The sequence below is a fragment of the Papaver somniferum genome, chromosome 11 (genome assembly GCF_003573695.1).
Source record: "Papaver somniferum cultivar HN1 chromosome 11, ASM357369v1, whole genome shotgun sequence".
Classification (NCBI taxonomy): domain Eukaryota; kingdom Viridiplantae; phylum Streptophyta; class Magnoliopsida; order Ranunculales; family Papaveraceae; genus Papaver; species Papaver somniferum.
This window is the reverse complement of record NC_039368.1, coordinates 124,940,570-125,012,658: the sequence shown is the minus strand read 5'-3', so window position 1 is coordinate 125,012,658 and position 72,089 is coordinate 124,940,570. Positions and strand designations below refer to the sequence as shown.

At 37.0% G+C, this 72,089-nt stretch overlaps 2 protein-coding genes, 3 long non-coding RNA genes and 1 pseudogene across 8 annotated transcripts; 3 read left to right on the top strand and 3 right to left on the bottom strand.

Annotated features, from left to right (window-relative positions):
- Window positions 1–5,750: 5,750 nt before the first annotated feature.
- LOC113321094 lies at window positions 5,751–8,380 on the top strand. 2 transcript variants are annotated; one of them, XR_003346470.1, is made up of 4 exons: window positions 5,751–6,165; window positions 6,340–6,421; window positions 6,644–6,751; window positions 7,961–8,380. It is a non-coding gene; the product is annotated as an uncharacterized LOC113321094 (long non-coding RNA). The 2 variants fall into 2 exon arrangements; XR_003346469.1 differs by lacking the exon at window positions 5,751–6,165 and having other exon boundaries at window positions 6,172–6,421.
- A 6,705-nt stretch (window positions 8,381–15,085) lies between these two features.
- Window positions 15,086–19,579, top strand: LOC113320216. 3 transcript variants are annotated; one of them, XR_003345960.1, is made up of 8 exons: window positions 15,086–15,217; window positions 15,321–15,421; window positions 15,531–15,628; window positions 15,715–16,141; window positions 16,778–16,930; window positions 17,251–17,362; window positions 18,169–18,566; window positions 19,057–19,579. It is a non-coding gene; the product is annotated as an uncharacterized LOC113320216 (long non-coding RNA). The 3 variants fall into 3 exon arrangements; XR_003345958.1 differs by having other exon boundaries at window positions 15,087–15,217; window positions 16,778–16,922; XR_003345959.1 differs by having other exon boundaries at window positions 15,140–15,217; window positions 15,354–15,421; window positions 16,778–16,922.
- A 785-nt stretch (window positions 19,580–20,364) lies between these two features.
- LOC113320128 lies at window positions 20,365–22,679 on the bottom strand. The gene is made up of 8 exons (XM_026568062.1): window positions 22,549–22,679; window positions 22,197–22,344; window positions 21,981–22,079; window positions 21,616–21,852; window positions 21,356–21,505; window positions 21,209–21,265; window positions 21,040–21,110; window positions 20,365–20,797 (listed from the first exon to the last, which is right to left on the bottom strand). The coding sequence occupies exons 1-7, from the start codon at window positions 22,605–22,607 to the stop codon at window positions 21,057–21,059; spliced, it is 804 nt and encodes a 267-aa protein (XP_026423847.1). The 5' UTR covers window positions 22,608–22,679; the 3' UTR covers window positions 20,365–20,797; window positions 21,040–21,056.
- Window positions 22,680–27,448: 4,769 nt separating this feature from the next.
- Window positions 27,449–28,063, top strand: LOC113323478 (annotated as a pseudogene).
- A 17,697-nt stretch (window positions 28,064–45,760) lies between these two features.
- Window positions 45,761–47,474, bottom strand: LOC113320896. The gene is made up of 3 exons (XR_003346343.1): window positions 47,329–47,474; window positions 46,445–46,635; window positions 45,761–45,989 (listed from the first exon to the last, which is right to left on the bottom strand). It is a non-coding gene; the product is annotated as an uncharacterized LOC113320896 (long non-coding RNA).
- A 14,088-nt stretch (window positions 47,475–61,562) lies between these two features.
- On the bottom strand, window positions 61,563–64,797 carry LOC113325061 (prolyl 4-hydroxylase 1-like). The gene is made up of 9 exons (XM_026573299.1): window positions 64,756–64,797; window positions 63,771–63,832; window positions 62,728–62,806; window positions 62,532–62,606; window positions 62,287–62,357; window positions 62,145–62,196; window positions 61,966–62,055; window positions 61,780–61,872; window positions 61,563–61,670 (listed from the first exon to the last, which is right to left on the bottom strand). The coding sequence occupies exons 1-9, from the start codon at window positions 64,795–64,797 to the stop codon at window positions 61,563–61,565; spliced, it is 672 nt and encodes a 223-aa protein (XP_026429084.1).
- Window positions 64,798–72,089: the final 7,292 nt, after the last annotated feature.

The following is a 72,089-nucleotide window of genomic DNA, read 5'->3' as shown; positions in this document are numbered from 1 at the left end:
TTGGGCCCTTTCGACAGACTCCTAGAACATCCTTTCAGGATACACTGGTCTTGTTGGCCCATCATATGGACACACAGTTGATTCCTAGCACATTTCTGCTAGATACGCTGGTCTAAGACAAGTGAGCCGAAATCTCGTAGAGGCATTAATTGGGCGTACAAATCCTTTTTTATCTATCAGGACGAGTCCCATCTGACCATAGAGAGATTCAAATACGTTAAGAAAATCTTCTGAGAGATTTTTATCCGTCTACAAAATCACTGAGAGATTCAAATTTCTCTGCAAAATCACGGAGATATTTCGGTCCGTCTGCAAAATCTCGGAGAGATTCAAATCACTCTGCAAAATCACGGAGAGATTCAAGTCTCTTCGCAGAATTTCGGAGATATTCAAATCTCTTCGCAGAATCTCGGAGAGATTCAAATCCCTCCTCAAAATCTCGGAGAGATTCACGGTACATTCCTTACCTAGGGCTCAAACCTATTTCTCAGCCTCTCAAACACATTCACATCTAGTAAATTCATCTATAAATAGGTCCTCTATTTTTTCAAGCTACAATAAACTTTCTCATAACCTCTTAGAGAAATAACTTGGTCTCCGATCTCTCTCTCTCTCTTCATATGCTTCCCTCCCTAAGATCAACCCTAAATCTCTTCCATATGACTGAAGCAGCCTATGAACGGCATTGTACATGGTTTTGGCGCAGACTGTTCATGCTCAACATCCCGTAACTCACTTTCAGAAACCCTAGATTCCCACTTCTAAACTCTCTCGGATTTTAGGTAACTACATTTTGCCGACCACAATGGGAGGTTATTCCCTCAGTTACAAATATCAATCAAGGTCTCTTAATAAGGAAGACAATTCCAACAATACAAACAGAAAAACGTTCCATTGATTCAGTCTCTGTAAATCCCATTACAGACTTAGCCGAGAGAGTTATCCCTACCAGCACTTTCTGTCTCTTTCGAGGTTGACCTTAGTGAATAGGTTAGTGCATCCAGGATCACGTGGATCTCTTCGTGCATAACAAAACGCCATAGTAACCTATTTTCATAAAAATCTACTTCTAATCCTTGAAAACGTTGGATAAGGACCAAGGAGAACTTCCGGAGACTCAACAGAATCTTGCAAAATCTCAGATCGGCATCCGGACTTATCTGAAAACACCTTTAGAATAACCAGTAGGGATAGATCCAATAAATTTAGATCGAGTACACGTTTCCTAAAGAAGGAGTACTAAAACTACTGAGAATAGCACTAACGGTATCTTTCCTGTAATCGACCTCACCGGAGAAGATAAAGCTTATTATGAACGCGACAGAGCAAATGAGAAACCATCCAGCCGACCTTATCACTCTCAAGGACCTCAAGGACCAGATGACGCTCTAAACTTGGAGATTCAGACGAATATTTGCTCCAAATTTTTTTTAGGTCAAGGGCCCTCAACCTGATCACTGGGGACTCTGGAAGTTTACTTCACTTTACTAATTTACTTATAACTCTTTCATTCTGTATTAGATGGACCTAGTTCTTTTTTGTCGGATTTATCTTTTCGTCGTTTATAGGATAAACTTAGCGAAAACTTGGAAAGGTTCCAAAAAATTCGTGACCTAGACAAAAGCTTTGTAGAGCCACATAAGGTCATAAATCGCCAGCCGAGATGCATCTTATCGTTTTCGCGTTTCAGAGGATCATGACCAGAACGCGATAAAGTATAAGATGAGACTAGATTCTAAGATATTGCTCGGCCAAATCTCATACTTATCTGAAGATTCAAAGCCATCGGTCGATATGTTATGTCAACACCCGTCCCGTCAGAAAAAAAGGATCCCTAGCGATTATACGACTAAGTCTCGATGAGCCTCCATATCGGCTATACCAACGATTATACAGTATCATTTTCCGATGGGACCTCAATTCACCCAAAAAGGAGAAGGAGAATATATTCGCACCTGAACCTACCAAGGAAAAAGAAATATGAAGTTCCAACGATTCAGATAAAACTTCGTTACTCAACATACAACTACAAACAGCTACCATCACTAAAGTAAAACAAGAGAAGGATCTGAGACCATAGCTTCAGGATACACGTTACTCATTCAGGCGCATACTAGCAGCTCCCCCGGTCAAAGTCTCTTCTGTCTAGAAAATCCAATTGATAGGTTATTCCATGAGTCAGGCTCAAATGTGCTGAGCGAATGACAAGATATGAATCCTCATGTTAAAAAATGACTCCTCCACGTGAAGAGTTACCTAGCAGATAACCAGAGAACTTGTTCATCAATAAAACAAATAAAAATCGAATGCGCAGTTAGACCTGAATGTATCTATTACCCTAATTGTACCAGAAGGCATATACTACTCTCAAGTTCGGTTGAGCATCATCCCAAATTAAAAATAAATCTCAACGGATAATTTTACTACAGAAGTTCACACAAATCCCTGTCAAGACACCTTGTACAGGTGGAACAACAACTTTATGTTGTCCACAAAGACACATGCAACATTATCTTGACAAGAATCTCCAAATACGTCTGCAGCCCACAGATTATCGCTTGCTCTCCTTGAAGACTCAATCTCATACGCTACAAGGGTCTTACTTCATTTTCCAAACGTCCCGAGTCAATGGGCATCCCTGGTCTTATATCAAACTTGGGACTAACATAGAATCGTTTGTCACATACCTGCATGGCCAATATGAGATAACCCAGACATCCAATTTTCATATAATAGATTTAGAAACGATCAGCGTAAGAGTCTCAAAAGATCGAGAAACATCAAGACCATTGAAATTCTCAAACCCACAACACAACATGTTATTATTTTGGATTAGGTGGTTAGAGATCGTCCTTTAAAATCGTGGAGGGTACTTATCTTGAAAAATCTCGTATCTCTCTCTGGTCTCATCGAATTCTTCTCCATCAGCATCTGTACTCAGCAATTGCAACCATGTCCGGGATCTTGACATAAGATAAGACGTTTTAGGGTTTTATATGCGTGCACCAGAACTATATTAAGTAGAAGAAGCATTCAAATTATCCCTCAATGATAAACGCATGCATGAGCAAACTAGGGTTCACAATCGATTTGAAAAGGAGTCTATAGTCGCCGCTCTACTCAGACGTGACTCATACTTTAGTCACATAACTCGACGAACTGAGAAATATGGGTAGAGAATTCGACAACACACCCTTGATGAAAAATATATGTCTATGTCTCTTTTACCAAGTGTTAAAAGGGATTGATGTTTCGAAGTATGGTCCAAGAGATATCATCAAAACACTTGAAGGAATAGTTGATGTAAAACCATATATTTTCGAGTTCAACTTCACATGCATTTATCACCTGAAAACAATCTCCAGATCTAAATTTTTCTCTATAATATATGAAAGGAATGTCTTTTCTGTTCGATAGTTGGGGTCAACCACTGAAATCGGACGTCAAACGAAGTTTCTACAACCTCTGGAGTGAAGATCACGCAAGGAAGAACTTCCTATTACGAATTTTACTTAGGGTTTTCACCTACTCGCATATGCAACAGAGCCATCTAGGGTTTGCACAAATTAAGAAACTTTCTAAAATACGAGGACCTGAATTCAACTCACCCTGAAGGATCCTGACAGAATTGAGCCACTCTCGAAATCACCTCACATTGAAAGCAAAGATTCTCACGGGTTGTCACCAAGTTTCCTAGGTTTATAAAATCATTAGAAGCAAGACCGTTCAAAGTTATTATTATCATGATATAATCTGTCGGTAAGTGTCTCACCCGAAGTCAAGACATGGGTTCTGTGAAATTATCCTCATGTCGGTCAGTTGTCTTTGCACCGGAATCTCTTTATGAAATCCCTTTGAAATTGGTGAAGCCCGCCTCATCTTCATTTTACCAAGATCTAACCCATTTTCACCATGAAGAGTACTCTAAAAACAAAGAGAAGATCAGATAAGGCTGCAAAGTTCAAATTACATAAGTTAAAATCAAGGGAGAAACAACAAGGTCGTTCTTTCCCCCTAAAACCTTGTCCTCCTACAATCCCTTCAAGCCTTGTCTTCTCTTAATCCCATCAAGCATACCCTCATTCCTAGAGTCCTGTACTTATCAAGAAATCCATCTCACATCTTATGAGATACTCGTGGATTTGTTTGGGTCCACACTTTAACAAGGGATCAAGCAAAATACGTTTTCTGGAAACCAAAGAGTAAAAACGAATAATCAATACCACGGATGTGTCTCTGTCCTAAAAATACAAAATTCACGACCCAAACCAAGCAAAGGAAGAGTAGTGAAGTCATAATAAGGGGTTGTGCTTGAATCAAGAGAACGTTTTAAGAATCCAACTGAAACAAGGATTCCTTACAAGAGAACGTTTTAAGAATCTAACTGAAATAAGGATTCCTTTGGTAATTCATATTGATGAACATTGCAACGCGAAGACTTGAAAACTGATGACAACTCATAAGGAATTTCGGGGTAACAAATGTGTTCCTATATATCTTCCCAACAACATACCAAAAGGGGTCTTCAAACGGAAAAATGAGCTAGGAGATGTGGTTCCAATACCGAAGTTACTACAATCTGAAAAACTCTTGAAATTTTATATGGGATTTTTGAAGTTAAAAGTATACACGGATTTGATTGGCCGAACGAACTCGAAATCAAGTCATTATTTTTGCATTAGAAATCATATTCTCTTTTCTTTAAAATATGGGGCCGGGGAACTCAAATCAGAGTCTGTATGAATAGTTTACAACCATTCTCCCTAAGTATCTCAAATCTGAAGTTTTTTTTTTTGACAAACACCTAAACAAAGTGAATCCTTGACAAATACGACTACTTCTACTCATTAAATAGTCAAAGGAATATGAATATATGATCAAGGAGGGACAAATATCAAGACTTACCGAAGATGACTCTATGGAGAACGAAGGATGGGTATCTACATCAGCAAACTCAAGATGATAAGTACTTTTGTTAACTTTTATATCAGTTTGAAGATTAGTATCGTTTTGAAAGAAGAATAAGGTTACCATCTATGCAAAATAAAGATGCTATCACTCAGCACGCCGTAATTAAGAACTCAATTCAAGTACACCAAGCATTAAAAGTTAGCACGCGAATTTCCTTTGGAGTGCAATATGAATCCTACTTCAAGTAAAAGGATGAATCTCACTTGAACAAGGAAACCAACTTCCAAAAAGAGTCCAGGATGTGTTCTACTTCTTTCTATCCTTAACCAAGTAAATCACAATTCATGCCGGAGTTTCTCCACCTCCTTGAGCGTAGACTTTTCAAGAAAAAAGGCAGAAGTAAACACAGAAGTTCCCTTAGATCGATATTTTGGCTATTTTGAAGAAAAGGGGATTTGGATAAGAGAAGTGATCAAGTTCTTATCCAATCAGGGAACCAGACCCATACACACGGTTTTGAAGTTACCTCAGCCTCCAATGCGTTCAACTAGAGTTCAAGCCAAGCAAGGAAATGAGCTTTAAGAGAAGGCAAGGGAATTCAACTTAAACAAGGAATTCTACTGTGAATAAAATTCGTGGAACATACTGGACCTGTTTCTAAACTTAGAACACGTCCAAAATACTTCTCCTTTCAATTTGATTTCAAAAGGGAAGCCTTGAAGCAAAAGGAAAAAGATTTGGGGTTAAAAGAGGAAATTAGAGGAATTGTGGGACTTGAATAAATACCCTCCATTTTAATGGGTCTTTAAAAATATCCTTATCATCTATAATTATGCCCCTCAATTTGGATAAGGATATCGATTTAACAATATATTCCAAATTCACCACCCTATCTTCTATTATTTCTCAATCTATCGATGAACTTTCCAAAAAACATTAAAACTCTGTTTATCTCCGTCGCCACCATCTCCGTTGCCACCATCTACCATCCTTAAAAATCCATCGAACCAAACTCCACCACCATCATCTCCAATACCACCTCATACTCCATTATCAGCTCCATCACTACTTACAAAAACTAAAATCTGGTGATGAATCAATTATCTTCAAAACCTAATTTCGAGAATTAGATTATTGGATTCATTTTGATTTCAACTTGATCCGGTTTGAGAAAACTAAAATCGATGATAACAATGAAGAAAGTCATCATCAATAATTGGATTTGTAGATTCAATTATCAAAACAAATTAAATAGTAAGTTTTATCTCGTATTTTTATACTTAGTGTCGATTATTAATCTTTGAATTTCAAAATGTAAAGAAGACAATTAAAAGATAAATTAAGATGTATGGAAGATATGTTTTTTGGTTAATTTGATGATTTTAGATATAGATTGTTGTAATTCGTGCTTAAAAATCTCTATGTAAGGTGGTGATGTTGGCGGTGGTTGTGGTGGTGGTTTACGGAAAATGGTGGTGGTGGTAATTACTTCTTGCTGCGAAAAAAAAAGGTATACAAATGATGGTGTTGGTGGTGATTTTATGGGTTGGTTTATTATCAATTATTTCTCTATACTCTGTCAACTGTTGGGCATGGTGATTGTCTCCCTAGTCTACACCAGAATGATATTTGACGTTTTTTATATGATTCATATAGATATTTAAGTTTTGCATGTTTGATTTGTTGAAGATCAATACTGGATTCAGTATGTTTGTTCATCATTTGGTTGCAGGGAATTTTGGAGTTTGGTTTTTGTGAACATGTTCTAAAAACTTGGGAAGTAAGCTCTCGTGCTTGCTAACTCGAACTTCGTTTCTCCATTCTCATGCTACTAGCTTTGGTGAGTCTTCAAGTTTCTCTTTTAAATTCCAAGATAAATTTATGGATCACTGGTACATTTTTTGGTTGGCTGAAAGTTTGAACTTCTGCATGTGCTTCTGCTGATGCTAGAGGGAAACCTTACCTTTGTCATCTACTGTTGAATGTCCAATTCCAATTAGAATCTTTAAATTAATGGATCACGGTTAACAAAGCTTATCATCTAGTGAACAAGCTTATCATCTGTTGATTAATATATTTTTTTCCAATAAATGTTTCACTCTAGAAACTTAAGTTTTGTGCATTTAGTCTTTATACAGCTCATAAATATTTCAGCTACTATCATGGTTTTTGTTAAAATACTAGTGTGTGTGTGGTGTGGGGTCTGTGTGTGGGATAGTATGGGATAGCTGGTTTTGTAGTACTAACGGGGGAGCCTTGGATATGTAGTAAGACACTCACCGTTTCGCTCAGTTTTTTATTTTTGGTCGTACATGCATGCACATGTCCATAAACAGATAGGTAGAGTGGTTGTTACAGTGCAATAAGCAGAAGGTAGAGCGGTTGTTATACAGTGTTCTTATTGCATATAAAATGCATTTCATCTCTGCTGCTTACCTAGATATCGGTGGTATTGTTCTCTTGATTACCTAGATATTGGTGGTATTGTTCTCTTGATGCATTTATTGATTGATTCGGTAAGTTAATTTGCTTGAGTAATATGAAATTGAGAAACATCCAAGTATTATATTTAATCATTTAGACGAACTTGTGGTGTAATGGTAGCACAACTGTTTCTATATCAGAAAGCGCGTGTTCGATTCAAGTCAGGTTCACTAATTTTAGTACATTACTTTTGGGGATCAATATGGTTGTTGACACCAGATTTTGGGATCAACTTTGCTTGTGACGCCATATATTTTTTATTTTTAGTTTCTTATTTTCAGATTTTTGTTTTGGGGATCAACTTCGAATGTTGACACCATATTTTGGGGTCAACTTCGGTTGTTGAGGACATATTATTTTTTTCTATCTTATTTTTAGATTATTTTTGGGGAACAACTTCGGTTGTTGACACCAGATTTTGGGGTCGACTTCGGTTGTGGGCGCCATACTACCTTTTCATGATTTTTCAATTTTTGTTTTGGGGATCAACTTCGGTTGTTGACACCAATCGTGGAATCAACTTCGGTTATTGATGCCATATTATCTTTTTCTTTCTTATTTTCAGATTTTTTTCTTTGGGGATCAACTTCTGTTGTTGACACCACATGCGACAGTGGTGAACTGGTGGCGGGTGGTGGTGGATTGGCGGAGGGCGGTGGCGGATCGGCGGAGGGTGGTGGTGGAGCGGCGGTGGCAAACTGGTGGTGGTGGTGGCGGTTGGTAGGTGGTGATCGTTAAGAGGTTGTGGTGGTGGGTATTTGGAGGTGCTAGTGGTGGTAGAATGGTTGCGTCCGCGGTGAAGTGGTAGATAAAAAAATTATTGTATTTTGGAATAGAGAAATATATTATATGAGTGAGGGTATTAGAGTAATCTATTTTTAAATGGATACGATTTTCAAATGATAGGGGTATATTTATTGTTTTATAAGGGTGTATTTGTTGGGTATCAAAACTAGGGGTATATAATTAATATACCCAAATTAGAGGAATTTGGATAAAATAAGGAAACTGGGGGTTTTCTTTCTTCTAAAAATTCCTTCAAACCATGGACAATCCCTTTTCATGCGTGAGGACGCTCTTCTAGGCTAGTGGGATGTGATTTATTCTCTCAGAATTTTTTCAGAGGGATCAAAATCGAAGAGAATTAGGGTTTTGACGAAAATAACCCTAATTTCAAGAATTTGGTGAAAAAAGAGGATTTATTCTAAAAGAGAGGGGACCGAGTCTCTCACATTCTCTTGGACGGTTCTCTAGGAATCTCTCAATCCCTTTTATCTCATTACTCTTCAACAAAAAAACGAGCTCATAAGGGACTTTGACCAAAATACCTTTATATTGCAATTTTGAGTATTTTCAAAGAAGAAAGCCTTAATACAGGTATAGAATGACCAAGCTCTCATATAATCATTCCAAAGGACTCATACACGTGAATATTGAGTTCTATAAGTGTTCGAGGAATAATGGAATCAAAACGGAATCCAGGAAGGCATAATTTCGAGAGAAAATAAAGGGAATCTAGCTCAAAACAGGGAATTCAGATCCATGATTTCCAAAACCAGAACCAGAGACACGCCAATCCCTCTTTCAAGACGTAACTATTCCTCGGGAGGCTCCATGTTTCTCTCATGCCAAAGAAAAATCAAGCTCATAGTGGTTTTTGACAAAAATACCCTTAGTTTCAAAGGGATGTACTTTCTCTAATAAATAGGAGTCTGATTGGCACAAGGAATTAAACAAGCTCTCATCACACAAGGTGTCGACCCCACAATATATATGCACACCTTCCAAGCCTCGTCAATCCTTTCCAGAGTGTCTGAAGGAGTCAAACGTGAACAAAAGATAAATTAGGAAGCCTGAATTCATAATTTACATAGGATAGGGACTCAGTAACTTCAAAAGTAAATGCATATATTTTCTCACGGACCCTCACAACCATCAAGGCTATCCAGGAAACCTTTCAAAAATTCTCTCTTCCCCACATACTCGCATATACAAACTCAGAAGCTCAAGGATGCACAAAGAGAGAAAATTAGGGTTTTAGCCAAGTAAACCCTAACTAACAAATTCCATTCGACGAAAATTTTGTCTCATCAAGAATTCATTATCATGTCATTAACATCCAACACAAAGTCCCCGGAAATTCCAAGGTCCAGAATCGATTCCAAGTCAGAGTTATAACAATTGAAGGCTAAACATCAATTCAGGGATTCTGCAAGTCTAATAGGACGAAAGAATTGTAATTGAGTATGGATGATTTGTTACCATATATATACTCATCATAGAATAATCAAGGTTCTACTCTGAGTAGGAGACTTAATGTAGATGGTGAAATTTGGATAAGGGGTAATAGTGTCATTTCAATACTATAGATAGAATTCAACTCTAATGGGAGAGATTAAGACATTGGACCTCAAGGCATCCTTAGACACGGTTTCTAGTATACGTCCCCGCGAGATACTGCTGGTCGTGAACCAGAACATCAATTTAGCGCACATCCTCGACGAGATACTGCTCATCCTGTAGGTTCTGTAGAGCGTAAAACTTCCCCGACAGACTTATGAACCAGAACATCCATAATTCCAGCATGTCTTCGCGAGAAGCAGCTGATTGTGATGCAATGATTCCTAGTATACATCCTCAACGAGATGCTGCTGGTCATATAGGCTATGTAGATGCGTAAATACGTCCCCGGTGGACTTATGAACCAAGGCGGAGATTTGCATATATTCTGTAAGCACGACTCAACCCTATTTGAGATCAAGGACTGATTCGTAGTACATCATCACGAGATACACTGGTCTTGTCTGCTCTAGGCTCTGGCTCGACTTACTGAGGTTTCCGAATAACTCCTAGGACATCCACGCGATATACACTAGTTATTCTGCCTCCGGGACCTTTCGACAGACTCCTAAAACATCCTTCCAGGATACACCGGTCTTGTTGGCCCATCATATGGATACACAGTTGATTCCCAGAATATCTCTGCAAGAAAAACACTGGTTAAAGACCAGTGAGACAAAGTCTTGCAGAGGCATTAATTGGGCGTACAAAACTTTTTTCTCTCTCAAGACGAGTCCCAGCTGACCATAGAAAGATTCATATCCATTAAGAATATCTTCAGAGAGATTCTGATCCATCTGCAAAATCACAGAGAGATTCAAATCTCTCTGCAAAATCACGGAGAGATTTTGATCCGTCCGTAAAACCTCGGAGAGATTCAAATCTCTCTGCAAAATCTCGAAGAAATTAAAATCTCTCTGAAAAATCATGGAGAGATTCAAATCTCTTCGCAAAATTTCAGAGAGAATCAAATATCTCCTCAAAATCTCGAAGAGATTTACGACGCCTTACCTAGCGGTCAAGCCTATTTCTCAGCCTTTCAAACACACTCACGGCTAGTAAATTGAGCCTGAACTATACATGTCTATCCAAAAACGTGGATAAGCTTTCTTGAGCTCTTCATGCTCAAAAAAGGGACGTACAAATATAATATGTTCTTCACATGACATATGTGACCGGACATGAAGAGAGGGAGACCACCCTCAGCTCTTTTCACACTCTACACATGATTCTTGAGTAATTCCATGCCTTTTCACGTGACTCATCCTAGTCATTCACACAAATCATAGAATATCTCTCTATCTTGGCCAACTCGGATAAAAATAATTTTTCTCTCTCAGCACATCATCATAAAGGATGACTCAGCTCCTTGGTACGTCATTAACAGAGAGTAGCATTATCTCACATTCTTTCATGGCTTCAAGAACATAATTCTCCAAATACTGTGGCTTATGTATCTGTCTTGTTGATTTTCGCAGTGGAATAGGTTGAGCTACTTGAGCTCCATCGTTTTCTTCTTCTTCTTCGTTATTCTCTGCGTTTTCGATGTTCTCTTCTTCTTCTTGATTATCATCGTCGTTTTCATCAGTGTTGGTGATTATGGGTCCTTCGCCTGCACTAATTACTTCACCCCACCTCATGTGAAACATTCCTTGGTCCATCGTTAGTTTCTTTCCAGTTCCAATTTGCTTTCTCGTCGAATACAACATCTCGAATCTCTACCATTCTCCTCGTTGTTAGATTGTATAACCTGTAAGCTTTGGAACCAGGCTCAATTCCTAGATGCACAAGGGCATGTGATCGATCATCCAACTTCTTAAGAGTTGCAATATCGACTTTTGCGTATGCTTTGCATCCAAACACTCTTAAATGGTCTAGGTTTGGCTTATTCTTACGCAAACTTTCGTATGGAGTCATGTTGTTAAGAGCTTTCGTAGGTATCCTGTTTATTAGGTATGTGGAGTGTCATAAAGCTTCTCCCCATAGATAATTAGGTACCATCATAGCTTTTAATGAACTCCTCGTCATCTCCACTAGAGTCTGATTTCTTCTCTCCACCACTCCGTTTTGTTGTGGTGTATATGGTGCTGTGAGATGTCGTTTGATTCCGTTAATGACGTGAACTCTCCTCCTCTATCCGTTCTAAGCGTTTTGACCTCCTCTTTTAACTCATTTTCTATCAAATTCTTGAATACTTTGAATCTGTCAAACGCTTAACTATTCTCTTTCATAAGGATAGAGCGCATGTATCTTGAGAAGTCATCTATAATAACAAATATGTATTTGTTATTTGCAAGGGTCGGTGGTGTAATGGGACCACATAAATCGGCGTGGAGGAGCTCCAATGGCTTTGAATCTCGAAATTTCGTTGCTTTTGGAAAACTTTGGCGTGTTTGTTTCCCAACTATACATGATTCGTAGATTCTTGATTCATCGTTTATCTGCGGTAGTCCTCGAACCATCTCGTTTTGAAACATTGCCTTTATAGTCTTGAAACTTATGTGTCCTAATATTGCATGCCACTTCCATGTATGATCTTCAAGGCATTCGTTTAGGCACATTGGTTTCCCGATCATAAGACTAATCTTGTCGAGTCTATTATGTGATCGTGAGACTCTAACCAAAATCCTTCTACTCGGGTCATGAACTGTTAGATAGTCTCGGCGTATTCTAACATCACATCCAACTTCTGTAGCTTGTCCCAGACTCAGGATGTTTCTCTTTAAGTTCGGAATGTAGTAGATGTTTGTGACGAGCTTCTGTTCTCCGGTCTTGCTTTGAAATAGGATTGATCCTTTACCTTCAATCTCTACATAAGAACCATCTCCAAATTTCACTTTTCCTTTGATTTTCTCACTAAGTTCAGAGAAATAGTGTCTCTTGCCGGTCATGTGGTTGTTGGCTCCGTTATCTAAATACGAAACTCCTTCTTCACCTTCCTTTTTTTCGTAGTTCTTTGGTATTAACTTCTCTTCGTTTAAGAATACCACTTCGTGCATGTAAAGGGTTGTATCCGCTTCCTCTGTTTCATTATTGTTTGCCTCTTGCATCTTTTGTATTCTTTCAGGACATACAGAGGAGAAGTGTCCCAGTTTATCGCATCTGAAAAAAATAATAGTCGATCTATCCCTCCTTTTTTTCCTTGGTTTTGATCGTTTTGACTTGTTGTTGTATCTTGCGAGTTGAACCTTCCTCCTCTTCCTCGTCCTCTGCTTCCTCTACCACCTCTTCCACGACCTCTTCCTCTTGTCGTTGTCGTAGAGCTTTATTGATAAGAGTTCGTGTACAAGAGTTTTACTTGAGTCTTTCCATTGTTTTCTTCATCAAGGATTCTCTCTTCATATGCTTTTAGTCTCCCAATTATGTCTTGGTAGCTTGTCTCCTTTAAATCTAAGACTTGTTCGAGAGAGGCTATGATTTGAATGTACTTGGATCTTGGTAGAATATTGAGAAACTTCTTTACCAGCTTGTTTTCATCAATAGATTGTCCAAGTGACGCAGCTTTTGAGGCTATCTCCGATAGCTTTCCCGCAAAGATATCGATGGTATCAATTTCTTTCATCTTTATTCTGTCAAATTCGGACATTAGGGTTTGTAGACGTGCTTCTTTAACTCGGTCAGCTCCGAGGTTAGGTGCTTTGATCGCATCCCATATCTTCTTTGAATTTTCCTGTTTGCCAACTTGCAGAACAAGAGACTCAGGAATTGCTTAAAACAATAATCCAATGGCGATATTGTTTTTGTCTACATCCTCCGTTCCAGGTTCAACCGTGTCTCCAACCTTGTAAATCTTCATCAGTATCTTCATCCTCATGGCCCATACCGTGTAATTTGTGGCGTTGAGGATTGGACATTGGATCGATGGTGGCGTGAACTCCTTTGCACGTATGGTGGTGCTCTCGTCTCCCATGGCTCGGTGTTGACGAGTTTTGAATCGTATGATCTTAGTTTTATCAAAACCCCAAAGGCTCTGATACCAAATAAAGTAACTTAAAGACCAATCTTAGCTTTGAAATATAGACAACTCTCTTTATTAATGTTAGAAAATAACTCAAAACTAACACAAAGCTCTTTAATCTTTTTCTTGTGATCAAACCACAACTTTGGTGATCATATATATAGAACTAGAACTTCCTTTTCCTAATCTTATTTCCTTATTACATGTTTTTCCTTTTCTTAGAACCAGATGACTCATAATTCCCTTAGGATTAAATCAATTGTCTTTTCTTATCCTAACCAACTTGTTAGAGATTACCTTAGGCTTAATGTTGAAGTTTATCCAACAACGAGCACATTGATAATTCCAACATCTTCTGCCGTCTTCAAAAGAAAACATCGACTTACTATACCAGACATGACTGCGCCTAAATGGGATAGGGAGAATGAAGTTTGGCCCAGTTTAAGTTTATAACGACAGAAACAAAGTTACAGACTACAAGGTTGTTTACAGGTTTTACTTGCTGGAAAACAACTGTTCACCGTTCTCGCACAAATAACTCATTTCGCCCGACAAAGGGTATTATGTTTGTTGTCCTCGGTGCAACAAAGAAATCCCAGGAATGAAAAACATATCCTGTCCAACGTGTACGAAAAAGGTGGACACTTTCCCGAAATACAGGTAAAACTCCCATTTAAATTCGTATTCCACTGCTTTGTTTTAATACCAAAACAATCATAATCGTTTAGCACATATTTCCCTTTTATAGCCTTCGTTTGACCATGCAAGTTGCCGACGACACTGGGACTATAGTATTTATGGAAAACAGAAATCTGCTGAACATTTGTTGAACCCCCATATACATGTTTTCCAGGAGAAAAAAAATAATATTTAAATGGTTTCAGGATTATGGACTATAGAGTACCACATATTTTTGAAGTTTATATACTGTTCTCTTGAGGGAAATTGTCATCCAAGTTCATACCGCGGCATATGGGGGGAACTGAAACCTTTAACATAGATAGAGGGTGAATCTCAAACGTAATTCATATGCTTTATAATATGTAGACGACATTTGTGCGAATCAAAAGATATTGAACCATAATATTATAATAGCGTATTACTGACAATTTATATAATAATTTATCTGGAACAGGACCCTGTGGAAACCAATGGAAACTCAACCGTCTTACAGATGTGGGAGCAGTATGAGGAACCCTCGGATAAACATCCGTACGATATCTAAAAATCAGGCTTAAATATCGTGGATCCCCAATTCCCCCGCACAATGGAGTTGATTGGGTACCACAATTGCAAACGCCAGTGCTGAAGGAACTATTTATACAGGGTTTTTATGATGGCAAATTTAGCCCGGCAGTTCGGGTGCAGTTTATAGCCCATTACTCACTCGGTTCCACAAAAACGATAAGTATGTGATTTGTTAGGTCTGGGTGCGTGACATAAGGACAAGAGTCCGAGAAATATAACCAGAACATTTTGGGACCGAGTTTCTAGGGTTTGGTGACTGCTCTCTTCTACACCAAGGTATCTCTTCACTTTGTCTTCTGAATCAACTTAAACTTCTTCATCATTTCAAGGTTTACTTGAAATTTTTGCTTCATTTAATGTTTAATTTGGTTGGTTGCAGTTCCAAACTTGAAAGCTTATTTGATTATCACAGATCTTGGGTTTGGTTACGTGAAGGAAAAGATTTTCTAGGGTTCGATGTCAGCGATCTTCTACACCAAGGTATTTCTTCTCTCTGTCTTTTGAATCAACCTAAAGTCCTTCAACATTTCTAGGTTTACCTGAAATTTTATTTTCTGTAGTTGTTAATGTTCAATTTGGTTGATTGCAGTTCCAAACTTGAAAGCTTAGTTGATTATCATGGATCCTGGATTTGGTTACGTTGACAAGAGTTTCTAGAGTTCGGTGTCAGCTGTCTTCTACAAAAAGGTATTTCTTCTCTTCAAGATTTCTACGTTTACTTTGAAATTTTTGCTTTATCTGAAGTTGTTAATGTTTAATTTGGTTGCTTGCAGTTCCAAACTTAAAAGCTTAGTTGATTATCATGGATCTTCATCACTCTTCTTCTGTTGGATCTAGAGTTGATCAAGTTGTTTCCATTCAGAGCCAATTAAAACATGAAGGTCAGGAAGCCGTTTGGAATGGTATTTTTGATAACAAACCTGTAACTGTAATGCCTAAACTCAATCAAGATGCTATTGAAAGAACTTTGATCACCCCAAGACATATTTTAAGCCGTATTATAGACACGGAAGATAACAAATACACGCTCTTTGAACGTTATATATGCACTGTGGAAGAGTTATTGCTGGTAAAAGCAAAACTCCTTCGTTTGGACGATCTGCAATGCAAGCTAGATGAGAAGGAGCGAGAATTGTTGGAGGAATTTGCTTTTGCGGATCCTAGTGGCCGCCCTAGCTCCAAGGGAGTCGACTTACTTAGGTAACCTCAAATTCTTTTTCTTATATTTCAAAGTATGTAGTGTTAGTAATAAAACTATGGATTTGTTGAGGACAAGGTGGTCTCTCTTAGATAGGTAAAACATTTAACTCAAACATATAGATTTCAATTTAGTCATCCCATCTTGCTTGTACTTTACCCAGTGAATATTGATCTTCTCACAATGCCATTATTCATGTAGATCACAAATTGAAAAAAGCTACTTTTCAAGTGTGTAAAAAGATAGTCCACCCAAAATTCCATAAATAAATATCGTTGTTTCTTGCAAGTTTGAAAATCACATTAACTACCCACAAAAGGATTCCACTACTCCCTTTCCGAAACTTTAACATTCACTTGTGATTTGTATAATGTTTTCTTTAGCAAGATGCTGTAAAGAGTCGACACTTGTACAGTGTAATGAATCCTCAGAGATTAAGTCACACGAAAGATTTTGTATCATAGGGTAATTTTTGGGATGCAAGGTAGATTTTGAGTCACAGGCGTGGATTTTAAGATAATGATGTTGAATTTCAGACGGAGGACTTGTCGTGCTATAACTTAGTAATGCATCACTTACAAAGTATCGTGCTTAACTTCGTAATGCATCACTTACAAAGTATCGTGATATATTTTCAGGATGTAATTGAGGGCTTGTGGGAGATATATTACCATAAGAGAATTCATGGAAACTTAACGACGAAGAATATCGTACTTTGCATCGGGCAGGGCAAACTGATATGGAAATTAACAAGAATTGCAGGCCATGTCATTAATGAAGACGGTAGGACGGTATTCTATTAACCTCTTGTTATTGTTAGTTGGTGAGACCTTTCTCGGTGTTCTTCATTTTGCTTTTGGCTAGCTATGTTGACCTTGCACTTCATCCCACTTCTATTTATTCCCTTCATGTAGCTCAAGTATTTGTCATTGTAAGATCTATGTTTGTACTTTTGCTTTTGACTCTTGCTGAAATGAATAGAAGTGTTGCCAAATGTGAATGTATTCTAGTCATAAATGTATTTGAATGTATCTATATCTTGTAAGTCACGAGTTTTCTCTTTTTGTTTTCTCTACATCTAAGAATTCTCCTTGTTCTGGTTAATTTGCAGATTATATTTCTTTTGGTGAAGTCATGGGAGCTTGCTTTGTTCATGAAGGGGTCAACAAGGACAAGATTCGTGAAGTTGACGAGTTGTGGAATCACATTAACAAGTTTGGAACGTAAGATCTACTAGAGGATTTTTGTTCTTATTATTTTCTATTTTGAGGCGCAACCATGGCACTGCTGAATTAGTAGTTAATGGTTTTCCATACCTCATTTGATGACGACCTTAGTTTGAGTACTTTTAGGAATTTATTTTATCATAATTACTTAATGGTATATTATTTTGTTTCAACTGATTAAAGACCTAAAACTAAGTGAAACTCCACGTAAGATCTTAGTAACTGGCAAGAGAAATTAGATACTAATATGTAACACAACATAGTCAATTTGACAAGGTATAAAGGAACTGGTTATTTCTGATGTCACGTGTAGTATGAAGGTGCAATGTAAAAGTTCTCGTAGTACTTCGAACATTGCAACTTATAGCATTCCCAATTCCTACAACCTTTAGGAGAAAGAAGCAGAGTGAGGTTCAAATTTCAAGATCCCTTCTTGCTAAACATGTTACCAAAAAGGGGTTATGCATGGTGGTGCCCGTTCATTTTTGTTTAATCTGTTTCTTCTGTAGTCTAGACAAACATATAGACGACATTTGAATTCCTAAGCAAGCATTATAGTATGCCAAAATTGACCTGTTCTAATACCAGAAAGCATGTGGACTTCGCATATTGCATATATGATTACATTATAGCAAAGTATCATTGTTAGACCAACATAATGCATATTCTTGTGACTGTATTTGGGGAGAGGGATTATTAAAGTTTGGGATGTTTGCTGATGGAAGTTGGAGTTTAGGCTACGGGCCTACTCCCTAAAATCTGCTAGTTAACCACTGACCTAATCTGGTTTTGGCATTTTCCAGACCATCAGTGGGACTCCAGGAACAAAATTGGAAAGATGTAGTAGCAAAGACGGAAGAAGATTTCCGTGCCGATCCTCGATCATTGTTTAAGAATCCCCTTTTTTGGACACCTGATATGTGCATAACCTTTATAAGTCACTGTAGAATGTTCATTGATCTATGTGGAAAGTGGCAATATTATAGTTCAGAAGCTCTCCTGTTTACAAATGCGATAAAGAGAATCCATATCCTTAGGAAGACACTCGAAGGGAAATTAGTTAGAGATTGGAGTGTAAGTCTTCCTGAGGTTATGAAACTTGAAGTAAGACGGGGGTTATAGAACAAAGGAGACGCCGGAGTTAATAAGATATGTACGCAACGGCTATTTTCACCTGGAGGATAAAGATGAAGATTTTAAGGTATGTGGTTACATTTTTTCTTTTTCTTGAATAAAGGATGTTGCAAGGTCAGAAACTGAACCCCTCAAACAAAAACAACAGACAATTACGAAGAAAGAACAGTCTCCCAATGCGATAGAACCTGATTAATGGTGAAACCTTTAAAAGTTTCTCCTAACGAAAGCCATAGAACTTCAAAATTGAATCATGGATGCACATGTTTCGTTCTCTCCATACCTCCCAAAGGATATCATATGGCAAGAAGATCCATACCTCATCTCTTCTTCCCCGTAGCTTGATATTTTTCCTGACTTCCAAGTGACTTCCCTAGTCTTGAAATTTCCATTCAACGAATCTCACACCTCCAACTGCCAGTTCACATTTTTTAAGTCATGATTAAGTTCTATCTATATACTCAGTTACAAAATAATGTTATAATTGTTCTTGCTTCACGTAACCAATGTTATAGTTGTTCCTGCTTTATTTCTAATCCATTTTTGGTATGATGCAGAACGCGGTGGGAGCTCCACCTGATGAGTATTATGAATATTTCAGAAATTTATTCCCTGACTTCCTTTTGGACACACACCGGGTATGTCAATATTATTTCTCACGTGTTCAAACGGAGGTCAGGTTTAGGTACCAGTTCGAAAAGTATCTATGATTTTTTGCACTTCATGAGCTTTTCATAGTATCCTTAAAAAAATGTGGGAACATCTATGCAATATGGATTGGTTGGGGGTCGATTTTTTCCACTTCACGAGCTTTTCATATAGTTTTCTTAGAAAAATGTGGGGACAACTATGTAATACGGATTCGTTGGGGGTCGATCCCTGATCCTCAATGAGTAACTTGGCAATACTGGGGAGTCTTGTACTTAAGATGTGCACACAATTGTCATTATCTTTTCTCCCCTTTCAGTAATCTAAAGATTCTAAACCCAATGATTTGTGATCTGTGATTGTTTGTTGAAATAATCAAGGTTGTGGATCTCTTGGTTGTTGATTCCATAATTTCCATTGCTCCTTTTTTAAGCTTATCCAAAAAAAAAAAGTCTTTTATTTTGATATCGGTTATAGCTTGATATGGTTTACTAATATTTCTTTTGCAGTTTCTTTGTTGACTCGTAGTATGAGATCACCAGTTGTGGTTGATCTTCAAAGTTGTTTTAAGCTGAACCTTCCATCACCTTTTAGTCTTATCAAATTTTGATCACATGATGTTTCCTTTTAGTTTCAACTGGAGCCATGGATTTCCTGAACTCTGGTTCCCAAAAATTAAAAATTCTTGCCAACTGTCTGTATCGAAATTTCAGCATAAATCCTAGGAACCCATTTGGTACCATCGTCTTCTTGACAGCCCTAATCTCATCGAACGTAACTATTACTATCAACATCCTTTCTCTATACCTAGAACAATATCGTGGTTGTGCCTGGAACCAACTGAAAATCCACGAAGATAACTATAGCTATCAACATCCTCTCATACCTAGAACAATAACCAGCTGAAAATCCAAGATAAACGTAGAAACTTACCGGCTTTATAATAGATCTTTGTGTTTAAGCACTAGTAATTGCAGATGCCAATGCGGTTGAGCACTGGTAATTGCATATAGTTCGTGAATTGGTTACAGATGGGCATGAAATTTAGGTGATAAGTAACAGGTAATAACACTTCCATGAATGGAGATAGGAATCAAGGTAACATTGAAAATGTGTTAACATTTGAGGGCTTAAATTTTGGTCAAAATTATGTTTGTACGCAAGCAGATAATGAGAAGAACAAAAATACTAATAACAAAAAGTACGCTATCCGTTTCAAAAAAAAAAAAAACTCTCGTTTCACTGACAAATGAAATAAGGCCATCTTCTTGCAAGGAAGGAATAGTAATTCGATAGTGCTTACTGCTTAAACTCTCTATACCCTTGAAATGTTTCAGTCATCAGTAGACAGCACTAAAATTTGTCTGTTCTTATACTAACAACATTGGTTTAATAGATAGCATTTAGCTCCAAAAGAAAAAAGAGTAAATCTAATACAGTGATAGACACTGTGTATTGTACTTGGTCTAAAGCAATAAATAAAGACTGCAGAAGTGAACTTGAACGAACATTCATTAGTAAGATCCAGGAAGCAAGTAACTCCAAGTACAATCACCTGGGGATACTTCTTCTATCCACGAACAGCTTTTAAGCTGGGTGCCCTTCCTCTATCCAGAATCAGTTCTTTAAAGATCACACTTGCTCCAGCTCCTAAGCAAATCGAGATTTAGTCAAAACAACCAAATAATCATTCACAGCTTCATAAAGTAAGTGAATTCATCATTAAAAAGTTAGCCACTAACTGGAGACGGGTTTAAAATTCATGGGCAATCCAGGACCTAATGAGTATGTCCTAAGCTCCCAAGAAGACATACTCTAAGAATTAAGGATGGCTATTAGAGACTGAATAACATCCTAACTTAATATCGGGTAAACTAGGTAGCAGAAATCACCTCCTTCATTTTCTTTGCTACATTAGATCATCCATTTCCGAATATTCACCCGCTCCGACTTTCTTTGCAAACTATGATAGGAAAAACAAATAATGTTAAACCGTACATAAGCTCTCATTCAAGTTGATATGTTCAACAAACATGCTGAGAACAATGAGAATAGTATTACCTTCGCACCATCATCTAGGTGGGTTGAGTGGTGAACATCTGGGCTTTCCTCGGTTTCCTATAATGGATTAAAAAACATAAATTCAGTCAATAAGCACCAGTGTTTCAGGTTCATCTATGTTGTAAACATGCTGAGAAGAGTATTTACATTGATGCTGTCATCAGGAAAGGATAAACTTGTATTCTCCAGAAAGGTCAAAAGGTTCTCAACAGATTGACACATCTCTGGGATATCAAAGAAAGCACATAAAATCTCCTCCGTCTTTCTTATTTCAGCAGTAAATCCATTTAGATAGTCCTGTGATGAGCAAAAGGTAAAGGAATAATCCCATAAGTTGAGAATCAGGTATACTATATATGTGATATACGTTATATATAGTCATATATGAAGCATATGTTAGTTACTACCGTGAAACGATCTCTAACGAGATCCAGGTCGTCGTCAACCTTGAATTGTTCAGGGTCTATTGTTTGTTTCGTCAACGAAATCCCCTTGGAACGTGCCTGTCTCATCAAGTTTTCCTCTTTTTCATCGGAAACCCGAAGAATATCAGCCCATTCATCGTCAACTAGCAACCGTTTAATCCATTTCCGAAGTTCATCTGGAATCTTTTTCACTAAGACACCCTGAAGTTCTAGGAGCATCTGTTGTAAGCTCAGCAATTTAAGAAGAGTAAGCAAATCAACATAAAATAGTTAAAACAGAAAGGTTACTAACAGCAACAGTAACAACTGGAAAGTAGTGAATAGAGTCTGAGTTAGGACTAAAATACCATGGATCTTTTTCTATAAGCGTAGATATTTGACAACTGTGCATTGAAGTATTCCTTTTCGGCCTCAGCATATTCGTTCTTCAATTTAGGTAGAAGAGCCTAAATAGCAAGATGCAGACAAAATCACTTGAGCTAAACTTACCCATCTTAAGTCGGTATCATATCAAACTAGTCTCTAAAATGAAAATGAAATTGAAGCAATATACATATATATACCCTTAGTATGCTCAAATCAACATGCACGTCACTCCTGGTTTCATGAATCTTGGGATTAGTTGTACCCAGAAGAACCAGATAATTTCTGATAACGCCTTCTCCATCTAGAAATGGATCCCAGTCATTCAGGAGAGCTGTCAATTGACCCCTGAAATTACAAGCAAATCAATACATAAAAGAAAACTAATTGTTTGATTATAAACGAACAAATAACGAAGAAGAAGCCTGTAAATAACGTTTAACCCTAAAAATACCCCCAAAATTAATGATAAATAATCGAATAAGTTGTAGGAAAGAAATTAAACAAACCCTAGTTACAAAATATTTGAAGAACAATAAGAGATTAAACTACCTTAGTTCCAAAAGTTCCTCCCGTAACTGTTTTAGTCTCCTTTGGTAATAATAAGACATCGTTTCTTCTCTCTTTTTCCATGGAAGGAAGGAAGAAAGGAAGGAGAGATTTCGACGATAAAGGAAAAAAAACACAAATACTCATATGGGCATCTAGTCCAATCTAGACCAAGGCACGGGCACGGGAACGCAGAGTCATGGTTCCAGCATTAAATCATCCTGCCATCCTGGCCACAGATTAAAGTTCCAGCTTTCTGTTACGGGGCATATGGCCCATGGGTGTGGGAACCATGGAGATAGTTAGGGTTTTTCTTTTTTTATACGGGGTTAGTCAATTGAGATTTGTCAAGATGCCTAAAGAATTTTAAGATTTTTAAAATCTCTTGTTAGTCAATAGAGAATTCTTCAATATTTCAATAATTCTCTGATGTTGGATTTGGAATTTGAAATCAATGATTTATGATTTTGAGAGACTTATAGAGACTTTTATTACAAAACATACCATAAATAACTAATAAAAAAGTCTCTCCTAAGTAGGTGACATTTTGAAAGACTTTTTTCTTTCTCTTTTCTTTAAGGATTAAGTATCAAAATATTAAAACCATAACCAAATAAGCTACAATTAAATTCATAAAAAATGAAGACAAAAAATTGTTGTCTTTCAAAACCCAATAAGTTTTCTAGAGATTCAAATCCCTTATGTTCGTCTCGATTTGATTTTATTGGAAAAATGGTTACAATTTTTGTTAGCCGTGTATGGACTAATACATTTTCATTGAAATACTCATATATTCATTTTGTAAAAGAAATAAATATATTTTTTGTCTCATGTGTGTGAGTTGAAATTCATATATGTTTTATTGTCTCAGTGGATCGCCATAATTCCTCGAAAATCATTCAGAGACAGGGGGTTAGTCAATTGAGATTTGTCGAGATGTTGAAAGAATTTTACAGGGGGTTAGTCAAATGAGATTTCAAATGACTTTCTGAGAGTTCTCAAATTCACTGTTAGTCCATTGAGACTTTTGATGAGTCTTCTAATGTCTCTTGTTATTGGTTAGAGACTTTTTTCAAGTCATTTAAATTCTCTTAAACTCCATGTTATTGGATTAGGATTTCATAAGAGTCACTACAACATCCCTGTTATTCGAATGAGAATTGAAAGTCATTGATTTATTGTTTTCAGATATTTGAAGAGACTTTTTTAGGCAAATAGGCATGGTAAAAATCTCTCCTCAAGAGGTGATATTTCTGGAGACTTGGAAATTTTGGGAATATTTGTTTTTGAGAGTAGGGCCAAATTTTTTTGTTTGAGCTGATGACTAAGTAACATGCCCTTTGCAGAGTAAATCAGTGGCGAGATTGCATAGAAATAAAATGAATGTGGGACGAGTGAAATAAAAAAAAATGAAAACATAGGCATAATAAGGAACCAGCGAGATTATTTAGATTATAATGAACATAATAAAGTAAAATTATTTTGACAATGAACACGTATTTTACCAGGTATTCATGGTACTTTTCTTAAGATTATAATGTACATAATAAAGTAATCGTTAAATGTTTTGAATTTCGAATTAGATATTATAAATTCTTTTGTCTCTACAAATCACAGAGACTCTTTACGAATATCAAATGTTTGTCTCTATGAGTCACAAAGACTTTCTAATATACTCTCAGAAAAACACTAGAAATCTCTATATTTTTAGAGAATCTTCGGGAGTGACTGAAATATAAAATCAATGAAATTCTATATAAATCTCAATTAACTACCTCCCTGTTAGAGACTTCTAAAATCTCTTGTTAGTCGATAGAGAGATCTTCAAAATCTCAAACAATCTTTGTTATTGGATCGTGATTTTCTTATGATGGGTTCCTTATATTCGCCAACTTTGATGGCTTGCCTCGAACTTTCTACATTTGGAATCATATAACCGAGGAACAATTAACAATAGAAGATAGTGATATGCATGTTTGCGGTTTATACTTCAATCCAGTTATAAAGGATCATGAATTGTTGTATTATACTACCACCAATGGGCACGCGCAACAATATTATAAGTTCGGCGCGCATAACTAAAGAACTAAGCAAAGGAGAGATGTTGGCAGGTTTCGTTATCCACCGTCTAGACACAGACTTCCTGTTATAGTAAAAGGGACCTTATTATACTGGATGATTGATCGGTTAGATGTACTATACTTACTTAATGAAGTGTCTCTTTCTCCATTCTCGGATTCTATTATGTCGTTCAATGTAGAAACTGAGGAATTTAGCACACTGGAATCTGGAGGACTCAAGTATAGCACCACAGAACCTGGTGGAGCCCTTAGTCCGGGAATGCTGAGAATTTATAGATTGCATTTGTCGGAAATGGGTGGAGAATTATGCTTGTGTGATTTCGTAGATTTTACTAATAAGCAACTTCTCTTGTCAATCTATAACCACGCAACACAGTGTTGGAATACAAGAAAGATTGTGATTCTACCTATCTACCATGGACTTGGGATTTTAGATATGCCAAACAGAATTACTTCAGAAGTTGTGCAGATAAAGGACAATGAGCTATTAGTGAGACAAGGGGGAAGACTTGTGCTTTATAATATGCTTACACATGCTCATAAAATTTCTGAGATGACGGGTTCTACGGGCAAAGGTATTCGAGCGACTGTTTATGCACATAGAATTGTTTCCTTTCATTTGTGATAATAATTGTATCAATGAGGCAGAGAAGGTTTACTTGAATTGTATTGACCCGGTTCGAAAGACGACTGTGATATTTCTGTGTTGAGAGAGGCAGTGATACTAACCACGCAACATGTAATTTCTCTTAATAGTACAGTGTATTCATTTTTTTACTTTGAGAGACGTAAAACCCCCAAATTGCAGTAAAAATCTAGGTACACAGAGGTACCTTTTTGTCGGAAACACTATAAGATTAAACGTTTAAATGAATTTCAACTTTATTGGTAGCTTTTAAATGGAAGGTGAAGTAGGAATACATGTCCCTTATATAGTGTAGTGAATTGCTGGGAATATCTACATTTATATTTTAAATGTACATCTGCCATGTTATGATCTAGAAGCAAAATAGGGTACAAGCTTTCATTTTTTTATTCTTTTTTTCAGTAACTAAATATATCTATGAAGTTTCTTATCTGCTTATTTGAAAATCTACGGTCAAATTTCAGAACAGGGGTTCCTTTCATACCTCAACTACACAGTTTTGCACAAGAAAGAGAGCTTCTCTGTTCCTCCCAAATCACTGTATATGAAACTTAAATGTACATCTCAGTTGATATTTTAAAGTGGTTACTTAGTGTAATTCCGATACATGTTACTGCTGTAGCAGAGTTAAAATGAGGAACCAGTCGTATCCACAATTTCCACATTGTCTTTGCATTTTCTCTAATATGGAAACTGATTTTTAGGCTTTATGGTGCTTTTTATTCTGTTTGTTGCAGGCTGAGTTGTTGTTTTTCGTTTCCCCAGTGATGTGTTAATCGCTCTAGTGATTTGTGTTTCAGGCCCTCGAAAGGAAACCTGGTGATGCAGCTGTTGTATCCAACAGGAGTATGTGTTATGCGTGTGTAAATGAAGTCTTGAAGATGCTACTCTATGCGTGTTGAAAAGACCAGACTGGCCAAAGGCATATTATAGGACAGGCGTTGCACTCAAACTGCTGAATGTACGTATTCCATTTTTCAAATCGTTGGTGCGCCATTTCATAAAACCCTCTTCTTCTCTCTTCCTCATTCATTCCCAAGAGAAAAAACCCTCTTTCTTCTTCTCCTTCTTCTTGATCTTCTTCTTCTTTTGAAAGAATCCACCGTTGCAAAGCTTTGTTATAAAGAGTTTGAGAGGATCGAGAAAAAATTCTTCAAATCATTATCACCACCATTTCGTACTACACCATACACAAGGTTTCTTTTGGGTTCTAATGATGGGTTCCTTATATTCGCCAACTTTCCTGGCTTGCCTCGAGCTTTCTACATTTGGAATCCTATAACCAAGGAACAATTAACAATAGAAGATAGTGATATGCAAGTTTGCGGTTTATACTTCAATCCAGTTATAAAGGATCATGAATTGTTGTATTATACTACCACCAATGGGCACAGGCAACAATATTATAAGTTCGGCGTGCATAACTTAAGAACTAAGCAAAGGAGAGATGTTGGCAGGTTTCGTTATCCACCGTCTAGACACAGACTTCCTGTTGACCAAATTTTGTAGATTAGAAATTGATATGTGGGTTAATGTACTTCGTTGATACTTGATATGGATAATTTTGGACCAGATGGAGTAAAAGCTCTGTTACTTGCAGCTGAAGAGGCATCAGAAATCATCAAGCTACTGGTTGAAGCTGGTGCAGATCCAAATGTTACAAATATAGTAAGCTATATTACACTTTTGGTCTCTGTTCATTAAGTGGACATCATATGTTTAACTGACATGAAATAGTACTTGAACTTTTTTATAGTGGTACTGAATGAACGTTTCATTTGAATTTATTTTGAGATTGTCTTGATCCTCTGTTTGGCGGTACACTATGAGATGATTCATTTTGTTACCTATGGTTGTCTGGCTTCTGAAAGTCTACTTTTTCTTGTCACATCATATGCTAAAGCCAATAGAAATCGCAGCTGTTAACGGTAATCGTGGAGGTGTTGAGATTCTTTTTCCCGTGACTTCTCCTATTCAATCATATGTTGACTGGAGGGTAAATTGAATAATGAAGCATGCAAATTCTAAGAAGTTCAAAATTCAGGTAAATATATCATTTGAGGCCTTCTAATCAATAACAATCGTTGATAACAACCAAAGAAAAAAGACCCAGATTTGGATTGAACCAATAAAACAACAAACAACTATTTGTAGTCTATTACGAGTTGCCCACTTCTCTCCTCAATAAATCCCATTCCCAAAATCACGAGTCCTCACAAATCAAATCCTCCAAACCCTAGTAATCAGAAATCTCCGTAATTTCTATTTTTAGGAAATGGCATGTACTAAGCATACAGCTCAGAAATCCACTGGAGGAAAAGCCAAAGGAAGCAATTAACAACAAAAGCAGCTCGTAAATCAGCACCAGCAACTGGAGGAGTGAAGAAACCTCACAGATTCAGGCCAGGAACTGTTGCTCTAAGTGAAATCAGGAAATAGTACTGAACTTTTGATCCGTAAACTACAAGATTATCGCTCAAGATTTTAAAACTGATTTGAGGTTTCAGAGTTCAGCAGTAGCAGCTCTACAAGAAGCAGCTGAAGCTTATGTGATTGGTTTGTTCGAAGATACTAATCTCTGTGCTATTCATGCTAAGAGGGTTACCATTATGCCCAAAGATGTTCAACTTGCAAGGAGAATTAGAGGTGAACGTGCTTAGAAGACCAACCGGAGGAAATGTGTTTTAGAGTTTATGTTGGATTTAGGATCTATGTGTTTTTATTTTTGGATGTCCGACTCTGTGTTCTGATTTGATTCATCTAATGGAATATATTCACAGTTTAGTCTTTCTGATTTTGATTTTAATGTTTTACAGTGTGAGTTTATCCTGTTCTTAAAATCCCCCAATTCCGATTGAATTGAATCATTAGTTCCAATTGGATTGATTGATTGTACCCTGGGATGTTACATTAAGAACTGGATATTGTTTCGACCTCTGAATCTGACAAAACAGCTAACTGCATGAAGCCTTGCCGGCATTGCTTGGGCGGGTTCCTCAAATATGATATTTTTTCGACCTCTGAATCTGACAAAACAACATGCACAACACTGAAAAGAGTCCCCTTGTTCAACTGCAAATTGCCATTCCCTTGGTGAAATTGAGAACCAATCCTTTGTTGCAGAAGTTGTTGCTTTAACTTCAATATACTCTTTGCTCTCCCCATTTTTACCAAGAACAATATCATAGGGTAATCCAGTCTCAACTTCCCTATTCACCCGATTAATGCTTCCCTCGCCAACCAAGTTGGTAAACTAGTCAAAAGCGGAGCATTAGTTGGATTTGGTGTGCCATAAAAAAGCTGATCTCTCTCATTCAATGCTGATGGGAAAAAATCTGGGTTCTGAGGAATATTAACAGTAACAGACTGGTTTAATACTCCTGCAGTATAAGCACACCTTCCAGTACCAGAACGGAGCTGACCTTCTTTACTCGTAGACTCTTGCAAACCTACTGTCAGACTAGCTACTGATTGGCTGTTCCAATCAACGCTATATTCGAAAGGAATCCCGTGATCTTGTAAAAGCGAGACCACGCCTTCAGGTTTGTCTTCCTTTTGAGAACTTTCAATTGGTAAAGGAACATATCTGGTTCTTGTTCTGAACCCATTGGTGTGAGAATAGTTAAAATCGGGCGCAGTCTTCCAATCTGCTGGAGGCCAACTAGTATTATATCCTAGTTTTCTTTTGGACTTCGACTGATTTTTTTTGTTGACAGAAGCTGAGGAACAAGTTGGTGGAGGACTCCTTGCATAGAGGATGGTGATGGAAGACACCAAATGGGTTCACCACCAGGAAGTTTTGGGATCTTCTGAATATTTAAAATGAATAACTCGGTTTGCTCCAGTGGAACCTGATTCAGCCATGGTTGTGATCATGTGGAGGAAATTAGCAAGGTGCAGTTCAGGGATTCCATTGTAAAATAGACGAGAAAGCTCCAGGAATATTGAGTGGGTATCTGAATCTCGGGTCACATATAAGATATTGATGTAGTGCAAGATATAGCAGAATCCTACTTGGAAGAAAGGGATCGACGAAAGAATATCTGTTAGCCATGTATGAATATTTTCATGTTTGTTATTTTTGTTAGGAAATAAGAGATATCTTGCAAGTATTGGCATGATATTATATTTAGTAGGATTTCCTCTTTATTTTCATTAATCGTAAGAGATATTGTCATATTCCATAAGGCCTATATATGGCCACGTCTGTAAGGGAGAAGAGGAGATTTTGAATGAAAGAAAACTCTTCCTTTGAGAAGTTTTATACATTGTGTGATTTATAGTACTAACATTCTACACCATTTGGTATTCAGAAACTGGGTATCGATCCTTCCAACATGGTTCGTGGTAGAGGTCAGGGTGGTCCTCGCGAAGCTATGGTTGATGAGGTGATGGAGAGAAAGAGATACGATGAACTATCACGCACGGTTGAGAAGCTCGTCGGTCAGGTAGCAACCCTGTTACAACGACATGAGCGCCGTCATCCTCCTACGGATGAATCCAATTCAGATGGATCATATGACGATAATGATACTGATAACCCTTTTGCTGGGCGTGAGCCTGAATCTAGGAGTTGGGAGTCATCATTCCGCATCGACATTCCTGAGTTTCATGGTAGCGGGTTGACACCAGAGGATTGTATGGACTGGTTTTCTACTGTGGAGGAATTTTTGGAGTTTAAGAGGGTTCCTGATGATCGAGTGGTTCCGCTTGTGGCTACACGCTTTCTGCTGTTTGGTGGCGTTAACTGAAAGCTTCCCGGATTCAAAAAGGTAAAACTCCTATTTTTTCTTGGGCAAGGCTTGAAAAGTGTATGTGTTCAGCCTTTTTTCCATTTAACTATACCAGAGAACTGTATATTCGTTTACAAAATCTTCGTCAGGGTTTTCGATCTATTGATGAATATACGAAAGAGTTCTATGATTTGGTCACTCGGTCAGGTATTACAGACACCGAGGAACAGCTCGTCTACCGCTATATAGGTGGTCTGCGTGAGACTTTCCAGGACACACTAAATATGTTTGATTATTTTTCTGTGTCTGAGGTTCACCAATGATCTCTGCGTCTGGAAAAGCAATTATCCCGTAAGTCGATTAGAGCAGCTGTTGGCCGTCCTACAATCACTCCTTCACAGAATGCTTCCGCTCAACAGAATGTTAGTACGTCTCAGATGTCTGGTCCTAAGTGATACCATTGTGGTGAGACTGGTCACTTGGCAAACGATCGTCGTAAGGCTGGTCGACCTGGCAAAGCTTCACTCGTAGAGACTAATGCTGCTGATGATGTATTTGTTGATGCGGAGGAGACATCAACTGAGTTCGATGAAGTATTTCTGCCATGGGACCAAGGTGATTGTTTGATGATTTCTCGACCATCGTTCCTGACGCCGAAGGTTGACGCTGACGAGTCATGGCTCAGAAAGAACATCTTCCAGACAACGTGCACCATAGAAGGAAAAGTCTGTCGAATGATCATTGACTCCGGCAGCTGTGAGAACGTGGTGTCTGAAGAATCTATGAGAAAGATCAAGCTGTCAACAGAGAAACATCCTAGTACGTACTCTCTTCACTGGCTGAGTAAAGGTTCGGAGGTAACTATTTCCAAACGTTGTCTTGTGAAGTTTTCCATTGGTTCTGTATACGAAGATGCTTTGTGGTGTGATGTCGTGGTTATGGATGCTTGTCATCTTCTATTGGGATGACCTTGGCAATACGACAGGGAGGTAATTCACGATGGTAAACTAAACACATATTCATTCTTGTTCAAATTGACTCACATCATGTTAGTCCCTGCCAAGGAGACTGTGCACAAACCGATCTCTAATCTGGCTTCCAATTTCTGTCTTGGCGTACGTTTGAGAACGAGATGATAGATGAGGGTATTGTTTTCATCTTGTGTGGTATTTCTCCTGCATCTGCGACTGTTGTGGAGGTTCCGTCATGTATCCAAGGAGTATTATCGGACTTTGCATATATTTTTCCTGTTGACCTTCCGGATGGGTTGCCTCCATCTCGAGCTATTCATCACCGGATAGACTTAGTACCAGGATCGGTTCTTCCTAATCGAACTCATTACCGTATGAGTCCAAGAGAACACGAGGAACTACAACATTAGGTAGGGGAGTTATTAGCCGAGGGTCTCATCAGGGAGAGTCTTAGTCCTTGTGCAGTTCCGGCGTTGCTCATTCCTAAGAAGGACGGTTCATGACGCATGTGTGTGGACAGTCGTGCTATTAATAAGATTACGGTGAAGTATCGTTTTCCTATCCCTCGTCTGGATGATATCCTGGACCAGCTTCATGGTGCTACGATTTTTAGCAAATTGGATTTGCGTAGTGGCTACCATCAGATTCGTATACGTCCTGGAGATGAGTGGAAGACCGCTTTTAAAACTAGGGAAGGACTTTATAAATGGTTGGTTATACCTTTTGGTCTCTCCAATGCTCCAAGTACGTTTATGCGCGTCATGAATGAAGTGTTAAAACCATTTTTGGGTAAGTTTGTGGTCGTTTATTTCGATGACATCTTGGTTTATAGTAATAACTTGGATATGCACTTGTGTCATCTTCGTGAGGTCTTAGTAGTCTTAAGCCAACAAAATTTCTTTGCCGCTACAAAGAAGTGTGTCTTCGAAACATATCGCATTTTGTTTCTTGGTTACGTCATATCCAAGGATGGTATTTCCGTGGATGAATCGAAGGTTGATGTTGTGCGTACTTGGCCTTGTCCTCAAACAATCCATGAGGCCAGGAGTTTTCATGGGTTTGCGTCCTTTTATCGAAGATTTATTCCCCACTTTAGCACTATTGCAGCAGCAATCACCGGCTGCATGAAGAATGGTAAGTTTTCTTGGACAGACGCAGCTACAGCAAGCTTCGTCTTGCTGAAGGAAAAGCTTTGTTCTGCCCCTATATTGTCTTTACCAAATTTTTCTTTACCATTTGAAGTTCATACAGACGCCTCTAAGGTTGGTATAGGTGCAGTCCTAAGACAAACCAGTAAACCGATCGCATTTTTTAGTGAGAAATTGAATGGAGCTAAGCGAAATTACAGCACGTATGAACTAGAGTTTTATGCCATCATCCAAACCCTAAAGCACTGGCGTCATTATTTGATTCATTCTGAATTTGTATTGTTTACTGACCACGATGCTCTCAAGCACATAGGCAATCAAGACAAGATGAATGCACGACAAGTTAAATGGGCTAATTATCTGCAGGATTTTACATTTGTCCTCAAACACAAGGCTGGTACTCAGAACCGTGTGGCTGATGGTCTTAGTCGTCGACGAAGTCTGCTAACGTCACTAAGGACGGAGGTCTTGGGTTTGGAGTCGTTTGCTGATCTGTACAAGACTGACCCCTATTTTGGCTCAATTCTGGATGTTGTGCATGCTGGCAACAGTGCCCAGTTCACGCTGTTGGATGGTTTTCTCTTCAAGGGAACTCGACTTTGTGTTCCTGACTGTAGCTAGCGTTTACGTATCGTTTAAGAGCTGCATAACGAGGGTCACTTTGGTCGTGACAAGACCTTCCAGTTGGTTTCATCATCATACTTTTGTCCACGCTTGTTTAAAGAGGTACAACGTTTCGTTTCTCGTTGTCATATCTGTCAGGTATCTAAAGGTTCTTCGACAAATGCTGGTCTTTATATGCCGTTACCAATTCCGTCGAAGCCATGGAATGATATTAGTATGGACTTTGTTGTGGGTTTGCCTCGCACTCAACATGGAATGGATTCTGTTTTTGTCGTAGTTGACAGATTTTCCAAAATGGCGCACTTTATAGCTTGCAAGAAAACTACGGATGCGGTTAATGTGGCATTTTTGTTTTTCCAACACGTGTGTCGTCTTCATGGTCTCCCAGAATCCATTGTATTGGACCGTGATTCTAAATTTCTTAGTCATTTCTGGAGGTGTCTTTGGAAATTATTGCGTACGAAGTTGAAATTCAGCAGTGCTTATCACCCTCAAACGGATGGGCAGACGGAGGTTGTTAACCGATCTCTTGGGAATATACTTCGCAACCTGGTGGGTTCTCACACTAAACAATGGGACAGGCATTTGTTTCAAGAAGAATTTGCCTTCAACAGAGCCATTCATAAGAGCACCGGGTTTAGCCCTTTTCAGGTGGTCTGTGGATTTAATCCGCGTTCACCCCTTGATCTTGCACCTGTGCCAGATTTACAATGAGTGCATGCCACTGCTGATGAGTTGGTGCATCACTTACAGCAGCTACATGCCGATGCTGCTCAAAACTTGATGGCGTCCTCTATGAAGTATAAAACGGCCGCTGATAAGCATCATCACGTTGAATTTGAGGTAGGTGATTTCGTTTGGGCTGTGCTTATTAAGAACGTTTCTCCACGGGTACATACAAAAAATTGGTTCCTCGCAAGATTGGTCCTTTTGAAATTATTGAGAAGATCAATCCTAATGCTTACCGTCTGCGACTTCCCAATCATATTCATACTACTGATATTTTGAATGTACATCATCTCATTCCCTACCACGGCGACTTGTCTGATGATTTTTCTAACCTGCCTAATTCGAGGGCGAATTTCCTCTTTCCCGGGGAGAATGATGTGGTGCAAGATATGGCAGAATCCTACTTGGAAGAAAGGGATCGACGAAAGAATATCCGTTAGCCATGTATGAATATTTTCCTGTTTGTTATTTTTGTTTGGAAATAAGAGATATTTTGCAAGTATTGGCATGATATTATATTTAGTAGGATTTCCTCTTTATTTGCATTAATCGTAAGAGATATTGTCATATTCCATAAGGCCTATATATGGCCACGTCTGTAAGGGAGAAGAGGAGATTTTGAATGAAAGAAAACTCTTCCTTTGAAAAGTTTTATACATTGTGTGATTTCTAGTACTAACATTCTACACCAGATATTACCCTGCAAAAATAAGATGCAGGAATATATGAATCCTGAAGGATTAAGAAAGGAAGTGACTATTTAAGCCTTCCATCCAACTTGAATATTTCTCAAATTTGCAACAATTTCCTACATCTAGCACATGCCACGACACCACTTAAATATATGCTACTTATATCACAAAATGGTCAAGACTGGCAGATATTGCTAAGGATCAAGGACTTGCCATATGACAAAGCAGGGCCATACCACTTAACAGAATAGCATCCGCGATATTGATAGATAGGGATAGTGGCAATTAGTTAATAAAGTGAGCAGTCACCCTGGAGACAGCCAACTAGACTTGAAACCATGAACTGTGTTTGAGATTATACAGATTATAAAAAAATAAATATGGTTCTGCTCCTATTCAAGGACAAGCTTGCACAAGTAAGAGTATCAAACAGACAATGCAAAGAAACCCCGCAAAACAAACAACAAATAAACAGCCAACCAGCTTCCTGGTATTAAACAGGTGAGTTGCGGAAATCGTGTACACAACTAACTATAAACCCCATTTCCCTGACTGGTGATGGAAGTAACAGTGGTTATAATCTGGTTTCTGATCTATTAACTGACTCGTTGGAATATTAATGCTTTACAAAATTTGTTTGATTGGAACACAGTTAGCAGAATTCTCACCATTCACTAGTAAATCTCTCTATGATATTCTGGATAAGAAAAAACTTCAGCAAACTGATTCTCTGGCAGTGAAAAATCGGGGGCTTGATGTTATACCTAGAATTAAGTTTTTCACATGGAAAATGCAACAAAACTTTTTAGCTTCAGTGGGAATATGTGTACTTGTATCCCTCGTATTAATACTATTTGTGTAATGTGCAGGGTTCATGCTGAGACAGGAGAGCACCTCTTAATGCAATGCAATTTTACTAGAGCTGTTTGGGCTCATTGCTGTCTAAAGTGGAATGCTTCTATTGTTCTCTAGCAACCATCCCCAAACCCCTTGGGGTGCTTGGGAAAACATTTGTGGAACACTGTGCTGGTTCACGTGGAAATCCAGGTGAGATGTGGCTTTCCAAGGCATACAACCAAACCCACGGACCACAGCTACTCTGATATTAAACCATCTGAATTTAGCACACAGATTAGCTACTAGGAACCCTCTGACTACTGTTAGAACTGTTAGAGAGAATGAAACTAATATGACTCTGAATATATCCTTTGCCTATATGTCAACTTTTAATATTACTACAGGCTAACTGGGATATGTGTGTCTATAACAGTGAGCGGCTATTTTGAACTAGAGAATTTTCAATCTTCTAGGGACTAACAACAAGCACTCTGCAAGGAAGAAAAAGATTGACAACATGGAAGACAAACTCTACTGTCGATCACCTATTTTCCTGTTTAACTTCTTCTGAAGAGGTCATTTGTAGGGACATCAAGTCCAGTAACTTCCCAGACCTTCGGAATCTTTCTTTAATAGGTAGCAGAAACCAAAGTCCTCAATCTTGGGAGGCATCTTCTCTTTTATGATCAGTTTAATTTATCTTTCTTTAAAAAAAAAAAACTAACTATAATTCCTAATAATGCATGGCAACAGGTAATAGGTAGCAGCAAGAACAAATAACTCAAGGGGTGTAAAAAGATGACATACCTGAATAAGACAACTGCACTCTGAACGTTCATTGGACGGACTGTTGCCACCCTTTAAGATATACTTCGATTGCTCAGAGTACTCATCGGGGTGCATTTTGCAGATATAACACTGTGCAAAAGGAAGAACCCAGTCCACCAATGAAGCTTTATCCTTGTTATCTTCTACGCCATAAAATATTGCTTCCCGGGGTTATTCCCTAAGCAAAGGAAATGTGTTAAAATGAAAACTTAGTATTCAATATAGTACTTGCAACTGTGTTACACGAGTATGAAGAAGTTTCAGCCCGGAAAAACCAACAATACCGGATATCTAGGATATATGCACCAACTGCAGTCACACAGGCCGAGGTGGAGAACTTGTATGAAGAAAAACTAAAATTCACTTATTCAGCTAATTGAAATTCTGCAGTCTACAAACCCATCAGCATTAGGTGTCCCGACATTTAGCGCTTCAGGAACAGACCTTATAGATGGCAGGTCCTGAATAGGAGGTCCTAATCAGCAAACTGTAACTTATTTTTGAAAAGAGAGGGAACTCCAATACTTTGCATAAGCCCAGAAATTTTTTCTGAGAACATCTCTTTCTCATCAACACTAAGCTCACCGAAGTACAAGAGAAATTGATATTATCAGAGTGTTCAATATGCACTTTTAGTTCCTCGTTGTCACACCAGCAGACAACACCAAATGCTGGGTGGAGTGAAACCCATTTGTCCGGTACAGTTGGAAGAACAGTAGTTTCCAATTTAAGAAGAAACTCTTTCAGGTAAAGAACATCTTCTGGACTTAACAAGCCAGATTTTAGATCATCAGCCCACTTCGAAATGACCTTGTACACCTATTAATAAATGGCAAACCAAACTGCCAGATTGAGCTGAAGAACAAAAGCAGAAAAGTAAACTATTTTTAGAAAGAATACTTACCGGACTAGCGGCTTGTGAAGGCAATGCAACGTCTGATAACTTCATCATAATCTGAATGTAACTTCTAAAAGGAGGGATCTAAGGAACCATACATCCATGCACAAAGAAGTCGTGAAGTAATGATACACCTTGGACAATGTGTTGCTTAAGTGACAATTAATCCTTATTTATTGAGCCAGACTGAAGAAGCAGTTTTCTTGCTAGGTCCACAGAACCAGTTGGATCATACCAATACACGTCATCATGAGACAAAAGCATGCCATCCACCACATCGTCATGCCTAGACACATTTTCAAGTGGAACAAATATAGAAGGTCTCATGCTCACTGCTTCTGTAACTTCTGACATTGAGCTATCCATTCCATTCCAAATGAAAGAATAATCCTGTCAAAAACAGAACGAGCCTAGTGAGTGAGTACAGCTGTAACAAACTCCAGATAAAAAAGAATAGATGTTTATTCTGACTGAAAATTGATGGAATATATTTGTGAAAGGCGTCCTAGACCCACTAGTCGCCCAGGGGGCGCCTAAGCTAATAAAGCGCCCAAGGCGCAAAAAGGTGAGCAATTATATTTTTTCCAATTCTTTTTTGGTCGCCTTAGGCGCGCCTAGGTGCTAGGCGTGCGAGGCGAGGCGCCGAGCCCCACGCAACATAGCTCCAAAGTCATGTCTATATATTACAAGTTATGTTTAATACCTGGTTTTGAAAGTTGACGCACATCTCCTGCAGATTTTAAGAACTTCCAGCGCAACATCAAGGGTAACTTGAGTCTTAAAATCCATGTCACTTATCATCAAGATTTTCTTCTCTTTGCCTGTTCAAAGCTATGTTGTAAAATGCGCCAAGACACGCCCATTTTTGCAATTTTCTAATTTTTCCGCAACGCCTAGGCGCTAGGTCTGGCGCCTCGCCTCGCCTAGCGCCTTTTACAACATAGGTTCAAAGAGAATATTACACCAGTTAGTACTAAATCATCATGAAGGTATTCTGGAATTACTGATTGATTCTTGGAGTGAAGATGTTATTGGGAATCTTATATTTGTTCTTATGCGTAAACCCAAATGGTTGAAGTTGCATCTTAAAAAATGGAATTGGGAAGTGTGTGGAGATGTGAGTCAGATTGAAACAGGCTGAAGACAGTCTTCTAGAAACTAATATTGCTTCTGATGCGGGACCGTCTAACATCAAGAGTCAGAAGGCCACAGTCTCTAAGTTTGGGACTGTAGTGTCTCATTAGAAGTCTACAAATTAGCTTCTTCATAGAGAGTTTATAGTTGGGAAAAAATAGTGATTGAGCTTATACATTTCCCCAAGTCTCAGAGAAGGAACTTTGTGGTAGACTTATTTACACGCGTCTTTTAAGGGTTTATGACTTGACAAGGTTTCTATGCTTTACTCGAGCTTGAACCTCTTTGTTTTTTACTCATGTGAAGGAACATAATCGCAATGTCTATATGCAGGTTGAGCTGTCCAAGGGACGTGCCGAGGAGCTCAGGAACTGGAAACCTGAAGATGCTATGATGTACGAGTTGATCATTAAAAGCTCCAGCTGGAGCATTATGCATGAAGATTGGTGTCTTTATTCTGAGTTGGCATCGCCGGTTGAACACATATAGTATATTTCCAGGCCCGTAGTTGAAGGTATTTTATTTTTTGTGTTCCACAGGTTATGTTGGAAACACTAAACAATAATGAAACCGAATCTCAAATAGCTGAGTCGCGGACTAGGTCGCTATCTTTAAGATATTTCGTGACTCTGCCTCTTGATCGTGCTAGCAGTCAAAAATAGTCGAAAACCTATGGGATAAAACAGATGATACTCTCTTTGCTTTGTACCTTGAGAAATCAAACCAACTCTTACTCTTTTTATCACTTGCTCAGAATTCAATAGATGCAAACAACCTGTTTTCATCCTCTGCAGAAACTGGTCTTATATAACTCAAGAGAATCAATCAAAATTAATGAAAATAAAGTCTGAGTAACTGGCCTCATTAACCTTCTGTAATAATCAGAAAACGGGCAGATTATATTGCCAAAATTAAAGACAATTTTTTAGAGAATAATTACCTTAAAACATTTTTCAAAACCAAAAGTCAAATGTGCAAAAAATAATTTTTTGAATCATACCTCTCAAGACCCCGTTCTCCAGGATTTTATTAAATACATATAGATATATAAATATACCTAGTCAAATGCATGGCGAGAGACTTGAACCCAAGTCTATAGTGTAGGAGCCCAAAATAATACCACCACACTACCTCTCTATGTTTGGCATAAAATTACAAAACTATGTTTTTAAATATATACTCCAACAATCCCCCACTTATTTTTCAAAAACATTGAGCAAATGATGTATAGTTGTGCATCGGCGAAGCTGCCTTTCGACTTGAACCTCTGCATAGTGTTAAAATTTCTAAGTACTAGGTGACTAGAGTGACTTGCGTCTTGGACTCTAACTAATATTAGACTATTTAACACACACAACTATATCTCGAGTAAAGTCCTTAAGTTTGCACATTTAGGCCATGTGCTTATCCCTTTTTTAGCAAATGATCTAGAGAAATGCCCAATTTCTCATAAAAGGCGGCCACACCTTCACATTCGTATAGGTGAGTCTATAAATAATATTCATGTGTATCCACTCTAAATTAAGAGCTATAGACATCATTAAGAGTTAAAAAAAAAAACTCAACCTGTTTCCTACTTCAGGATATCATGCTATGGGAATGCATGACTCTATCGTATCATTTGTAACTTAATCTAGGCCCTTTGAACCTATTTCTAGGTTGGGTATCGATTACAAATGACTCAACTTCTCACGGGCAAAAGTCTCATACTTTTAGAGGAATTCCATACATTTTCTCTTGTTAATCCTTTCGTCAAAGTATCAACAATATTTCCTTCATACCTTACATGATCTACTCTAACAACAACAATTGCGAGAAATTCTCTAACTGTGTCGTGCTTTCGACGTATCTGTCGATTCTTGCTGTTATTATAACATTTCTCTACTACTCCGGTAGCCGCGGTACTATCGCAGTGAATCAAAGTGGCTGGTATTGGTTTTTCCCATACAGGAATGTCTGACAATAGACTTTTCATTCAACCTGCCTCTTCACTAGATGCTTCTAGTGCCATCAATTCAGCCTCCATCGTAAATTGAGCTATAATTTTTTGTTTCTTTGATCTCCAAGATACAGCGCCCCCAGCAATTGTAAAAACATATCCACTGGCGGCCTTGGAATCATCTGAGAGAGTGTTCCAATTAGCGTCGCTAAATCCTTCAAGGACTGTGGGATACCTCTTATAGTGTAATCCTAGGTTTGTGGTTCTTTTCAGATACCGTATAACCCTCTCAATAGCATCCCAGCGTTCCAAACTAGGATTACTGGTAAACTTGCACAAAACTCCCACTGCATATGCAATGTCTGGTCTAGTACAATCATTTTCATAACGCAGACTGCCAATTATACTGGCATATTCAGATTGTCAAACACTTTCTCTAGTATTGTTGAAAAATTTCACACTAGGATCAAAAGGAGTACAAACAGGATTACAATCAAAATAATCATACTTCTTCAGAATTTTTTCAATGTAGTGAGATTGATCTAAAGTAATACCACTACTAGTTCTAGTTATTTTGATTCCCAGGATTACACTAGCTTCACCCAAATATTTCATGTCAAAATTCAAACTAAGCATGCTTTTAGTTTCATTGACAACATATAAATTGGAACAAAATATGAGCAAATCATCCACATACAAGCAAACAATCACACACACATCATTCTCAGATTTATAGCAGATGCATTTGTCACCTTCATATATTCTGAAGTTATTTGAATTCATTAAATTATCAAATTTCTCATGTCATTGTTTAAGAGCTTGTTTCAAACCATAAAGAGATTTTTCTAGCTTACATACTTTCTGTTCTTGTCCAGGTATTACAAAACCTTCAGGTTGTTCCATGTAAATTTCCTCTTCTAGTTCACCATTCAAAAAAGCAGTTTTAACATCCATTTGGTGAATAACAAGATTATGAGCAGCGGCAATAGAAATCAAAACACGTATATATGTTAATCTGCATTCTCACGTTGTCTAAATCCTTTAGCAACCAGTCTAGCCTTGTGCTTATCTACTTTTCCATCAGGTTTGAGTTTCCTTTTCAAAACCCATTTACAACCCATAGGCTTACAAGCAGGTGGTAAATCTACTATACGCCAAGTTCCATTAGACATATGAGAATCCCATTCATTATCTACAGCTTCTTGCCAGAAACTAGACTCTACAGAACTAAACGCCTCTTGTAAATTAGAAGGTTCTTCCTCTATAGCGTAAAATTCAAAATCAGGATTTTTATCTTTTGCCTCAGTCCTAGCTCTTTTACTGCATCTAGGTTCAACTTCAGTGATCCCAGTTTCTTCAATTCTAGGTTCTTCTAATCTAGGTTCAGAATCAGCACTAGGTAAAATACTAGGTATTGAACCCCTACTATTACCCCCACTATTTCTAGATTTAAAAGGAAATCTCTCTTCAAAGAAATCAACATCAATAGATTCAATAATAACCTTATTATTAATATCAAAGAACCTATAAGCTTTACTGTTTTGAGCATAACCAATAAAAACACATTCATAAGCTCTACTTTCTAACTTATGTAGTTTAGGACCATATTTTCTAACAAAAGCTAAGCAACCCCAAACTCTAAAATAAGAAACATTAGGTTTTCTATTTCTCCAAAGTTCATAAGGTGATATCATGGTTTTATTATTAGGAATGCGGTTCAAAACATGGCAAACAGTTAACAAACATTCACCCCACCAATGAGAAGCAGCACCAGAACTAAGCAAACAAGCAACAGTCAATTCAGTAAGCATACGATTCTTTCTTTCAGCTTTCACATTCATTTGAGGATTATATGGTGAATTTCTTTCATGTATAATGCCATTAGTTTGATAAATTTCAGTAAAAGGATCATAATCATATTCAGTGCCTCTATCACTACGAAATCTCTTAGTTTTTCTACCAAATTGATTTTCAAATTCAGCAATAAAGATCTTAAACTTTTCAATAGCTTCATTCTTATGGCTCAACAAATAGACATACGTAAAATTAGAACAATCATCAATGAAAGTCATGATATATCTTTTGCCATTTCTAGTTAGGATACTTTCATATTCACATAAACCAGAATGTATTAAGTCTAGTGGTTTGGATTCTCTTACAACAGATTTATGTGAAGTATTGGTTATTTTTGCTTGACTGCAGTATTTACATTTTTCAAATTCATTTTCAGAAAATTCAGGAAGAACACCTAACTTGCTCATGTTATTTACTAACTTTTTACCCACATGACAAAGCCTACCATGCCAAACATTAAAATAGCAAACCATATAAGCAGAAGAATCAATTTTATTTACAGCATCAACATTAAGCTTAAACATTCCATCAGTAGCATAACCCTTTCCTACAAAATTCTTATTCTTAGTTATAGTGTAAATATCAGACCCAATAGTTTGATACAACCCAGCCTTGTTGAGAAGATAGCCGGAAACAAGGTTCTTTCTCATTTCTGGAGTGTGAAGGACATCTTTCAGCATGAGTGTCTTCCCAGAAGTAAACTTCAACTCTACCGTACCAGAACCTTTCACCGTAGTGCTGCGAGAGTCTCCCAACAACACTTTCTTATCTTTAGTTTCAGCATAAGTCTTAAACATGGACCTATCAAAACAACAATGACGCGAAGCACCACTGTCTATCCACCACCCATCAGATCCACCAACCATATAGAACTCTGGATCAGAGACCATGGCAATTATAACGTCACCCACAATATTAGCTTGTGCGTTATTCTTTTCCTTGTTAAACCTGCAATTCCTAGACATGTGGTTTGGTTTATTACAGGTATAACAAAGAAATTCAGAATTGGAATTCTGTCCATTTTTTGATGGGTGTTGGTTCTTGTTTTGATTAGGCCTTCCTCCTTTCTTCTGGTTCGGGTTAGGTTTCATATCCCTTTTCTTAGGTTTCAAACTCGGATGAGTCTTATTGTTAGAAACAATGAGAATCTCTTCATTCTTATCTTGTTTCCGAGCTTCTTCCTCAACCCTGAGCTTAACAATCAAACTTTCAAGAGAAAATTCTTTAGACTTGTGACGCAAAGTATTACGAAAATCTTTCCAGCTAGGTGGTAACTTGTCAATCATTACAGAAATTTGAAATTGTTCATCAGTTTTCATACCTTCGGCCACAATTTTGTGGTAAAATTTTTGAAGTTCATGAGCTCGTGCAACAACTGATCTATAATCCACCATTTGGTATCTCACATACCGGCTCACAACATATTTCTTTGAACCCGCTTCCTCGGTGTCATATTTTTTCTGTAATGTATCTCATACATCTTTAGCAGTTTCAAAAGTTGAATAATACTCATATAAATCGTCAGATAATGTATTAAGAATGTAGTTTTCGCAATCAAAGTCATTATCGACCCATTTGTCAATGGCCTTTTGTTTCTCCTCAGGAGTTTGAGAAAAAACTTCTTCGAAACCACCGGTAGGAGGTGGATCTGCAGAGGCACCACCAGCACCAGCAGCAGCAGGTTCCAAGGTTCCAGGATGAACACTCGGCACAATCATATGCAGCTTCATTAGTTTGCGATAAAAGAACATCTTCAGCTTCCATCTTCTGAAATGCAACCCTTCAAATTTGAAAGGCTTGTTTATATCATCAACGCGCTTCTTTTCAACCTCAATAGCAAAATCAAATACCTTAAAATTGTTGGAAACAATGAACAATAATGAAATCGAATCTCAAACAGCTGAGTCGCGGACTAGGTCGCTATCTTTAAGGTATTTCGCGACCCTGCCTCTTGATTGTGCTAGCAGTCAAAAATTGTCGAAAACCTATGGGATAAAACAACTGATACTCTCTTTGTTCGATTTCTCTGCACCTTGAGAAATCGAACCAACTCTTACTCTTTTTATCACTTGCTCAGAATTCAATAGATGTAAAACAACCCGTTTTCATCCTCTGCAAAAACTGGTCTTATATAACTCAAGAGAATCAATCAAAATTAATGAAAATAAAGTCTGAGTAGCTGCCCTCATTAACCTTACGTAACAGTCAAAAAACGGGCAGATTATATTGTCAAAATTAAAGACAATTTATTAGAGAATAATTACCTTAAAACGTTTATCAAAACCAAAAGTCAAATGTGCAAAAAATAATTTTTTGAATCACAGACCTCCCAAAACCTCAAGGCTCCTCTCTTCCGGATTTTATTAAATACATATAGATATATAAATATACCTAGTCAAATGCATGGGGTAAAACTTGAACCCAAATTTATAGTGTGGAGCCCAAAGTAATACCACCACACTACCTCTCTATGTTTGGCATAAAATTACAAAGCTATGTTTTTAAGTATATACCCCGACAACTTAACAACCCTGCGAATTAAGTGTACATGTTGCATATTGAGTATCATGTAATGCATAATTATGATTGATTCAGATGGGTCTTTTATTGGCAGGACATCCGGAATAGGTTGTAGACAAATTGTTTGGGAAAGTCTGCATCCAAATGTTTCTTCAAACATGAATTTTGTAGAATCTATCCAGTCTTATATACAAGCTTGGCCTACTATATGATTTACAGAGTTGAAAGCCTTGAGTATTTTTTAAGAACACAGTTTTAGTGTTCACTAAACCTTTCAGCGGGCACCTTGTCATTTATCATTATCATATTCTGCCAATAAATATGTCAAATTACTGATTGGAAAAAACAAGGATAGTTTTGACAGATGACTAGTTATTGTGAAATCCAACTTGCATTATTATTATTAGTTGGAAAAACAAATCAAAAGAGAAAAAGAAAATGGATTGAAGGCTTATAATATAGTATAAATTAGCAAAATATGGACATTCTTTGATTTTAGTAGAAAAGGAAAATGGATGAATGGAAGGCTTAGAATAAATTTTAGTAGAATCAATCATGTCTGATTAGATCCACACTACATTATACTTCTTATTGAGAGATTTTGGCTTTGTTTAGGTTATTTCAAATGGAATCTTGGATCAGTAAATTCCTTTTACTGGAGACTCAAAATGGCAAGGCGAATATTCCTAAGAATTATGTTAGCAACAAAATTGCTTATAGTACTGCATATCAATCTCACTAGACCATGCAAATATAGTACTAACAATAGCTCTGTGGTTCAAGAAGATAGATTATTACACAAGGTTTTTATGCTTTTGTAATTTGAAAAGACTAGACGATTTCACGGGCACAAAAGAGAGCACTGATCAAATCAATCTCAACTAGTACCACCATGCTAGAGAGAGTACTGTTGAACCAACCCTTTCTTTATTATATACTTATTAATGAACGAAAAAAGGGAAGTTTGCCAACAACATCATTATTACTAGACTAGACTAATTAGAATCAGTTATTTAAAATGGATTCGATCAATGGAATGAGCTAAATCATACTCAAAGTTGGATCATTTCTAGATCTTTCGTGCTTGCATAATTCAGTGGACATTGTCTTTAACAGGAACAATTTTGTTTCTAGTAGTGCATTACCTATTGATTTCATGCATCATTCCCGGCTTCATCATGCTAAGATCAGATAAGCGGTCTTGGATATTGTGAATTCCTTTGGTGGCCCCTTTTAAAGAATAAGCCAATGCAATTTTGACACATAAACATACTAAATGTTTAACTAAAAGTGTTCACTGTAGCTAGTCAGAGACTGAGAAGAAGAATATCTTCATATTGGAACCCGAGTATATCCGGTGGGGATGCGTCTTAATCTAGGCTTTCAATGCTCTTGAGAAGCTATATTTTCAATTCCAAGGTTGAGAATCAGAGTGGTTCAATTTTCTAGACTCCATCTCATAAGGAAGTTTTTGATTTTCTTTTACTTCTTTTTGTATTTCTTTTATTTATTTATTTATAAAGAAAGAAACCAAACCGAACCAAACAATGTGGAAGATAAGGTTGTAATAAGAAAACACCATGAGAGAATACATGGACAGAAATATAACAATTTGCAATTTCAATTCAAATTTACTGCTAAACCCTATTAACAACAATTACTCCTAAACCCCATCAAATCTTTAAGAATCTCAACACCATTTCCATATAATGAATCACCATCAAAAGTTTCAACAAAAAATCATTAAAAAGTAAATCCCACAGAAATGATGCTTACTTAGACTGAGTTGGCCAAAGAAGGAAGACCCCAGCTGTAAAAAAGTAGAAACAAAAGGATTAGTTAAAAGAGAAAACAAGTGATAGGTTGCACAGACTTGCAGGTGGAGATATGCTTCCATGGAAAAGAAGATCGAAGATGAGGAAGTCACTGCTTTGGGAAAAATGAGCAGCAGGTGAGAGAATAAGAAAAAGCTGTTCTAACTTTATTATAAATAGCGCCAACGGTTGACAAGACATTATAGGTTTTGTGGCAGTTACAATTTTATTTAACCAGTTCCACAGGAAACACAGTCACAACTAAAGACAAAAATTGTTAAAGTAGGGTCATTTTACACTCTTCGGAATTAGAATGACTAATATATGACACAGGGTACCAGAAAGAATTTTCATGAAACCAAAGCTCACATGAACAGCTTAGTTTATGCTCGGTATCAATTGAGCGATTATCAGAAAAAGTTAAGCAAAAAGTTCCAGAAGATGAGATTACCCTATCTGCAGACCCCCAGTTTCTGATGTTGCGAGTAGAAGCTTATCATCAGCAGCATCCTCTGCACGTTTCCATAACAGTTCAATTCCATCCATGCGAGCCATCCCAACCACGGACACTATAAGTCTTTCTTCCATCCTTCGAAGCATTGTACACATATACACGTCTCAATCTTCAACCATCACCTTACACTGTCAGATTCAAAGTAGCTACATTAACATTTGCGGGGTCAAAATTCATTATAAAAGAATCCATGGTTTCATTTGCACTACACAAATATGCTAAAAAGATGCTCAACTGCTGAAGCTTGGAGGTTACAAAAGCTACCAAGGAACAGATTATGTCAGGACATAAACAAGATGATCAAGCCCTTAGTGGCGCAACATGATGATGAGGGTTTTGTATATGGCATCTGGAGTTGCTATTGTGTTTTAAGAAATTTTTACTTTCTAATACAACAGATCAAAATGATGTTTTGGTTTCGGAATGGGAGTCAAACTTTATAGAAAATATAAGGCTTGATTCCCAATAGATCCATTTGTCAGATGACTATTTTTTGGTCACTTTGATCAGTTATCATGTAAATTATATTACCTTCCTACAAAAAAAGAAGAAAAGACAAGAATTCGCATTCAACTTCTAAGCTGTTCAAATGATGGATATATAATTGTCAAGTATTCATCATTGTCCAAGATAATTCACGTTGTATTATGTGCATATGCTCCGGTCCAATAGAAATGCATGGCTACCTCTATGTGGTTGTAGACTACCAAGATATAAACTGTTAGTGTAGTTGCAAGATGGAAATGAAGATTAATATTTAGTCATTGATGACGGGGTTAGATAGTTTCATATGCTAGAGGAAGATGAGTTCAGCGACTTACATGTCCCGGGACCACTCGAATTATTTCCCGTACATATGATCTAGATCCGTCATCCATCAAATGTGCATTGCTCTTTGCAAGTGGATCTCACAAGGAATCAATTTGGCTTTCTGTTTTAGACATTCCTCTATTGCTACCTACCTGCAATAGGGTTCAAGGAATTAGAAAACCAGCGGACAAGAAGCTTCCAAAATTTTCAGTAAAATCTATGGTTTGAACACCATAGGGCCAATGTCCTTCCATGCAAATCAAACAATACAAGAATGAAATATATCTGGAAAACATGATTAAGATGTTTTTCTCGGCAAACAGCTTGAACTCCACTCCTAGAATGATGCCATCTGCCTGCAGTCGCCGTTCCTCTCTAAACATATATCAATCTTATCCTGAAGGTCACCTGGGGACCTCATGGACCTGAGAAACATCTTAAAGCAGCCTTCATTAAGGTTTACAGGTCTCCAATTTCTAGGCTCCTCTATTTCTTCCTTGGTCTGCTCAATCTGCATTCAGAAGGATGGAAAGTAAATTCCAATTAGGAAACATCATTTTCATACAATCCGAAGTTAAACGATTATAGTTTTAAGGTGCAGTATCAAATCAAAAGATAAACAAGGTAGTGCACAAAAAGATGGTACTGTGTAAGAAGGACTTGTAAATTTTCTTCCAGCATTCTTGTAATATTGAATTTGCATTCATCAGTATGGTCTCGGTTTAGGGTAACTATATTATACGTATTGAATTACAATGCAGGGAGTTTTACCTACCGCAACTACTTGAGGCTTGATAGAATCGATCACCTGCAGTGCATTTTTGGGGGAGAGGGGGGGACTTAAAAAGGGCATTATCAAAGAAGATAAAAATGTATGGACACACTAAACTGATAAAATTGAAGAGAAACTAGGCAGGTACCTTTGAGCACTCTCTTTACAAACATGATTAGTTCCAACAAGATAGATTTGAGACCCATTGCTGGAATTCCTAAGTGGATTAACTTTACCATCATTGCGATAACAAGGAGGCGATTGATGAACTTGTTGGGTTGTTGTGTCAAAGTCAATCAAACCAATGAATATGGAAGAAAGCAACATATCTTTAGATACAATTTGGAATAAAGATGTATCTCTTTTGACCATGTTTTCTTCAAAGTAGAAACCCTAACTAAAAGATTGAAAATGGAGGATATCAGTTGAGACACATTTTTGGTGTAAAACTAGCTTGCTTTATCATCGATACTGCAAAGAAGAAAAAGAAATGTTGAATATGTATTCCTGTTTTTACCATAACTATATTCAACGGACTTTTCTCTGGGACTATTACCACTTGTTGTGGTGCTAGCTGCCTGCTAGGCCTAGGCACGTATTTTTGAATATTTGTAATTATATAGCTAAGTGAACAAGCGTAAAACAAAACATTATTACCTTTTAAAGTTCAAATTGAATGGTGGACTCAATTCCTACATCACATTTCCATACTAATTTAGCTTTTTAATAAAAGCTAAAGTTAAGGCTGAAATCAGTCACAGCCGATTGCTTCGCCACAAAAACAAAACAACCTTGGTATAGAGACGGCAAGGAATGGTAGAGGGGCGACAAATCTAATAAAACAAAAAGGGTCATTAGGTGGTAATTCAAATGTCCCTTATCAAATAAAATATGGAAATGACCAATTAACCCTTATTGTTAATAATCAAGATTAGTGATTGATAATCAAGTTTAGTGTTTCATAATCAAGATTAGTGTGATAACTAATTTTCACTTATAATAACTCTAAAATCAGATTTTTAGAGTTATAAAAATAAAATAAAAAAGTTTAGAGGAGAGGAGAAAAAAACTTATGTGATATTTGTGAAACCCTAGATTTTGATTCACTCAACCAAAATAAGTGATTTCAGTGGCAACTTTGAGGTGGGTGATTCTCTATATGATAGACAAAACAAGTACTACATACCTCTTGATGGAGATCCTGATATGGAGTATTTTTTAGATGGTGTAGATGTTTTAACCCAAAGTGATGGTCAATCTCAACCAATTGAAGAAATTAGCCAATAAAGTGGAGAACCAAGCACCGAAAATGACCAGGTATACTTCTAAACTAGTTCCCATTAGTTTTTTGTTGCTCAAAATTCTCTAAAGTACGTAAAAATATCAAACTTTTAAAATTTTCAGAAGAACATACGGTTGGAATTGAGTTCATTACCAACCGTACCTAGTGGTTACGGTTGCAAAAGTATTAGTTACCAACCTATGTTCTTCAATTTTGGGGAAAACCCAAACGTAGTACCAGTTACGGTTGGTTGAGAATTTTCGATACCAACCGTAACTCATTATCCTTTGCATGGCGGTATGTACTGCACCTAGTACGGTGGGTGTTTAAGAATTAGTTACCAACCGAACCTATCCTACGGTGTCTTATGTATTTTCGTAAAAAACCGCATATTACTCTGTATGTTCATACGGTTGGTTAAAATTTTCGAATAACCAACCGTACCCGAGGTTCGGTTGCTAATTTTTTATCGTTACCAATCGTACATGCGTTAAAGTTTATTTGCCTCTGTCATTAACAACCGTACTAATAAACATATATTTCTTTTGTTGCCTAGTTTAGACTAATGTTGGTATTTGTTATCCAGCTCTTTGTTGTACCTCCTACAATGGATGACCAACCTTTAGCAAATCAACTTCTCACCAAAGATTCTAGCTCTCACTATTTAACCGAGGAGACATGGGAGGAGAAAGACGATGCAAAGAAGTGGGATAAAGAACGAGGCAAGTTGATTAGGTGTATCATAGTTTTTAATGGTACCACTAAAGATAGTGCCTTTCAAATGGTTTGCGAGTGTAGTGGAAAACATAAAAGTCACGCAAAAAAGGATACCTTGCAAGTAGCAAAGACAAAGAGGAAGAATACTACTTTCAGTAAGAAGACAGGATGCCCCTTCAAGCTTCAGTTTAAAAGGAACAAGGAAAACAAGTGGTTTTTGGAGAAAGTTGTATGTGGTAGTCATAACCACCCTATACCCGAGAGTTTTCTATCACACACTTATGTTGGACGCCTTACCAAAGAATAAGAGAATATCGTAGAATCAATGACACAAATTCGTATGAAGCCGATTGATATCCTCGCTCACTTAAAGGAAAGAAACCCTCAAAATGCTTTTAATTTGGATAACATCTACAATGCAAGATAAAAATACAAGGCTAAGAAATGGGAACAAAGGCACGAAATGCAACAGTTAAAACATTTGGAGGAGATGCATAACTACTCTGTATTCCACGATTATGGTGAGAAAGGACGAATAAGACATCTTTTGTTGGCTAATCCCGAGTTTGTGAAGTTGGCACGGTGCTCTCATCAAATCCTTCTAATGGATTGCACATACAAAACCAACAAGTTTGAGATGCCGTTGTTGAACTTTGTCGGGCAAAATTCTACCAATGCTCCTTTTTGTGTTGGTTTTTTCTTCTTGAAAGATGAGCTCGAAGAGAGCTATGTGTGGGCATTGAACCAAGTGAAGTTATTCTACATAGAGGGATATACTCCAAAGGTCATTATTACCGATAAGGAACAAGCTTTTTTGAATGCAATAAGGAGGGTTCCCGGAAGCTGATAACCTTCTTTGCACGTTCCACTTATGGAAAAGTACTGAAACTAAGTGCATGCGCCTTGTCCGTCCAATCAAAAAGAGAGAAATGGAAAGAATAAAGAAGCTATCTTTACATCAACAAAAGGATGCCAAAGAGAATTTTAAGAAGTATGAAAAGTTGGCGGAACAAAAATGGGAAAGTTTTAAAACGGAGTGGAAAACCTTGACCTATTCTATCACCGTGGATGAATATGAGGATAGATTTCGTATGTTAGTGGCTTATTTAAAAAAAGGTTATCCAAGTGTTGTGAAGTACTTGTTGGATAATTGGTTGGATCCGCACAAAGAGAAGTTCATATCGGCCTTCACTAACCAATATAAGCACTATGACAACCAAGCTACAAGTACGGCGGAGTCATCTCACAACCGGTTGAAGAAGAAACTTCATAGTTGTAATGGTGGGTTAGTTACGGTTTTCGAAGCCATGCATTCGTATTTCCTCCGTGATCACGATAGAGTTATGGAGTCTTTTAAAAAAATCAAGTGCAAGAAACACACCAAATGGTTAGACAATGAGTGGCTAAGGGGAACTACACATCAAGTTTCGCACAAAGCAATTGAGAAGATAATATATGAAGTCCAACATTATGAATGGGCGATTATGAAGAAGAGTGTGTTTGTCCAAACATGACAAGTTTGGGACTCCCATGTCGGCATGTTATAGCCAAGTACCAATACAAAGTGATCCCTATTCAAGATGTAGATCCCTTTTGGAAACAATTATCCTTCCGTGAAACAATTTTTGATGATCAATTAGGAGGAAGGTTTGCCGATACCGAGATTGGAAGATCTCTAGAAGAGAAATATGCTTCACTATGCCAAGGCCAAAAGAAAATATGGTTGAGTAGCTTGAGAGATTTCGTATATCCACAATTTAGGTATGATATCAAGGAACCACCAAAGGGGACGAGTAAGTGGAGGCCTCCTACCAAAAAAAAGAGGAACGTAGGAAATAAAAAGGCAAGAGAATTGGCGGAAGAATCAAAGAAAAGAGATCCTTGTGGTTATGAATGGTTGCGAAAGGAATATGAAGCGGAGGATGAGATGGAAGAGGATGATGTGCAAGGTAGAAACAAACGAAAAAGAGGTCAAGCGAATAAAGGGGAACCAAACCGTCAAAATGTACAACAAAGATGTACCGAGGTGCGGGTTCATCTTCCTCCTCAACAACTACCTCTTCATCATCTTCTTCCTCTTCCATTTCTTCATCATTTGCTCCCTGCTGGTTTTTCAAATAGTGATTGTAGTAGTAGTGGTAAAAAGGGGTCTTTTCAGACTTGTGAAGAAAACAATTTTTTTTTAGATTTAAATTAAACACACAAATAAATAAAATAGTTCAAACCTTTAGAGAAAAACACCAAGACTTGGATTCCACCATTGACCCATTATTTGATAAATTCTAATAATTAATATTCATGCAATTTTTCTTTTAGAGTGATTCTAATATTATGCCTTTTGTAGATTTTTGAAGTAATAAATGTAAACACCAAGCATGAAACATCAAGAGTCTTAAACTAAGCATGCTCCATCAAAATGAATCACAATTATTCAATAAAAATCAATTTTTCAATTAAAATTCCATGCAAATAATCATGTAATAATATTGCAAATAAATAATAAAGTTAGAATTATACCATAAATAAGGACCAATGGCTTCCTCCGTCGCCTTGGCTAATGGGTTTAGCTCCTCATCCCAAAAACACACTCACAAGATAAATTCATGGCTAAAATAGGTGTTCTTATTGATGAATATAAGATGAAAAGGAATTTGCAACGCTGTAGTGGTGTTACAGCGCCACTGTTACAAAAGAGTATGGTAATTTAAGACTGCTGTAAACGATAACTATCTACTGCTGTGAAACAACGACAGTGGTACGAAAATAAGTCTGCTTAAGAACGACTGTCTCTGCGAGTCTGTTCTTCGTGTTCTTCAGAAGCTTTAATGGCAGCAGCAGCAGCAGCGTTGTCTCCTCTATAACTTCCTCTACTCGTCTCTAAACTCCTCCTAACTCTCTCCTAAGGGTTTCTAACCCCTCTTATGACTTGAAACAACTCTTATATATCCCACAGACCCCAAATATCTCGTATAAATTCCGACTTTTTCTTTCTTTTTCTTCTCTGCGCTGTTGAGAGAATAATCGCTTCTGTTGAGCTTTTTCACGTGTTGTTAGCTATAAAATAGCTACCAAACTCTTCCCTAGACTTGAATAAGACCGTGTACATGTTAATCCAGCGTCAAAGTCCTCCAGAAATCTCTCAAAAATCTCCTGAACTCGAAACAGAACACGTCTCTCTGTTGAGACTTTGAAACTCTCTCTCGGCCATTCCAGCCCAATTGGTTGGGTCCAATTGATTGTATCAGGCCTGTTTAGTCATGCAGAGTCCATACGTACCAAATACAGCAATTGAATCTCCTAAAATCACGTCCAAAATTCGATCTTCAAATCTGCCAGACGCTGCATGCATTTTCCCGCCATTTTTTTAATTCAAAACGTGAAGAAGGTGGGTGCCCTTATCCTGTGCTGTTCTCCCTTTAGCAGCTGCCTGGAAATAGGTCCCCCCTTAGTAATTAGGTTACCCCTTATCCAAAATCAAGTGTCCGTATAGCAAGTGTTCTCTGGGGCATTTTTCGCACTTTTTCGGGGTTCCTCCGGGGTATTTCTGGGGTACTTCCGGTACACTTCTGGGGCGCTTCCGGTACTCTATCAACGGAGGTCCAAACGCCGCATTTTCAGCCAATTTCGCCGCAAATCCTTATTCTTCTAAAAACACCTACAAATAAATAAAATAACCAAATAAGTACAAAATTGAGTACTAACAATATATACAAATGAGCTATATTAGACACATAAATGCGTCTATCACTCCCTCTTCCTCCTCTTCATCATTTGCTCCCTCTTCCTCCTCTCCACCATCATTGGTTTCTTTAGATTCTTCTTCAGCTTCATCATTATTAGTTCCTTCCTCTACAATTTCATTTACATTTCCTTCACGGTTAGTTTCAACTCTAACCTCTTTTTGATCATTATGTTCCACTCCTTCTAACTCAACTACAGATTGAGCCACAGGTTGTTCCCTCAACTTAATTTCAAACATATTCCTCTTTTTCATCTCATTCTTGTGGATACCTCTATTATTAAATCCTAAATGTTTGTCACCACGAGGGGTGAGCGTATGATAAATCGGGGTTAAGTTATTTCCTCTCTTTTTCCTACACAAGCATTACAATTGATTGATTAACTAAGAGCATAACAAGTAATATGGAAAACAAAACACAAAGATATTTCTGAGTAGGCTAAAGTACGGTTCGTAATTACATGAAATGCGACCAACCGTACCGAACTTCGGTTGGTAGCTCACTTAAATTTTTGAACCGAACACACAACTTCAAACATACAGGAGCATGTACGGTTGGTAACCTACATCAAGTTACAAACCAGACCCAAGTACGGTTCGTCTCGAAGGTTTCGACACCAACCGCACCCAGCTTCGGTTGGTAATTCAACAAAATTTCGACTCACAAATTTCTATATGTTCGATTGCAGATTGTACTGAGAAATAAAGATACAACTCTTGGATATATTATCATGATTGAGTCTGACTGTCTACTTGATTCTCACAGAATTATATTGGAGTTAGTCCATACAGATTTGTTAGGCCCCCTTTTCTTCATTGACCAACAACGGTGTTGGTTTCTGATGATAATCAACATTTCCATCATCGAAGCTGAATCGGCAACTGTTTCGAATTCTCAAAATCAAAAGGAATTTTCGCAGTGGTTTGATTCAATTTTTCTATACTAGATTTGTTAAGTAAATATTTTTTAACTTCTCTTGGAACTTCTTTTCCCACTAGTGAGTTATTTTTGTAATTCGTTTTGCTTCATATGTAATAAGAGTTTTGTCACTAAAATTAAAAAAGGGGAGATTGTTAGAGCATAAATCGATTGAACTCACCAAGCGTTGGTATGTCAAGTTTGGTTGTCATATTTTAGTATCAAAACTCATCTAGAGTCACTTGATTAAATACTAGATTCAACTTCGTTTAGGTTTGAAAGTCTAGGAATATTGAGACATACAAGTACTACTCCGAATACCTGAAGAATGTGAAGAAGAAACGAACTACAATGACGACATGATCCTTACACTTGCGGTTAGTAACATTGACATGAAAATTTTCATTCCTAACGTATCTTTCAAGTCATGCTATACTGAAAACATAGCTGCAAAGCTGTAGATACTGTACATATTGTATATAATACTCTAGTGATGAGACATGATTATTATAGTATGATCATATTATTGACGAATTAGATTACATAGTATAACGATTATCTTTTGAACTACGTAGATATATGATTATGTGTATGGGTTATGGTGAAGATTTCATCCTAGGAAACGATGTTTTACATTTGTTTAAAGGAAGTACATTCATTAAATTTTTTCGTGAATCGAAAGGGAAATCAATATTATTGGTTCGCCTATTCATTGCATATATTTGGATGACCAATAGGTGTGAGTTTGTAGAACAAATTGTAACTCAGGTTATGTATCTTGGTATAACCGATCACAATACCTAGACTTATGATTTCGTATGACCTGTCCTGGTAATTGGTGTAACCGATCCTAAGTAATCACCATGATATGGTATGATCGATCCTTGTAATTGGTGTGACTGATCTCCGTAATTGGTGTGAAAATCATATGTGTTGTGTAACCGATCCTTGTAACCGATCCTAGTGGCAGGTATGACTGATAACAAGTAGATACCATGTGTATATGGAACCGATCCTTGTAATTGGTGTAACTGATCCTAGTGACTGGTGTGACCGATCACAAGTAGGTACCATATTTAGGTATAACCGATCCTGGTAATTGGTATAACCGATCTGAACCCATATATGTGACTTGGAAGGAACAATCACCACTAACCATTGTGATTTGGTATGACCAATCACATAGTAGTCTTGGAATACTAGCAAACCAATTCTAAACTTGTATGGAAGTATGGTAGAACCGATTCCAAGAAGCAAATCCATGTAAATATGAAATAAGGATTTGTAGTGAAATATGTCAACATACTTTGAACACGAGCAGTAACTCTTATCATTTATTGTTCAAAGATATTCCTTCGTACTCAAGAGGATCTCGTGCCTAAATAAATTAAGAATCTTTTGGTTAAGGTTTTTGGTTTTATATGCTTTAATTACCATCAATTAAGGCATAGCTCTATAAAATAAAAATTAATAATGTGCATTTACTAATTGGAGACTTCCTATTGAGAGATTTCAGAAATATTGGACAAGCATTTATTGGAATTAGGAAAACCTAATTTGAGCATTCATTTCATATCTTGAGAATATTTTCGGTTTTGGAAATTCCTTGGTGTCCAAACATCCTTTGTCTATAAATACTTAAGTTTGCATTTCTAGTAAACCATCATAAGATCCACGCAAATTTCATTTCTTGTTGTTTCTGGTGGAGTCGTCTATTCGGAGAGGAAAGTATCCTAATTAGGTGAAATCTCTTACAACCACTCGTTTAAAGACTTCTGTGGTCAAAAAGCTCTACAAGTGTCGTTGGTGGGAAACTAGATAATTGCAGTGTTATTAGTTTTCGATTTGATTTGATTGACTAACTTTTGTTGAAACTTTGATTGCACCTAGTTTGTTTATGCTTGAGAACCTTCTCTTCTGATATAAGATTCACTCAGACTAGATCAAAGTATCGACGGGATCTTTAGAACTGTTGTTAGATCTGAAGACATCTTGTGATAATCCATTGTTAACAGACTCTGTTTTGTGCGTGATTGATAACAAGAGATTCAAGTGTTGTTGTGCCGATATTTGAAGATAATAGAAGATTTGAAGACGAAGAAGAATTCTTATTAGTTTTCGTATCTTGTGGATACAGTGCACAAACCTTGATCGGATGGGATCCAACTAGAATCAATTTATCTTTGATAGATATGATTGATTATTAGTTGCGTGAGATAGACATTTTCTGTATTTCTTCTTGATATCTATATTGATTGATTGCGAATCTATACTTGGCTATTCCGGTAGTTAAAGTTAGATTGATTTAACCATATAAAGGAGTTTATTAGATTAAACGGAAGATCCTTTGTCAACGACTCATCTATATATTGTAGGAAGATTGGTTAGAGTGGTTACTAAACAAATGCTTCCTTTGTTGTTTGAATTATGATCCAAGGACTTGTTATTCACATACATGACTCTAGGAGTCGAAGGCGCATGGATACTGAGGGAACTAAGTATCTAGGTGTAGTATGCTTGGTCTCAACTATACGAAGTTGGTATTAGATTTTGTATAACGTCTTAATTCTGAGAGTCTTCAAAACTGGACAAGGTCCCGGTGTTTTTCTGCATTTGCGGTTTCCTCGTTAACAAAATCGTATGTTGTGTTATTTACTTTACTTCCGCAGTATAATTGTTTTATATTATAATAATGTAAATACACTTTTTTTCGTATAAAAAAAGTAAATACACTTGTGTGTTAATTCTAATCACTTTATATTGATCCTATAGTAAATCGGTTTTGGAATGTAACTATTATCAAGTGAATATCAAATTGTTGTATTGTCTCTACTTTGTCCATAGACGATCACACTTGGTATCAGACTTATAGGTTGAAATAAAAATATTGTGGTGTATTTGGGTACCTCGTCTTTTCATATAACTATCAAAATAATGACACAAGATTTTATAAATAAAATTTTCATTAAATTTTTATTGGTAGTTGCAAATACACTTATATAAATATTGATATTTATCAACCATTGATTAGTATATTCCTAGAAAAAAGATTAAAAGGAAAAACTCTTCTTAATATTTGGAAGCACTTTGGTTGTTCACTGATGTTTCTTCAGTGCTCAAACCCTTGAAAGTAGTATCTAAAATATTTTCAGCGACCATCTCATGTTTTTCTAGTTTCTCATCTTGTTCTTTCATTAGTGTAAGTTCAGCAACATTCTCTTCGATCTTAGTCGTCATCCGATCCTAATTCAGAACCGAGATGATAAAAGCAACGATATAATCGATCATCCCATCAGAGGGGAACCACTAAGTCACCTTTTGATTTTGTTTGTCAAAATCTAGAAGCGTGGTGTATTAATTTATACATGATTCACTTAAATCAATCATGTTTCGAACTTAGATATCATCCTCAATTGAATAGGAGTTTAGATACTCATGGATCTAGTAAAACCTATGATATAAATATGAGATAATCAAAGAGAAATAGATATGACGATGAAAGAAATCCAAAACCTCAGCTTTTTCTCTTTGTTTTCTTTTCTCTTCTTCAAAACGTGTTTTTATAAGTCTTAAAAGTCCCCTTATACCCTTAAGAATCCTAGGTCTTGTGCGCACTTGAAAACCAAGTCCCTCTCACCCCCTTGAAAATGTATTTTCGCAAATTTTTCCAAGTGGGATCAGTCCAGAATTGAGATCGATCCTGGGATGGATCCCTGAAACCGCTTTACCCATAGCTTTCTCATATGCACTCGGAATAACCCAATCATTTTTTATTGCCTTTGTCTCTTCATTCTCTACTTCATAGAGATGAATACTCCTGAATTTTAAATTCCACTTGGTCCTTTGTCCACGTTCACTTCTATGTCCATTTCAACATTTTTTTTCTCATTTTTGGATGATTCAATCGGAATAACACAAAAAAAAAGAGCAATACAAGGTAATATGCAAGAAATATGGAAAATACGAATATGGAATTGATAATGGAATTAATAATATTAGTATAGTAAATTATGCACTTATCAACATACCAGTACTTGTAAGTTTGACTGAGTTATTCCCCTCATTTGTCAATTTGGTATACATTTCGGTTGCAATATGGTGGTGCATATGAGAGTTGGAAATGCAAGATCCTTTGGAAGAAAACAAAAAGTTTGGGAGTCCTCTTGAGAAACATTAAAACAAAAGCGTTCTTTTGGGCCTAATTGAACACAAGGATGTTAGGTTTAAGGAAAATATGACACTTTTTTCCGGCCTTTTTGACCTTGTTTCTTGTTGTCTTGGGTTGCCAATTCCCATTTGATTCCTTTTTCTTTTTTTGTTCCTGCTTGTATTCATCGAGTTGAGGTATCCCCTCTTAAAAACCTATCGCTTCATTGAATTTTCTCTCTGGCCAACCAAAAAAAAATGTTGATAGTGACTCTTCCATAAAATATGATTTTTTATATTTTTTTTATCTTGAAAATGCCCGTTTCTAAGATTGAGGTTATGCAATAGAGTATTGATCACCATTTAGGATTTTTTTTTCTAAACAAAAAAAAGGTAAAAGAAAACATGAAACGAAAAATCAGGAAACTATAAAAACAAAATAAATAAATAAATAAATAAAATCAGGAAACCACAAGCCCTAAAGTCCTGTAGGCTGCAACAACCCATTATGATTAATACTTGATGCAATATTTTCAGCATTTGATTACAGGTGATGGGGCTGGATTTGGTCCACCTCAACAAAGACTTGTCACTATGCCTCTTAAAGATGGAGGGTTTGGTGTATATACAATGGCTGACATAAGACAATTCTCTTATTTGGCTTCACATACTCAAACTCACCAATTGCAGAATAATATTTTGAGTTCCATTGACATGTCAACACTGAGCCACACATATCAATATGCTCTCAACCAGTTCGTACAAGCCTGTGGTCTTTCTTCTTTCAACGTCAACTCTACTGCCCCACATCCTATGAAAGTTTTGGCAACATAGTTTTTCGATATTGTTAATAAGGAGATTCCATCTAAGTTCAACTTCTCAGCGCGTGATGCAGCTTTGTGCAAGAGCAATAAACTTGACCATGCTATGGACTATTTGAAAGCTATTCCCATTCCTGGCCTTAACCAATCACTTGGTCCGTGGCAGTTCCGTGTTGTTGCTCAGTATCGGTTAGGCATTCCATTATTTCCTGAAGATAGCAGTTGTTCATGTTGTGGCCGTGCTATGAACGTCTTTGGAAATCACGCACTCCATTGTGCAAGCGAAGTTGGTATTAAATTCAGGCACAATGTGGTAAGGGATGTCATTATGGACATTTTCTATAGGTCTGGCGTAGCAGCTGGGAAAGAAGTCCCTTTGGGATTTTTATCTGACAATGATAACGCCCTCAGGCCTGCCGACATTCTCATATATAATTGGATCAACGGACAAGGTACTTGCTTCGACGTCGCCGGAGTTTCAGCATTTTCAGGCGGAGGGATTCGTAACTTCACACCTGGTCATGCTATATCTGCGGCAGTTGTTCGCAAGCATAACAAGTATTTAGACAAGTGCACGTCATAGGGATATCAGTTTTGCGACTTGGCTTTCTCGACTTTGGGTGAGCTTGGAGATGACGTCGTTATTTTGAAGAATTGTCTAACCAACTATGATGTTAACAACAAAGTAGGGAGTTTTCTTTTCCATAAGATAGGTTTGGCTATCCAAAAGGGCATTGGTGCACAAATTGTTGCTCGATTCCCGCCCATTCATGTGTAAATAACTTTTTTTATTTCTCTTAATAAAAGCCTTGAATAGTGTCTTTCTATAAAAAAAAAAAAATGAAAAAATGAAAAAAAAAAAAAAAAATCCTGAACACTTTGTGCCGCTATGCCAACCATCCAACTATATTTCAAGTCTTCAAGTAAGTAGCACTTGAACTAGGCAGTCGGTTTTGGAGTTAGTTACTACTTCATAATGGGCCAAATTCATCCAACTAATTCAGTTTGGGCCTTCGGGATAGAAACTACTCTTTGCAGTTAGGGTGAGCATGGGCCGGTATGGACCGGTTTTTGCCTCATCCGCATCCAATCCATTACACTACGGATTTCAAATTTGGCATCCGCATCCAATCCATATCCAATGGATATGCATCTAATGGATGCACGGATGGACGGATTGGATGCGGATAATCCAATGAATTTGTTTTAGTTAAAATTTATAGTAAAGAAAATAAGCTGACACAAATGACTCCTTACAAAACCTACATATCCTATATATGTATAGAAAAATAATATGCCATGTACAACACCCAAGGCAAATATCTTCAAAATTCCTAAATGATCCATAGTATTTTCTAGAAATATATAAATGCTCTTAAGTTAACGGATATGGATGTCCAACGGATTTTCAAGGTTGCATCCGGGTCCGATCCGTTGTCCGTTGGATTTCAAAAATTCCATCCGCATCCAATCATTAACAAACGGTCCGGACATCCATCTACAAATGAACGGTTGGTCCCGGTTAAATCCACGGATTACGGGTCAAATGCTCACCCCTACTTGCAGTATTTGCTGCTCTAACTCTAAGAATAGCTTCCTGCTACATGTTTATAGTTTTTGACTTCGTCTTCTGCCTATCCGACTGACTAAAGATAATCAATCTCAAACTTCTTCCTTAATATTTTATCTCGAACTTCTTCTTAATTAAGGATATATCAATTTTACAGACAAAACATTTTCTGATCTTACAGACAAAACATTTTCTGATCAAGTTTATTACTAAAAAAGTGTGTATACAAAAGTTGTGCCCAAGATGCTTTTAAATGGGCTAGCTGCAGTTTAAGAGAAATTAGTTGTGTTTATTTCGCCTCATCCATTTCGTAGCAGACCATTTCTCTCCTGATAAGACTTCACATCCTGCATGTATACTTCTTGGATCTTCCTTGCCATCAAGTCCCTGCAAAGAAGAAATCAACAGATGTTATCACCTTGTGCAACGGTTTCAATCCAGTTCACTAACAAACCAAAATGACTAGTCAGTTCCAGAGTACATAGTAGAAACAAACCATGCTCCAGAAAAGAATTGCATCTCCTTTAATCGGTTTCACAGACAACCCCCTTTTCATTTTCCCAGCACAACTACATTTTCCTGTTCCAGCCTGAATTTTTTTTTGCGATGAACACACTGACAGAATTATGTACATGCATGCTAAATATACTAGAAGTGTAGGAAATCTTTGCTATGAACTCACCATGGGAAAGTAAGTTTCTCCTCCTTCCACATTGTCGCTCAAATACATGAGCATTGTTGCTATTCGCTGACCTCCTTGCTTCAAGTTGGACTGCACTCGAAAAAGAATTTCATTTTATGAAACAACAAAATCAGGAAAAAGATGAGCTAAAACAAAGCAAGTGTCGAAAAACATCTCACAGTGTCAGAAAAGTAGTCGTGATGCAGCTTGAAGAATTGATTCTTTTCATACCTGCACTGCAGATGTTAAGCACTTAATGGCGGAACCGATCACTCTAAGAGCGAGATTACAACAATTGAGCATTTCTTTGCAAAGCAATACCTAAAAACTTGCATAGGCTCTCCATTTTCTACTGGTACTTGAGAGAACACTGAAATTCGTCTTTCAATTGCCTGTTTCCGATATGGCGTAATTAAGAAAAATATATTTGCTAAACTAAAAAGTGGGTAAACGAACAAAATTTCATGGGTTTATGGATTTTGAAGGATTTCATAACCGACTCTAGAATATTTTTTGAAGGATTTTGCAAAGAAATGGAATAAATGTGAGCTTGGTAAGGAACCAACCTGTACAATAGGATTCTTACTCTCTTGTTTGCTTAAAAATTTACCAAAACTTGTCCTATTGTCACTCTTAATTATCTGAAAAAGCATTCAAGAAATGTATGAGATATTAAAACATGAATAAACATTCAAGCACAAAAATAAATACATTTTTGTTTGATTTAAGAAAGAACCGAGATCCATTTTAATATATACATGCCTTGCCTGTTTCTGCGTCCTGTACCTTCGTAGGCTGGAGGCGAGGCCTGGCAATTTCTATAAGGTGATCACATTCCTCATTCCTGCAATATCATATCACAATCTTATTCTTTTAGCTCATTACAGTTTCTTGCACACAATAGCTTTTACCTATGGTAGAGACCAAACAAACATTTAAACAGTTTAGCCTTGACATGACCATGCAATTGAGACATTTATACCTCCGAACTTAGATTTTTGTTAAAGGGAGAGCAAAAAGAGATCTGAGGAGAGCAAAAATCGTAATCGATTCACTAGTCACGGCCGGTTATATATATATCATCGACTCGGACCGAAGTACCCTTTCTAACCACATGAATTGTTCACATGCCTACGATTCATCATCGAAATGAAACCTAATCTTCTGCGTCTTGTTCTTCTTCCCAACCCTAGCTAACCACAGTTACGACAACTTAAACTTCCATTAATGGAGGGGAATTTGGGTCTTGGCAATGTGTTAACAAGTAAGACAAAACTGTTGACAAGCATATAGAAATTAAATCCACAAAAGCATCCAAAAACAAATGAATAACCCGTGTTAACAGATAGAGAATTCAAATATCACCAGATGATACATGTACAAATGGGTTGGTAGGAACGTGCTTGTGAGCTCCGGCTGAATTCCACTACCAAACGAAAAAAAGATAAATGCTCATCATACCATGGACAGTAATTTTCTTAACAATGGCAAATACTAGAAAATTGATTATGATTGTTTGTGCACTAGCAATCCTTAAATCGACAACTATCACGACTAATATTTTTACGTAGATTAATTTGCAGGATATTCTATTTTGAACTGGTTTTCAGTAATGGTGTTATTTACAGGTTAGGATTTTTGAGAAGACGATGAGAGGTGATGCTCGATGTGTGTGAGAAATTTGTGTGATCGCAGGGTAATTAAGTCCGGCTCGCACAATTGTATTGAATCTTTCCTAGTTAATTAGTTGACTACGGTTTTTGCTCTCCTCGGATCTCTTTTTGCTCTCCCTTTAATAAAAATCCGAACTTAAGAAATCATGTAGGACAATGATTCGCGGCGCCCAGCTGATAATCTCAGGTTTGACCTATAGCGGGAAAAAAAAAACTACAATAAGTGTGTAAAGAGTTGTGTCACAAGGTCCGACCACGCACTAGGACATGTTGCGTCTGTAACAATAAAACACTCAAAGAAAAATGTTAGAATAGAAATTTCTGGAAGGTAAATAAACACTCAAATGATAGCACACACAGAGGACAGAGTCACGTGTTCAACACGATGTCCTTAACACGATAGTTGATCGGTACGCCTCAAGAATGAGTGATGCCTCACTACAAGAAAAACGGGATTAAGCAACTGGTAGATTTTGGTGGCTAGAGCCCGCTTTGGGTCGCTCAAAAGGTTTGACCGACTTAAAGTAGCACTCGCTCCGTGGTAGGAAGAGGTGGGATATGTAAAGACTTAGAGCAGCTATGCAATCGCTCAAGACATGTTTCAACTACATACAACGAGCAAATAAAGTCATCGGTTTAAATTTACTTCAACTATGTTTGAGCGAGTAACAGGGTAATTGCTCTAAATTTACTCCAACCACCCTTAGCGAGTAATAAGGTCATTGTTCCAAGTATAGTCCAACTATCCTTGAGCGAGTAACATGTTTAGCTATATCGGTTTTTGAAGTATAAGTTTGAGCGACTAATCTGAAGTTAGTTGCTCAAAATATTCCGGAACCGTATATTCCGATATCAGCCGATTTCAGTGATTAAAAATATGGAATTAAAATTGATACATAATATAACATAAAAAGATATGAACCGAAATAAAAACAACAAATCAAGTAGTCAACTTTATTATCTAATAAATTCAATTTACATAATCATTTTTTTACAAGGAAAAAGCAAATAAATTAAAATTTCACTTTTTATTTTTTATTTTTTAAGGGAATAATATAAAATACAATCTCCATAAAAACAAAATTACAAAAATAAAATTCAATTTCTTAAAAATTACAATCCCATCGAAACCCGTGGATAAAGCTGAAGCACCACCCATCACGGTCCTTTGAAATCACCGGAGAAGCTTAGAAACAAGATTCATACTGGTGAAGCCTAATATCATCCTGATATGTATTTCTAGCTCTGATTTTGAGATGAATACTCCTTCCAGATCTAGTTCCTTCAGAAAAAAAATGATGAACTTTGGTCCTACATATATACAAAAAAGAAAACTCAAAAAACAAAAAAGAACTAATTGGAGGAAATCGAATTCAATCAAAAACAGGATCCATTACTAAATAAGAAACCAAGCATTAAAATCTGATATCTTATTCCATTTTCAACTTAAGCTATCTGATATGAGCAAACCTTACCTGGTAATTTGTTCATTCTAAAAATGAAAAAAAAAAAAAATCAAACCCATTGAGAAAATCAAAAAATCCCAACACAACCATATTCATATAGATTTCAAGTAATTTATGGCCCAATTCCTAATTACAGACAAATCTTAAAGCAAAAATAATTATGAAGAGAGATCGAAGCATAGATAAGCATATTAATACAGAGGAAGAAGAAACAGAACTCTAATACTTGAATACCATTATTAATACAGCCACTGGAGACAAAGAAAAATAAAACAAAACTCAAACTTTTAATGGATAAATTAAACCAACATTCAAGATCTGAATCATTTCCGTTTTAGTAAGTAGTAAGACAAATAACAATAAAAATATATTATCATTAAATCCAAATATATGAACATCAATTAACAACTTTTATCATTTAACAGGAGATCTACTAAGACAGTAATGATGAAGAAGAAGATGAAAAGATTGGGAGAGGGAGGCGCATGAACGAGGGTTTTAAGAGAGAGAGGGAAGTGAAATAGTGCTCCTGAAATGAGTGGATGGAAAAGAGGTTTTTGTAAGCTTTCTATAGAGAGGCCAAATACAGACCGTAAGATTAGATAGAAATTGACGGATGAGATTTAGCTCATTTTTTATGTCACGGGACTTGCTTCTAGTTAGTTCTTGCCGCACATGTGCACACCAAGGCCACCTTTCTATGGTCAATCCGCATGAGTTTTTCTTATGACTTACTATCTGTTGGATTATACATTTTAGTTTTCTATTGGTTGTACGAACATCATACGGATCATGAGTGCCATCTTCTGGTTGAATTTGTGTTTTTTTTTTTTTTACTTGAATATTTGTGTTTCTTCATACATCCATATATTCAAGTAGTTGTGCTAATTTCACCGTTTATAGAGACTTAACAATTTTTCATATGTAATTTTATTTTACCGCGTGAATTGATAAATACCTTAACCGATAAATCGTTATAGATTCGAGAGACGGTTATGAGAAAAAATCCGATAATTATGATTCCTATGATTTATATTATACCGATTATACCGATCTTTGGATTTTATGAAAACCTTGAAATTTTTAAATTTATATTGTTCAGATTACTTGATAATTCTTTTTATATTAGTGGAACTTGGCTAATTTTGACGATCATTTGTTCTTGTCTTCGGTAATGAAGTAGAATCGTCTTGGCCAAGGTGCAATGCTGGTTTTTAGACTTAGAGCTACATTTTTAGCACTAAGTCTTTTTATTGAGTCACATGATAAATTTTGGCCATTTAAATCCTATATCATCTATTATGAATCATAATTTACATGATTATATACATATATATATATATATATATATATTATCTGTCTCTATGGTTATCTACCAGCTTCATCGAATGTCTATTTGCCTCATTAATTTCTTTTCTTTATCCATCATTTATACCTGATATCGCTCAACCTCACTAAATTTCTCGTAAATTCCATGAGTTTATATGGTTATTTATCAATTTCAATTGAATTTCCACCGGCTTGGCTTGATTTCACTTGTTATCGATCAACCTTACCCAATATCAGAGGATCTCACTCACGGAGAACATACGAAAGCTTTGGAATATTATTTAATTTCTATAGAATTTCATTGGTTTCTCATGTTATCAATCGCTTTAAACGAATGTCCATCGACCTTAGTCAGTTTTACTCATATATATATATATATTAATCTTATCCAATATAGTTCGACCTTACTCGATGTCTCTTGGATTCTATGGGTTTAAGTATGTGCATGGTTACCTATTAATTCAAGTCGAAATTGCGTCCACTTCACTTAGTTTTGTTTGCTATCCATCAATCTTACCAATTTCGGTCGCCTCACTCGGTTTGAATCGGATTTCATTTGTATATTCCAGCTATCCATTATTCAAACCGAATATATTCACAAAATGCAGAAGAAAAAAACATGTTTATCCAAAGTGATGGAGAATTTCCGCCCAACTCAATGCAATCGCCTCAATTCAAAATGATGAATTTTCAGTTTCTCAAATTTCACTCGAATTTGTTCCCACTTCATTACAACTCCACTCAACTTGGTCCGATTTGAATTATTCGTGGCCTTAAATACTGTGAAAGCAGTCATTTAGTCTTATGAACAAGAAACCAACAGATTTATGAAACTCCATCGTAAAAAGTTCATAATTATTTTCTGATTATTTTAGTAATAAAGAAAATCACTAAGTGTTAGTTTAAGGAATATAGCCTTTTTCCGCGTCTCTCCGACCAAACATGGACAAAAATATCTTACTTCGTTAATGTTCAAGTAAAATATCATAAAACCTAGCTTATAATAAAAAGATATCAAGTTCATGGATCGACAACCTTAAATGGTCACGACAAGAAATAGATATGATACCAAAAAATTTAGCTTATAAATATAAAGAAATTCGAACTGTACTTACAAATTCTTGGATCGGAGAGCCTAAATGGCTATGAAAACTTATATGCCTATAAAATTTCTTTTTTTAGATAAGTTGGTACTCATCCTATATTTGTTATAGAAATCTCCTTTTGTATTCTCATATATATATATATATATATATATATATATATATATATCGGTCTTTGTCGTAAGTCTCGAGGCAAACATTGAAATTACCATTTTACCCTTTACCCAAATTTTCAGGTAAAATAAATGTTTATGAAATTATGGAGCGGCCAACACCTGAGTATCCTCTAGTGTCGTAAGCTATGTGTCTTGACTAGTTATGCCTTGAGGACCACAGGCTGAACATCTTTATCGTGAGAACTGAGTTGTATTCTTATAAAACTCAGTATGCTCAGATCGCGCTTCTCTTGGCCGTATTGAGTTTTCCAGCTCGAATTGAATCAATTGCTCCTCATACATTGGTCTTCGTCATAAGTCTTGAGGCAAACCTTGAAATGACCATTTTAACCTTTCCATATTTTCCTGGTAAAATGACCATTTTTGCCTAGCCTGGAAGTTGATGAAAATAAATATTTTGTCGTTGATTTTTAAATATATAAAATGGCTATTTTAACCTGGGTCTAAAACTTTTCCCCATAAATGACTATTTTGCCCTTCGTCGACATTTTTGGATCTAAATTACCTATCTATGGTAGAAAATATTACGGCAGAAATTTTTATAAGGAGGAAATAAATAAACTGGGAAAATATTCATGCCAAATTTGGCTATAAGACGATTCCAAAATATTGTCAAAGGGATGAAATTCGTAGTTCAGTCTCGGTGATGCAAGACATGGGAAATGATATTATTTATGGAAATAAGATTAACTGCATAAGGTTTACTAATTGTACTCGGTAACCAATGTTACACTTCGAAAAATGTCAAACACTTCACGTGTTTGCTTAAAAATAATGTTTACTGTTTACTGAAGTGGGACGGTATAATAGGACAAAGTAACAACTAACAATATTTCTATGAGATGATATCCTTAAATTTTAGAAAATTCATTTTTTAAAACCATCGTCAAGAACGGTACAACTTATAGTTTGGACATATACATATATCCTTAAAACAAATTTTCCTCACCACAAACTGATTCTATTTATTACATAACTACATTTAGAATGGCCAAAAGAAAAAACTTAGTCAAAAATCACAAATTTTAAAACTCTGGCTTTTCTTTGTTGTGACTAAGACTTAGTTGTTGAGATTGGATTGTACCAACCAAACAATTTTTGAATTGTTGCCTCATGGTGCCTCAAAGTAAATAGCCATTCAAGCACTTTTGTAGTTGTTGTGGGTAGCTTGAAAAAGTGATGGAGCAACCGAACACCTTTATTGATGGCTAAGAAGTAGTGGACATAAATTTACAGCAAGCAAACTAACTGTTAGTTGTAAACTTGATCGCTTGACCATTAAAGGGACCAAAATTTTGGGTGCTTGCTAAGATTTTAGTCACTTAAGCCATGTTTTCTTGTAGTGCCTATACCCTGTGGTTAAGTCGTTTCCAGGATAAAACTGCCCGATCCAAGCACTGTTAGCACTACAGTACTTGGCCACTCTTACGAACCCAACAGCTATTGCGCACAGAATAAAGTAAATAACCACACAGGGGGAGAAGACGAAAAGAAGAGGATAGTAGCTCTTCTGGACACAAAAATCGAATGAAAAACTCGAGGGGGTTTTTATAGCAGAGAAGAGAGAGATGTGTCATTAACTCGCATTAATGAGAGAATCAATTTAAAATTAAATTCGAATTAATTCAGAATTTTCCAAAACGGTATTAAAACGTTCATGCACATAAATGAAAATATTCTCGCCATAAAGTTCATCATAATGTCGACATAAAGAAAAAACGGAAAGGAAATAATGTCGACATTAAGAAATTATTCTCACCAGGTCATACGCCCCCCCCCCCCATAATTAAGATAAAATAATTTTCATTTAAAAACGTTTAGGTAATAAATCAAAAGAAGTTTTTCCAAAAAGATAAGTCTTGGTTGACCCACACCCACACCCACACCCGAATCCGAATCCGAACCCGAGCCCGACCCGGCCCGCCCGGACGGCGACGGCGTGCGTGCGTGCTTCGGTGCGAAGCACCGCACGTGTGTTAAATGTGTGTTTGCACCAACTAGCCCATTGCCTAAGTCCTCTCCCTCGCACAAAAGTGCTAATGACCCAAGGGCCACTCTAATATCAAAAAATTCGATACTTATGGAGAGGTATCATCTTTAGTTTTCCCCATGTGGGACTAAAGGTTCATTCACAAATAGTGAAAATGATCTAGTGTCCTTAGTGACCAATAGATCCTAAGTTCCAATCCCACCAAGACCAAAAACAAACTATTTTATAACCTCATTTTCTCTAACAATCCCCCACATGAATGAAATACCGATAAAAAATCAGAAAACGGAAAGTGAGAAATACCACTTAGGCAAGAGGTGTCCACGAGGTCTTGAACCTTTTCTTAGTGAGAAATTGTCGGGACTACTTGATGGACAGTGAACGTGATGTCTTGAACTACCATCGTTTGGTGTAATCCGCGATAATAACCACGCGTGATATCTCTCTAGGTGCTGTCGAGTTCGTGCCGTTGTGTCCTTTTTGGCCCTGGACTAATCTCATTTCTCCGAATGCTCTAGAGAATCATCTCTCTTCTCATAGGAAGCGACCCGCTTCCACATTCAGATAGGTGAGTTCCATCAAGAGTGTTTACTGCTACACCCCACTTCAATCTTAAATTGAAACTATAGAACTCATTAAGACTTAATAGAAAGTCATCCTCACATGCAGTCACACTATCACGTCTACACCATAGGGAAGGGGCAGAGAATGAATTTCTTTGATAGTGTTTACCTTGACCCGCCACAAATTAGTTTCTCATTCGAAACCTTGATCTTGGGATCTCCAGTCAGCAAGGTTGAGTATCCTTCATGGCAAGTTTAATTAATGAGCCTAAGCCCCATCCCCTTAGATGCATTACTACCTATCTCCTTGGACAAACCTTTCGTCAAAGGGTCCGCGATATTCTCCTTGGACTTAACCCAATCAATGGAAATAACGCCTTTTGAGATTAGTTGTTTTAGGGTATCGTGTCTTCTCTTTATATGTATAGACTTCCCATTATAGTAGCTGTTTTTAGCTTTAGCTATGGCAGCTTGATTATCACAATGTATAGATATAGCTGGCACAGGCCTATGCCAGAGAGGAATGTCTTCTAAAAAGCATCTTAGCCAAGCGGCTTCCTCTCCTGCTTTATCTAACGCAATAAACTCAGATTTCATAGTGGATCGAGCTATGCAGGTCTGTTTGGAACTCTTCCGAGAGACAGGCCCACCTGCTAGAGTGAAAACATATCCACTCGTAGACTTTGACTCCTCTGAGTCTGATATCCAGTTTGCATCACAAAATCCCTCAAGGACGGCAGGATACCTTTCATAATTCAAACAGAAGGTCAAAGTGTATTTCAAATACCTCAACACTCTAAAAAGTGCATCCCAATGTTCCTGCCCTGGATTACAAGTATACCTACTTAACCTACTCACAACATAAGCAATGTCTGGCCTAGTACAGTTCATCAAATACATCAGACTTCCTATAACTCGTGAGTATTCAAGTTGAGATACTCCATTACCTCTATTCTTTTTGAGTTTACAACAAGGATCATACGGAGTATAAGCAGGTTTACAATCAAAGTGATTGAATTTTCTAAGCACAGATTCAACATAATGAGATTGACTTAGACTATAACCGTTATAATTTCTTCTAATTTTCATCCCTAAGATACATCTGCAGGGCCTAAGTCTTTCATGTCAAAGTTCTCATTCAGCATGCTCTTAGTGGAATTAATTACATCCATGTTTGTACCAATTATAAGCATATCATCAACATACAAGCATACAATCACACAGACATCATTCACAAGTTTAGTATAAACACACTTGTCAGATTCATTGATTCTAAAACCACTAGAAAACATTACATGATCAAATTTTTCATGCCATTGTTTGGGTGCTTGTTTCAATCCATACAAAGATTTTTTCAGTTTACACACTTTGTTTTCACAACCTTTCACTACAAAGCCCTCAGGTTTTTCCATGTAAATTTCTTCATCTAATTCACCATGTAGAAAAGCTGTTTTACATCCATTTGATGTATTTCAAGGTTATGGACCGCAGCTATAGCAATTAACATCCTAATGGAAGTAATTCTCGTAACGGGTGAGTAAGTATCAAAGAAATCTATACCTTCCTTTTGTTTGTAGCCTTTAACTACTAACCTAGCCTTGTATTTTTGAATAGTTCCATCTATGTTACGTTTCCTCCTGAAGATCCATTTACATCCTATGGCCTTACACCCTGGAAGTAAATCTACTATCTCCCATGTATCATTTTCTTTGATGGATTCCATTTCACTAATAGAATACTCTTTACACCACGGAGATTCAGAAGAAGTCATGGATTCTCTATAAGTCTGAGGATCAGACTCTGCTAGTGTTATGAAGTCGGGTC

Coding starts and splice junctions, on each gene's coding strand:
- LOC113325061 (XM_026573299.1), bottom strand. CDS start 64,797: ATGGGTGGTGCTTCAGCTTTATCCACGGGTTTCGATGGGATT. Junction 62,807..63,770: donor CTACATGATTTCTTAAGTTC/GGATTTTTATTA, acceptor ATATTGCAGGAA/TGAGGAATGTGATCACCTTA. Junction 62,056..62,144: donor ACGACTACTTTTCTGACACT/GTGAGATGTTTT, acceptor TTTCGAGTGCAG/TCCAACTTGAAGCAAGGAGG.
- LOC113320128 (XM_026568062.1), bottom strand. CDS start 22,607: ATGTCTTATTATTACCAAAGGAGACTAAAACAGTTACGGGAGGAACTT. Junction 22,345..22,548: donor GAGGAACTTTTGGAACTAAG/GTAGTTTAATCT, acceptor TTGTAATTTCAG/GGGTCAATTGACAGCTCTCC. Junction 21,506..21,615: donor TCGTTAGAGATCGTTTCACG/GTAGTAACTAAC, acceptor TGCTCATCACAG/GACTATCTAAATGGATTTAC.